Source organism: Amborella trichopoda, chromosome 2 (genome assembly GCF_054954075.1).
Source record: "Amborella trichopoda isolate Santa Cruz 75 chromosome 2, AtrichopodaSantaCruz75HAP2 v2.0, whole genome shotgun sequence".
Taxonomy (NCBI): domain Eukaryota; kingdom Viridiplantae; phylum Streptophyta; class Magnoliopsida; order Amborellales; family Amborellaceae; genus Amborella; species Amborella trichopoda.
The window spans coordinates 7,315,913-7,386,826 of NC_142337.1; the positions used below are offsets into that span (position 1 = coordinate 7,315,913).

A 70,914-nucleotide genomic window follows, 5' to 3' on the forward strand; every position below is an offset into this window, starting at 1 on the left:
CCCAACATGTCATAAGGCCATCAAATGGTAACTTAAACACTCTTCTTGTGCGAGAGTCTCACCCGATCTTAAGCACTGAGAAGGAGCTTACTATGGAGATAACTCCTGAAAAGAAACATAAAATTTGGAATAAAAAAGACAATCGAAAAGGAGTTAGGTGATCACTCACCAATTGCAAGAAACTAAATGTGGTATTCACGCCTCAAACTTCAAAGGGCATTATAGCCTAATGAGGAACATAAATTATTCCATTAATGGGGAAAACCTAATGAGCTTGCCTTTATACACAAAGGATTAAGAAGCTAAGAATGATTTTTAATCTCAAAATCAAGGTTCAAGTGGGGTAACTCAAATGATAAGGGGAACTCGACAACAATTGTCAAAGAGATATTGGAAGCCAACTTGAGGTAAGGAAAATCAAAGGATGACTGATATTAGAACCTCCTTGCCACCTGAATAATGGAAAGATGATCAAATTCTTACATAGTATTAATGCGAATTGCCAAAAAAAAAAAAAACACCACTGACTCTTCTCCATCTCTTTCCTTATCTTCTTCAAAAATAAAGAAACATTTTTGTTGGGCTGAAGATCCGAAAGGAACCCCAAGCGTTAGAAAAAAAGCAACTAGGCTGAACACCCAGAACGGACCTCCGGACAATGAAAAAATAAATAAATAAATAAATAAAAAAGGAAATCTGCTTGATTTAAAATCCGAAAGGAACTTCAAGAGTTGGAAAAAAAGCTACAGGGGTGAACACCTGAAAGAGATATCGGGGAGATGAAAAAGAAGATGTTCTCTCATTTCTTTATATTTTCCAAAGTCTTTCTCTCTAAACATCTTCTCTTCTTTCTTCTTGAGTTAGAATGGTGCCAAAAGAAATCAATGACCATCAGCTTGATGGAACATTGTGGTAACCTCGACCTGGAGACACATTCATGGATGGGGACAAATTAATACATCAAATTCATGATTGCAGTAAAAAATCAAATAAATAATGAGTGTGAAAGTAATAATTTTAGCATTACAATGTGACACGCTAGGTCTAAATAAACCTTGCTCTATAAAAATTGAGTTGTCTAGAATAATTTTAAAATGGGTGTGGTTTTTATAGAGCCAATGCTCCAAACAATCAAATTAGAGCCCACTTTCAAATAGTGTCGAGAAATATGGTTTCAATACTGGAAAGTTTTGTGATAGCCTTAAATTATATTTTCATCTTTAGTTATAAAATTTGAAGTTTCAAAAATACTGTAGATCGAGCAAATCTATAAAAACTTAAAAATTGATGGCCCAAAAATGCATTGCAAGATGTGTGTGTGTGTGTGTGTGTGTGTGTGTGTATATATATATATATATATATATATATATATATAAAAGTCGAGGAACTTAATTGGAAGGGTTTGCAACTTCAAAACACTCTTTTTCAATAGAATTTTAAGTTGCACTTAACATTATATAGTAAAAAGTTATAATAGGATACTCATCAATATGAGTATTTACTTAATGTATTTAGTACCTTTACTCCACCATGTAGCAACATTTTTGTCTAAAGATATTTTAGGTAATTAAACAGGGGCAAAATTGAAATTCTTAGTTTAAAAAAAAGAGCATTTGTTATCTACAGTAGATGATGACATCATCATGACATCACCCAAATGAAACACAATTACTTCTTAACTACTACTAAATGCCACTATTTTTTTTATAGAAATATCTATCATACCCCTCCAAATTTTAGAAAGTGCCAATACTAAAAAAAAATTATATTACAAAATAAAGGTAAATGGGTGTCCAAAAAACTGACTACATTAAAAAAATGGTGTGGTTTGTTTAGAGCTGAGGCTCTAAACAATCGAAGTAAAGCATATCTTCGAATAGTGTCAAGAAATGTGGTTTCGATAATTGAAATCTTTGTGACAGCATTAAAATATATTTTCATCTCTAATTATAAAATTTAAAGCTTCAGAACTAGTGTAGATTGAGTAGATCTATGAAAGCTTGAAAATATTGAAAATTGACGATCCAAAAATGCATTACAAAATGCATTATTTTCAAAACTTGAAATTCATTTTTTTCACATGTCCATACATCTTGAGGTCGAGATGATCAATTTGAGGATATTTGAGCATCAAAACAACCTCTTCTAGTGAAAAATTTGAGGTGCGCTCTAATTTGATTGTTTACTGCCTCGGCTCTATATAAACTTTTTTCAAAGGATATTGCCAAATATTTGCTTAATGTGTAAGAAGGATGGGGAATCGGGTGATTATCTTTTTTTTCATTGTCCATTGTCTCTTCGCATTTGGAGTTTATTCTTTGTACAGCTTGGGATTGCCTTTGTAATATTGCCTTCAGTTGCTGGGATTTTACAAAATATGACGGTTGATTTACCATAGATTGGGATTATTATTTGGCAAATTACTAGAGGCGTCATTTTATGGGAAATTTGGAAAGGGAAAAATATAAGAGTTTTTTATGGGAGGAGTCTGCCTTTTGAGAAAATCTTGGATAGGATCTTGCATTCAATTTGGCTATATATTTCAATTACCAAAGTTGGCCAGGATATATCGGAAGTGGATGTTAGGAGAAATTTAAATAATCTTTTCCATATGGGTTTCTTAAAGTGCATACCTAAAGGAAGATGGGTGGCCCCGGCTTTTGGGATCTACAAGGTTAATTTTGACGGTAGTTCGTTAGGGAATCCGAGTCAAGCTGGTTTTGGCGGTGTGCTTAGGGATTGGCTGGGGAATGTTATATTTACGTATGCAGGTCCACTTGGGATGCGTACAGCTAATTTTGTAGAACTTTATGCTCTTTTTTACGGCTTGTACATCTTTGTGGCGAAAAATTTGAGGTGTTATTGCATCCTTGAAGGGGATTATCTAAATGTCATTAGGTGGTGTAAGGGGGAACAAAAGCTACCTTGGGAGTTCAAATCTTTGCTACACCAGATTTTGGACCTTTGTTCTTACTCTTCTTTCTCCTTTGTTCATGTATATAGGGAGGCCAATGTCTTGGCTAACTCTCTTGCCAAAGGAGGATCCTTCCTTCCTAAAACTATTATTTCTGATTTTGTAATATCTTTCTAGTTTAATACAATTTTGGAATTTCTAAAAATAAAAAATAAAAAAAAAATAAAAAAGGAGGATTAACCTCGTGTTAACTTTTTTTTCTTTTCACTGTATCCCCCACAAGGGCATTTATCGTGCAATATACATCGTTCTCCGCATGGTTTGTTTATTTATGTTGCGGCTACCTGATTTTGTCGCCCGTCTAATAACTCTCATGCGGCCTATGGTAACCTTGACCTGGGAACAAATAAATAGATCAAATTCATGATAGCAGTTAAAAATCAAATAAATAATGAGTGTGTGAAAGTAATAATTTTAGCATTACTATGTGACGCACTCAGTGATGCACAAGGTGTAAATAAACCTTTATAAAGTTATCTAGAATCATTTAAAAATGGGTGTGGTTTGTATGGAGCCGAGGCTCTAAACAATCAAATTAGAGCCCACCTTCAAATAGTGTCGAGAAATATGGTTTCAATACTAGAAAGTTTTATGATAGCCTTAAATTATATTTTTGTCTTTAGTTATAAAATTTAAAGCTTAAAAAATAGTGTAGATCGAGCATATCTATGAAAACTTGAAAATCTTAAAAATTGACAGTCCAAAAATGCATTACGAGATGCATTATTTCTAAAACTTAAAATCCAATTTTTTCTTATGTCCATGCATCTTGATGTTGAGATGATCAATTTGATGATATTTGGGCATCAAAATAACCTCTTCTACGGAAAGTTTTGAGGTAGGTTTTAATTTGATTGTTTAGAGCCTAAGCTCTATAGAAACTTTTCCCTTCATGAAAACGGACCTACTTTTAAAAATAGACACCGCTTTCTATGCACATTTATTAACAACACAAACAATTAACGGTTAAGATGTCACTCATCATATGGGAGTAATAAAAAGAAGTCTCCCTTTCATGTATATCAACAAAAATTTACATGATAGTATCACACATATATGTTTGTTTTTATCTTCGTTTGTTTTTATATTCATTTATTTATATAAAACATGTATGCGTTATATATATGTGCATAGGGCAAGTTTTCTATGCTTTCCCTACAGCATAAAACTTATATACTTCCCTTTATCCAACCATCCAACCGTCCATTTTGAATGGAGGGCTAAGATTGCCCCAATCACAATGTCACATCTCTACACTATTTTATTTTTAATTTTTTTTTCTATAAACTATTTTGATATCAAATTTTGGACCTCGAATCATCTATTAAACTCATACTAACAAAAAATATATAAAAAATATTTGACCAAAATACCCCTGAAGCTTCAAGGGGTATTTTGGTCATTATATTTTATCAAAAAAATTTGTTTAATATTTTTTATAGGTGCACCCCAATGAGAAGATGACATATCCCAAATTTCATATTCATACAATTTGTATAAAAAAAACTAAAAATAAAATACTTTGAGACGTCGGATCTAAAATCAAATGGTGAGTGGCTCTCTTGATCAAAATTAAACGTCTGGATGGTAGGGTAAGCATAGTTCTTCTATGTTGTAGGGGAAGTATATAAACCTTTCCCATGTATTTATATAGGAGAAGTTTTTTATGAGTAAGCAGGTGCAAGAGCCCGTTGACTATGGACGTTATGTAAAGCTCACCAAATCAAATAAGCTATTGACGATGCCAAAAACATCCTAAAAAATATCACATTTTAAAGTTCAATTTTCTTTTTAAAATATTCATGATCAGCTTGGCCTAGATCATGAATCCTTAAAGTGAATTTTAGAGGGGGCCGCATGTGCACATATGAGTAAGCGGACTAATAGAAAATCCATCCTTTGTATATGTGTACGATTTGTTATTAATTTATTATCACATTAATACAATCCTAAATATGAATTATTCTAAAATACAAATTACACTTGGTGGGATTTGAGCTTGGATCATCTAGAAAAATATTACTAGTTCTACCAACACAATTATAAAAAAATGACATTCAATTAGCAAAATATTATTACTAATCAGGCTTCAAAGCATCACTTTGAAAACAAAAAACAAAAAAGAAAAAAGAAAAAAAAAAAAAAAAAGAGAAACAAATATATTTGTTATCTTTTCTTGCATAAAATAAATCCATATTTTCATTAGGTTCTGCCGCTCCAATGATTAGGTAGGACACCTAAAAGACTATGGTGAGGGCTATTGGAAAGATTTGAGACAAAACTAGAGCAATGGAAGGTTAGGGTCTGTCAGGCCAAAACGTGTTAAAAGATACATAACGAAATCCTCAAAAGTAGGGAAAAAATATTTAAAGTCTAAATGAGGTTAAAGAAAATAGTAAAAAATAGACTTTGAAATAATCAATTTGGGACCCAAGATATTTTAGAAATAATCTTTCAAAAGAAACGAAAAATGTAAAAATAAGTATTCATTGCCAAAATACTTTCCGATTTTTACCAAAATGATAAAAAGCATAAAAAAAGGTATTATATATAAATTTCTTCTTTTCTGCATTTTTGTTATTTTTCAAAATTTTAATATCCTCGACTTTACCACCAAACTCGGGCTCGCCAAAGATAGTTTATACTCCTAATCCTTAGGTTTGAAATAAGGAATTAAAAATTGGTGACAGATTTTTGAAGCCCATATTAAATTCCTCCTTAGCAATGGCACAGCGGCTAGGTTTCGGTTAGGAAAGTGGCTTAGAGTCATACCACTGACGGATACCGACCCCCAGTCTATTTGCACCAGTCACCAAACCTCAGGCAAAAGACAAATAATACATTGAATCTTCTATTTCCACAAGATTTGGTCGTCCACGCTATGTCTCGAAGGCTCAACGACCTTGTATGAGGGGCCATGACACTTTTCTTGTAGGGTTTTTGGGTACCTTTTATGGAATTGGGAATTTCAAATACCGGTATCTCACCCAAAATCATGTACATAATTGACTAAATGCGAAGTAGATAAATACATCTATAAATCAAGTATAAAAATAAAACAAACATAAATCACATAACAATACACGATTTATGTAGTTTACCCTGTAGGGCATATCCACGACCTTGGCAAGTCGAAATCTACTATCACAATGAATATTACAATTTTAAATTACAATAGACATACCTCTCTCTAAACATTAATAAAAAAACCATCACCGATCTTCCCTTCTAATCTCCCGACCATGCAAACCTGTCGATCAATATTTTCTTCCCATCGCTATACCACTACCAGAAAGATAACATCGAAAGCAACTAAGAGATTTTCTCTATCTAGAAGTGAAATCTTAACCAATTCAAAACTCATGGGAATACCTTCTCTTTCTTGGAGACCATGTCTCTCTCTCGGAGACCCATCTCCATGTTGGAGATTGCTTCACATAACCCCCAAAAGGGTAACCCTCAAAAGAATGAGTATTATGTTTTCCTTGGTCCTCTTTTTTAGAAATCACTTGAGCTATTATTTTGCTCCCCAATAAACCCATTCTCTTTTTACCATAGTATTCATCTTTTAATAAAAACATAGAAATTGTGATTTTGATTATCACGACATGATTTGGCAATAGAAGAACTTGATGGTATAAAGCAAGTTTTTGACAAGGATAATCACAAGACTTAGAGCTCTTACGAGAGGATGTGAAGTCGGAAGCTCCTCATGAATTTCTTTTGAACCAATGTTCAGAATTTGGTGAAAGAATGGCCGATGTAATTAGAGTGTCACATCCCACTCTAATGTTGATCTTCTTAATTACCATGATATGTATAAAATTTATCATTTCCCTTATTTGTGTTATTTTTTTATTGGCTTGTATTTAGCTCGGGGAGAAAATATTGGAATGAAGTAAAATGGATACTTCAATATTTAGGAAGTATGGGCATGGATTGCCAAGATTTTCAAGGCTTCGTGGGAGAGATTGATGTAAAGGATCTCGGTGATATGAGATCAACCACCAGTTATTATGTTTATGGGCGTATAAGCAATGGTTCATCTAAAGCATGTGTGAATGCAAGATGGCCTCAAGAGCTCAAGGATGCAAGTGTTGAAGAAGGTGGAGTTTGTACGAGAAGTACAAACATGAAGCAAGATGAGCAAAGCATGCACATTGAGGTTATTGAGCTAGAGAGTATGCGGTACTGTCTAGGCTCTCTAGGTTCTTCAAGAAAAGAATAACCTGATATGGATGGAGAATGATGCATTTGAGGTTACTTCAGAAGCTTGCATAATTGTGTTCAAGTGAGAGATTGTTATTTATGTGCTTAGTGATTTATCTTCAAGTATGAGATTGTTATATGTGTGAAGCCAAATCGCATATGTGGACTTCGAGTTTTATTTTCCGTTACCTTGTTGATTTTTTTTCTCTATATCTAGGGCATTGGATTGGCTTTTAATCCAAGGGTTGTGATATTTAGTAAGAACCCAAATATAAGGGACTTGAAAGTCATTGTTTTAGTGTGAGAAAAGGAGAGAGAAAAAAGAGAGAAGGAAGAAAATGAAAGCACATGTAGGGTCTACTGTTGGTCCTGTTTTTCCCCACTTTGTAGAGAGAAGAAGTGGAGATTTTTTGGCATAAGCTTAGGTATTTTGGGTCCCTAGAGAGAAAGTATACTTTTGTAGTATATTTGGACCCTGTTTTGGGCCCTGTTAAGAGAGAGTTACAACTGCTAGAAATTGCAGCTTTGGGACTCAATCTCTCTTCTAATCTTCCTAAATAAATAAGTAAAGTCTAGTGCCATTTTCACGTGGATGTAGGTCATATTTTGTGACCAAACAACGTTATTTCTTTGTGCTATGTGGTTTGTTGTTGTATTTTTCATTCCATGATTTTCTTTAGATGCCATATTATTTCTATTGTTTGTTTATATTGATTTGAATGCACAATAGCTATAATTGTGATAAGCCCCTGTTGATTTTTCACAAATCAATCACAACAACTCCATGATCTATTGAATTTTGGTTCAAACCTTCTGTAGAAGGCATTTTGCTATTAAGGTTGGTAATGGATGTTGGCTATGTGGCATTTCAAGGCCTTAAAGCCAATAGTCTTACACTCAGTGGGAGTTAGAGAGAGACTGAATCTGGGTGCTTGTTGAACTAAGGCTCAAATTCATATACCCCGAGTATTTGAGGTATTGAAAGTATACGTTTTGAAAGTGTGAACTCTCGGAGAAGTGTGAGGGTCACCTCCCAATCAAGAATATATTGATTAGAATGCTTCATAGTTATTGTGATAAGCCAAGGCTTGGAGAATCCAATAGATAATAATATAACCCGAGTATTTAAAAGAGTATTCGCTCGGTATGGAATGGTCGGCTCATGGGACATGAGCCCGTATCCTGACACGAGATCGTTCAATGCATGTGCACCCACAATCATATGGGGAAGTCACTCTTCTATAATATTATCCGACTTAGAAAAGCTAGTGCATATGTGCTTTAAGATGACCCCTATATTTGAGTAGGAACATGTCCCACATGGGTGCACCAGTAATCCATTGAACCTGCGGTGACGAGAAGCTCTAGCTCAACGACTTTGATGTACCCAATTATGTGTGCCTGCCATAGACTGTGGAGCATAAGTCCATATGGTCGGCTTGAGACACCGGTGGAACGTCAATCGGGTTAGCCCAATGGAAGACTTTGACTAGTGTTATAAGTGTGGAGATCTCATTTACCTTTGGCCCAAATTAATCTAAACTTGACGAGAAAATATTTTCTATTAATGAGAAATTGTATAATAATACTGAGAAATCATTTAGACAATTTTTTAGATTTTTGGAGAATTTTTCAGATTTTTTACACAATAAAAAATATGATTTTCAAATTTGTTTGACATAAATACCAAACAAGATCATCTTATGAGGATGCCACATGGATCCCAAGTGGCCATAGGGATGCCACATGGATCCCAAATGGCCATAGGGATGCCACGTGGGACCCTCACCTCCCCACTCGTGGACGACATCATGCTGGCGTCATATCCATGTGGGGACCTATTTGTCATTAATTCTTTTGTTGGTTTTATGTTATAACATGATTATCTTGTTATTTAAAGGGTTATATATTGTTATGACTTAAGTTTGATTTAAGTCACATGTTTTTTTTTTAACTCATATGTGTCATTTTTGGCATATGTGAAGTCATGGGATTTTGAAAATTAATTTAATTCATATTATTATCAACATATGATTTTGTAGCATGTGAGTACATCTTATGTGGCACCACCTTATGGGCTTGACCCATGTGAAACTTTAGTGCTGTTAAAATCCTATTGGTGGTGTCATAAGATATTTTATTCACATGTGTAGATGTCCCATATTACCTTTATGTTCATATCCTTGTATTATATTGACTCTCACAAATTATTCAAAAACCATAGGTATAAATGTAAACATGAATTTAGGCTTAATGGGAAATAAAACATTGAGCTAAGGGCTTCAAGGTAAAATGACTATAAACTTAGGTTTTGAGGAGTGAAAAGTGTTAAAAGCTTATCCAGTGATCTTGGTGATAAAATATGAATGAGTGGCTTGGATAAAAGCCTCTCATGTGCAATTGATTTAAGGCATCAATGATCAAGATCAAATCCATCTTTATGATCGATCAAATCCATCTTTATGATCTAAATATAAAAGTAACTTATGAGATCAATTATTACCCTAACTTGAGTATTCACTTCAAAGAGAGAGAGAGAGAAAGAGAGAGAGCCCTTGACAAAAATGCTGTCACCCATGGTATTATCTTCTTCCTTGAGCTATCATTTGAAACCCTTCAATGGAGTAGTCTATTATTTATGTGATCAAGCCCATACCATTGTTTCATTAAAGTATTGATTTTTCTTCTTATATTTTTAATTCCTGTCTTATTTCCATTATCAAAACTTGCTATAATTCTTAATTTACAATAGCTTTCTTCGCTATTGGCAATGAAAACGTGATATTTGAAGAGACCCAAGCAATATAGTAGTCCATACACATAATATGTGTAGACTAGTTTGCTTACTCCATGATCTTGAGTAGTTTCAACTTGATTTCTTGATATTATTTTTTTGGAATTTTTTCCTGAGAATAAAAACTGATGAGATATTTATTTCATCATAATTGAGCATAAGAAATAAACCATTGAGTTCCCTTAATGTTGAAAAGTTTGTTTGATCCCTTATAGACCACATGGTGTAGTTTCATCATAACTTCTTTATTTTATGTAGTATATCTCTCAAACTTTGAAGAGCTATTTTGATACATGTCTCTCTCATTATTTGATCCCCATTAAGTGAAATAAATGTGATCATTTGCTTCCTGTTGGATTGATCTCCTTGAGTTATTATTATTACCTGTGCCTTGGACAATAGGACAAAATTAAATATTAAAAAAGCCCTTTCGCACAAGGGATTCGAACCATGGTTTCCCCATATATGTTTACATGTTAATTTGATATATTTACAATTATTTAATAGATTCATGATTGATTAAGTTGAGTATGTTGTATGAATATTGAGATTGTTTTTCTTTTTTTTCTTGCGGTATGTGCTTTAATGCTATGCATTATTGTTTATGCGAATTGAAATCTTATTAAATTATTATGATCAAGTGTATGATGTGTATAAGATATTATGAGGATGAAGAATGAAGATGAAATTATCATATAATTTTGATATAATAAGGAATTGCGATTGCAAGTCATGCAATATGTTGTAGAGATATACAATTTGAATATTTGAATATTGTATTCAGTTTAATTGTATGTTTTAGTAAGGGATTTGTAAGGGACCTATTACGGTTGAATTTTATTATTCAAATGTGTATAAACCATGTTTGTAGGCTAGAATTTATGTATTATGGTTTTGTATTGAGATATTCATACATTAATCCCTTGAGTTTTTATAGAATAAATTTTTTTTTAAAAGATTGCATTTCTAGCCTATTGGTCTTATACCATCAACAATGGACCTGGACGTAACTTGGCTCCCGAGGGATAGATTCAATCTGGGTCTGCATATGGGTTTAAAATTTGGACCCAATGGGTTGGGTCAGCTTCCAAATCTTGGACCCAAATATTATTCGGGTCCGAGTCTAGGTCCGGGTTCGATAATATTTTTCGGGTTTCAATATATAAAATATGTTTAAATATAGTTAAATATAGGGTGGCAATGGACCCAGACCCAAACCGAGACCCGTCGGGTATCGGTCAAGCATTTGGACCTGGCTTTCGGGTCCATCTGGATCTAACCTGTACTCATAAATCGTTAAAGATAAAATACTTTACTATAAGCCCTATTCATTTGGGTGTATTAAAGGTCGTATATAATTAGAGCCAGTAGTCATCTTAGCTATTAAACGACAAATCACACGGCTGAAAATCTAATAGCGTGTGATTGTGACATTGTTGTCAATAAAAGAGGTATATGATGGTTAAAAAAAAGATAAAAAAAAAAAAAAAAAAGAAGCTCTAAGTGAGGTTGACAATGGACCCGATACCGCACAAGGTTGGCCTCAAACCCGATGGGTGTGGGTCTAATTTTTGGACTCAATAGGTAAGGTCCGGGTCCAAAACCTCGACCCAACTCTTGAGATATGGATCTTGGTCCATCAAGATCCGACCCATACCCAACAAGTTGCCACCCCTATCTCCAGCCAAATAGCGGCGATCATCTCTCATTCTCTCTCTAACATAAAGAATTGTCGAGGGCCCGTTTGTTTCGATTCCATGGTGTCTCATGTGAACTCGGTAGGCATTGTCGTCTCCTCTTTACGCCATAATGAAACCTGTGGCACATTTGCTCAGGCGCTTTCCCTTCCCTTCTCTTTCCTCTTCCTTTTCCTCCTACTCTCTCTCTCCAGAAAATACACAGTCCATCTCCGGCACTTCTCTCTCTTCTCTCTTTGGAGAAAAAAAGAACCACCTTCTCTCTCCTCCTCCCTCTTCTCCCCGTCGAAGCAATACGCAAGTGACCTCCATCTCTCTAAACACTGCTCAAGTGTCCTCTCCTGCTCCTCCCTCCTCCTCTTCTCTCTCTCTAGACAATACCCAACTCACCTCAACTCCATCTCTGTCTTCAAACAAAACCCATCTCACAGAAGAAGAATTAGAGAGAGTGAACCAGCTGATACCTCTCCTCTGCCATGAAAACCACTTACTAGAAGCCATCAAGCTCGTCGAAGCTTGTTTCATGGCGAATTCTTCAATCGAGTCTCTTTCCACCATCCAATCGCTGGTTCAGCGGCTCTGTGAAGAACCCAACTTGGCCCAAACCATGGCTCTCATCACCAAGCTCAAGCACATAAGGTGTCTCAAGAAAGATGACTTTCTATCTCTTAACAAACTCCTAATTGTTGAGTATTTTGGAAGACGGAGGTTCAAGGAGGGCATGAAGCTCTTTGGGAGGCTTTGTGGGGAGGATTCAAAATGGGCTCCTGATTATTCTTTGTGTGAAGAGGTTATCAAGGGGTGTTATAGGTGGCCAATGGGTTTTGAGGCCTTGAGAGTTGTTCGATTTATGGTGGGTAATTCAGCTATTCCTGGTCCAGATTCATGGGGTCTGGTTTTGAGGTGCCTGTTGAGAGAGGCTAGAGTGAGAGAGGCCCAAGAATTGAATGAAGCTTTTGTTGGCTGTGTTCACAAAGAGGGTGGAACTTTGGTTAATGGGTTGGAGAAGCTAGCTAAAGTTATTGATAGGGTATTGAATGACTGGGAAAACTGAAGCTTCTGCATATAGATTGGATTTCCTCATCTGGGTAACTCATATTATTTTTTTACTTTTGATTTTTTCTGTATTGTGTGCAACTCTTTACTCCTATCTCTTGCAATATCTTTCTTTTTTAGAGCAAATTTGTTGCAACTTTCGTCATAAAGTAGTGATAGTTGAGAGCTTTCTGTCTCATGTTGTTTCCAGCATAAATTCGTTAAATAAAATTGCAAACTTTTTCTTGGATTCCTCCATCTTCTGGTAACCTCATTGTGGGGTTTTTATTTATGATTGGTTTTTGGGGGTTTTTGATCTAACAAGAGCAAACACATTTTAAAAGCGAGATGAATATTTAATAACTTACAAAAGTAAATCATATAATATCCACTTAGACTTTTTTCTAGTTAAGAAGACAGAACAATCATCATGTAAAAAGACTATGAGGGAATCCCAGTAGAGAATTTGACCATACAACATAGGCTCATGGGTATGGATTTTTGTGTTAAGAGATGGAGTGACATTAATGGGTGTCTAAGAACTAGGTGGTGGAACTTAAAAAGTGAGAACATAGACTTATTTAGGAACAATTGACGAAAGAAGGAAAATAAAATTATGATAACAAAGTTAATGTTACATGGAATGAGATGATTTAACAAAGTGGCAAAAGAAGTTTTAGAAGTCACTTTTTCATGTTCCAATTGAATGTTTTCCATTTTTTTATTATGATCAAAGGAGAAAACTATTCTTTTGACGATGGAATGATGAAATTCAAAAGGCCATTAGCAAAATACATTCATATTACAAAGCTTGACAAGGGGATAGCAATGATCAGAATTTAGAATAATGTAGAAATATCAAGAGAAATGCTAAGAAAATATTAAGTAAGGCTAAGCTTAAGGCTTATAGTAATCTATGCAATAAATTAAAGACATGAGAAGGTGAAAAATATGTCTTCAAAATAGCAAAGATAAGAGAGAGAGAGAGAGAGAGAGAGAGAGAGAGAGAGGATATGTGTGGACCTAGATCATGTTAAATGCATTAAGAGTGATGATTAGATGGTGTTGGTGAAGGATGACATGGTCCGTGAAAGGTGGGGAATCTATTTTCAGAAGTTTTTAAATGACGACCACATTTGGAGGAATCATTGATATAACGAGGTCAGAGGTCATGGATACCTTGTAGGATTAGGATATCTAAAGTGAAAAAGGCTTTAAGAAAGATGAAGGTAGGATAGGCTCTGAGACCAGATGGTATACCATTAGAGGTTTGGAAGTACATGGGAGAGATTGGTATATTCTGGTTGACCAAGCTATTCAACAAGATTTTGATAACAAAGAAAATGCTATATGAATGGAGGAAAAGTATTATTGTACTTATTTACAAGAGTAAGGTGGCTTACAGAGTAATACGAACTATCAAGGGATTAAACTTATGAGCCACACTATGAAACTGTGGCAGAGAGTTACGAGCAACGACTAAGACATGAACGAGTGTATCAAAAAATCAGTTCAGTTTTATGCCAAGGAAGTCAACCATTGAGGCTATTTTCCTACTTAGGCAATTGATTAAGAAGTTAAAGGGGAAGAGAAAAGAACTCCACATAATCTTTATTGATTGAGAAAGCTTAAGATAGGTTACCTAGAGAGAATTTGGTGGGTGTTGGAGAAGAAATGAGTGTCAAAGAGGATATATTGACATGGTTAGAGATCTATACAAGGGAGCACAAACTAATTTGAGGACATTTAATGGAGAGACAAGTGAGTTTTTATTGTTAGTAGGCCTACATGTGGGGTCTACATTATGGACGAGTTAACTATGCGTATACAAGATGAGGTCTCATAGTGTATGTTGGTTGCAGATAACATAGCTTTGATTGATTAGACTAGAGACGATGTAAAGACAAAGTTAGAACTTTGGAGGGATGCTTTAGAATCCAAAGGTTTTGAAATTAGCTGGACTAAGATAAAATATATGAAATGCAAGTTTAGTAATAATATGAGCAGAACAAGGAATTACTTGAGATTGATAGCCAAGAAGTACCTAAAAGAGATTGTATTCGATATCTTGGAGCGATAATCTATGAGAAAGGAGAATTGAGGTAGATGTTGCTCAGAGAATTTAAGCTTTGTAAATGAAGTGGAGATGTGCTTCTGGAATCTTATGTGATAGTCGTGAACCAATGAAACCGAAGGGGAAGTTCTATAGAATGATTGTAAGACCAGCCCTGCTTTATGGGATAAAATTTTGACGCTCAATAAACAACATATCGATAGAATGATTGTGGTTGAGATGAGGATATTGAGATGATTGAGTGGCAAGACAAGGAACTCTAGAATTTGGAATGAATAAATTCAAGGGAACTTAGGTGGGTCCAATAGGCGATAAAATAAGGGAAAGTAGTCTTAGGTGTTCTGTCATGCGCAACGTCAACCTAGAACATTACCAGTTAGGAGTCGTGATGTGGTTCAAGTGGAAGACTCTAAAAGGGCAAAGGGAAGGCCCCAATAGACATAGATGGAAGTAATGAGAAAAAAGATGGTGATGTATGGTTTGACTGAGAGTTTGAGCCTTGATAGAGCGAAATTATGTAACAGGATTCGTGTAGTGGATCCCATATAGTTGGGATAAGGCTTGGATGATGATGTTTATATATATATATATATATATATATATATATATATTAACTTCTGTCTATAGTTAGACTTTTTTTCTCTTAATTTCTTTAGTCTTTGAGCTACTGAAACTGCAAGGACTGTGTCATATGAATATGTTAGACTGAGCTCGTAGAAAGTCATTGTCCTTTTTTCCTTTCTATTTTTATGTATTTTATTTATTTTATTTTATTTTTTGCTTCAGCACTTTTGGCCTACAAGATTTACATGGTTTGTTGAGTGAACCACCATGCCTGTTGTTCTTTTGGTTGTCTTTGACCTTCGAAGACACACTCGATGAGTTTGTTGTAGGTGTTAGGCTGAATTCTGGGTGAAAGGGTGTTTTTTAGTACCTTTGTGGCTTATCGCTTTCAATGAGATGGAATTGGAAAAACCAATTACTGTAAGACCTTGTTCAATATCAAGCATTGACAAGAATAAAATCCCTATTTCTAAGCTGCTAGGTTGACACTGTCATGGTTTATTCACCCAAAGTAGGTGCTCTGCATTGTATTCCGATCTTTAAAAGATTTAACGTTGTGTTTTCTTCTGCTTTAATCTTTACACTGGCAGTTGAGGCATCATTGTTTTTAGCTGTTGATGTTTTTTTGACAGTAGGTTGTGAGTCTCTATAGTCTTTAATTCAAACTCTTCAAGTTAAAAGATTACAGTTGCAGTTACGAAACATGTCGAGAAGGATGTTAACTTTTTCCTTTGATTGATTGTTGCTTCACTTGTTTCTCGATGATCTTATCTTATAGAATACTGGCATGGCACTAGGCAATGGAAAATCTGTACGTGCTCAAATTTGATTCCCAACTGTGAATAATCCAACCAAGCTATCTGAACATGAAAGGACATGCACATGTAATTGCGATGTATTTATTTACATATAAGAATTCAAAATCATAAAAAATAACAGCAGTCACATAAACTTGAGCCCTTTTTTAGTGTAAAGTGGTCAAATATTTTGCAACTACTCATGCAAAAGGCCATCAGGTTGCTACTTAAGTGACAACACCATTGAATTCTGGGTTCATTTGGACCGCATCACATTAAATTTAAAGTCATCACTGAAGAGCTGGACCATACAAGAAGCAGATCCCAAAATGAACATATTTTCCATGGATCTTTGTATATTTATGTGCATGCTATTGCTGTTATATGAAAGCTAACCATGTAACGTCATTTCACATAGAGAGAAAAATGGTAGAAGATTCACACCCCACTGGGCATTGTGCTGATTGGGGAAGATGGAAGTCCCCTCGCTCTTTTTATTGTGATCAGGGCTAAGCCCTGAATTGAATAGTTGTGTAATTCATTGTACAAATCGCTTTGTTTTTTTGAAGAGTTACTGCTGTAATGTGAACATGTAAATTCTACTATATTAATGCAAAGTCAAACTTTCTCAAAAGAAGACCCCAAGTTAATGAACTCAAGCAGAACGAAGGGCACTCTGTATATGTCAACTATCTTTAGCGATGGTAACCATTAAAGATTTGGAGGCATGGATTTGGTGTTTAGGTGAAGAGAAGGAGTGGGTGGATGTGATTAGAGCAGATTTCAAGGCACCGAGGCTCAAGAATCTCTGTCCAGCTCTTTGGTACGATGAGGTTTCATCCTGCATGGTTGGGAAGAGCATGTCACATACGAGAGGTGAGGTAAAGAGGTTCCAGGCAACCGAGTTAGTGCATATGAAATATAGTGAAAGACAGAAAATAATCTACTCGAAGTATTTCCCATAAAGGTTGGTTTCATCTGGTTGGTTTTTCCATTTGACTTTTCTCTTCATGTTTATAGCAGTTTCCTATGTCAAATTTCTCTAGAAATTTTGAATTTCTCCAGGCTCAAGGAATTGCCATGTCAATGTTATATGACCATGGTGGATAGCTCTTTGACTAGTAAGGCACTTTAAACTCTGTTAGGGTTACATGGTTGTGTCTGTCATCGTGGCTATTTTGTCTTCTTTATCTATAACAGGTAGAAGCCTCAATTGCTTCAGTTTTTTGTGTTAGGTGCTTTAAACTCTGTTAGGGCTACATGGTTGTGTATGTGATCATGGCTATTTTGTCTTCTTCATCTATAACATGTAGAAGGCCTCAATTGCTTGATTTTTTTGTATTAGATTGAACTGTGAGCAACACTTTTCCTTTTCTTGAGTACTGGGTTTGCTACAAAATGATACCATTTTGGCTTAATCGCTCATCTATCTTTATGAAATTAGGTTTGTGAAAGGGATTCATATTTTATGAGAATCTGACATTGTACTTGACCATTAGCAATAGTGAATTGCTTCCTTATAATCTTTTGAAGAATATTATTGACTTCTAACAAGGAACTCTTAGTTTTGATAGTGAGAATGCTACTTACTGGCTGATTTTATCGGATTCTTGTTAATCTTTATGTTTGAGTGGTAAGGCAAGGCCCAAAAACTAGAGTAGAGTTAGGTTAGTGGTCCTGCCCCCCTAACAACTTGTTGAGTTTTTTAACCTAGATTTGAATACTTGAAAATCAGAATAAGGGATTTTTTGTTAGAATAGCATAAACTAAATAGTTGGGTTTTTGACAGAGCTTTATAACAGTGACTAGTTTAAGAACTCAAATGTATCCAACATTCCAACATGGAAAAGACGAATTGGTATATTTGATTATGATTTCATTCTGGCAGGCTTTAAACTAGCCTTGAATTGGTGAAGGGCATGGATATCATTTGGGACACCTTTACTTAGAGCAATTCGGAAGGGAGCATGATGGGCTCATGAAACATTTATCCCTCCAAAAAATAGATTGCTTAGGAAACATAAGTTTCTCCAACTTAGAGAAGATAACGATGGTAGCAATCTTGCAAGTTGTCTTCTTTTACTGAAACTTGACTTACTATGAGTCAGAACATGACTTCTAATTTATACTCAATGCCCCTGGTTTCTTGACATTTGAATTACTTATAGGACACGGTTTCTATGTGGCCAGCCTGCATATTGTAGAAATGCGGGCTTGGCAATAAATATATCTTTTAAATACAACTTGATCCTAATTTTTAGAGAATATATAATCTTTAACATAGAGATCATGAAAAAAAAAAAAAAGAAAAATTGAAAACTAAAAATAATAATTATGTTAAGAAAACATTTGGACAGATAGTTACAATTGTGTTTAGATGGACCACCTATTTGCATCCATCTTTAACATGGATGCTTTATACCTCTGGACCGCAGAATGTAGAAATGCATTCCAGCCCGCATGAAACAATTTTCCTTAACTTATAATCCAGTATAGAAGATACTTTAAGAAAACCTTAAATATGGCAGTCCCAGTCTTTAAAAAAGGGAACTTCTTTTAAAAATCTTTAAAAAGAACTATCAAAGCTCATTTGAAGTTAGTATATATTGGTCAGCCATGGTAAAAGGAGTATTTTTAACATGTAAAAAGGGTTTAGCCTGTCAAAACTATACAATGTCAGGCATGCACCTCAATCTGCTTTATACGATCATTTCTCGCAGCCATTCTCTAGTTTTGGTCTAGATTCTATTACAAAAATTTGCCTAGTGAGTTCTGAAAATTACCTAGTGACTTCTGATGGACATTTGTATGGTCCAGTTGTAAATGGCTTCACAAATGCAATACGAGCTGTATGACCATTTCTAGTTTAGAATCACCACATACTCCAGGAAGTAGAACTAAATTATGTTGTTTAAAAAGATAGAATTTGTAATTTCTTTCTATCAAACTTCATTCTCTATGGCGAGCATTTGATTATTTTGTCAATGAAAGATAATCGATCTATTCTAGCTTTTGCATCTCCCCTTTTTTTTTATCCTTGTATTTCTTTTGTTTTGCTTGAGCCCATGATGCTAGAGTTGCTGCATCTTCTATTTCTTGATATTCTTCTTCAAGTAGTTCCCAAAAGTCTTGTTAAATGAAGTGTGTCTTCACTTGGAGAGGCCAATGATCATAGTTTTTTCTCCATTAAAAATGGGCACGTTTGAAAAAAATTGGTAGAATTGCTGGAATTTGTTACAACACTGTGAAGTATGTAAATATGATGAAGGGAAATAAAAAAATTGGATAGATTAGGATGTTTTAATAACAAATTTGTTGGAGCAATGAAAATATGGAGTGGCATTTTCTATTTTGATGTGGTTATGCCGAAGTCGGAAGAGAGAAATTAAAGAGATGAAATTTTATTGATTATGTGTTGCAAGTTTTTTATTACTTTATTGATAACTTGAAAGTGTTGCAAGTTTTTTATTACTTGGGCTCTAAGGCTATACATCCTATTTACACCTCCTTACATCCTATTTAGACCTCCTTGGATTTCTCTAGAATATTCTTCTTTGGATTACAAAAAGGCACATTTCTAGAGACTAATGTGACTTGTATATGATTCTAGAAGATGAGAGAGAATGAATCTAATGGCACACTTCTCTGCATAACTATAGAGAAATATAACAATATTTCTAGAGAATTCTAGAGAAAGGAGGAGATGGGTAGAGAGAGAAAATTACAAATTATATATAGTTTTTAACAGTTTCTACCCTTATCAATCTTGGCCCATTCTTTGTGTCATGAAAATCACAACAGGAAGTGGAATGGAATTTAAGAAATCTTGTCAACAGCAAAATCTTTTCTTTGCTCTCTTTTCTTCCTTTTTCTTTAGATCATGAATAAGAAAATTAATAGAAAGCGAGGGGAACAATAGAAAGTGATAAAGTAAGGTGAATGGAAAACATTACTATTCCAACCTTGGTATCTTGATCATTTAACATTTATGTTCTTTATTTTATAGGTTAAGCTCTAGAAATATTTTGGAAATGTTTGGAGTACTCCTGGAGGGTAAAGTCATGCACAAGGAAAACTATTAGATTGTGAAATGTCAAAAAATGCGTAAGTAAAAGATTAACATCACATTATGTAGAAACCTCAATGTTGCTACATTTGCACAAATAGTTAAATAGAATGGACAAATTGAATTGCGAGTGCTAATTGTAGAGATAGTTTTATGTAAAATTGCTGCCATAGAAGAGGGCACAGGGCAGCTGCTATGATTTAGCAATTCCCAAAATTTGTACCTAAGCAAATTTTATTGTCAGACTTAATATCAACAAGGAAGTGGAATGTATGGAAACATATGATCGTCCTCTATCCACAAATTTATCTATTGCAAATAATAGATCACGTGCATTTTGATGCACGAATAGGAATAGTTCCAAGGATTTGGGCAGAGTCTTTATTGTTTAAGGTTTTGACAATTGCAACAGTACGTCTCAAGTTCAAATCCTACTACTGAACCACCCAAAAAGAAGATAAAGAATTAGTTACATGGGCTACTGCAACGACCCACCCTGCATGACTGTCATAGATGTGCAATATTTGGTAGCCTTTTTCTTCCTTTACTTTACAATTGCAGACACACATTTTTTTCATGTTTTTAATTTCTTGGCAGGAGCCATAAACCAAAGACATGAGCTACTGCAAGGTTGATTTGAATTTATTTTCCCAAACATCATGTATCCATTATTTGCATTAACTTATCATGGTTGTGGCTTCTCGTTCTTGAGATGGATTCATGTGACATTCCTCAATCCCACTTATCCCTCATGGCACTCTATTAAATTGTGACTAAGACTGATTATGATCAGTTTCTGATAGCAGTCGTTAATCATCCGTCATGGGCTCTGTAGACAGGATATAACCCATTGAGCCATGCTAGCATTTGGTGTTGGAGATAATATTCAGGATGTTCTTTAGGTTCTTATTGCAAATCCCTTCTGTATGACTTTAAGGTAGCATCTGAGATAATAACTGTAGAACAAAAAATAATAATAAAAAAAAGAAATTTCATTGTTTGTCTTGGTGTTCTTTTCTTTGTTCCTTTTGCAATTGGTCTATTCTTCAGTTGGCAACCTTGTTCCAATTGAACCCATCATAGAGGACCAAGACCATAGTCAGATATTGAGATGCATACTGTCTTTCAGGCTCTGAGTGAAGGCCTTGAATTGGTTCTCATGATCCTTGATGGAAGACTGAAAGGGGTCGGTTACTCTTCAAGCTTTCTCCGAGGTTGCTAGTATCTAGGTGATCTCTCTCTCTCTCTCTCTCTCTCTCTCTCCCTCTCTCCCTCTCACGCAGGCACACGTACACACATGAGTGTTTAAGGGGGCCTCTCATTATCTTTACAGACTGCTTCTCCCAAATGCCATCCAAGCGTGGATGTTTTGGTTCAGTTGATCAGAGAGAATGAACTTGGATTCTTGAGAAAAAACCGAAAACTGTTAACTAATATGGCTGGATTATGGATCTTCATTGTTTCAACGTCAGATTGAATTTTGCTTGAAACTTTCTTTATTTAGTCTATGGACATGAAAGAAAAGAATTTCAGGTCCCAAAAAATAGTGCATCTTGTAATTAGTCATCTAAACGATCTATTTTCAAGATTTTCAATTGTTTGTCGATCTATTTGATATGTACCCTTGTTAAGTTTTCTAAATTTCATAACTAGGGATGAAAGTATATTTCTAAATTTTATAACTAGGGATGAAAGTACATTTTATAGCCATCATAAGGTTTCTCACACCAGAAAAACATCTCCAAAGAAAATTTAGAAGTGTACCTTACTTCTACAGTTTAGATACGATACCTTATATAAATCTCACCTGATTATTCATGCATATGTACCTCTCTAGGGTATTTGGGAGAACATTTCTCTCTCTCTCTCTCTCTCTAATGCAGTCTGCTAGGGACATAGAGAAGGCGATAAAAAGATATCCTAGTCTAGCCCAACATGCACGGCCTGCTTCTTCAATCTTGAATTGTAAAAAAAGAGTCGAGGGTTAGCTGGAAACCTCATGTATTACATGGTCCCCTCGACCCTACCCCCTCTCTCTCTCTCTCTCTCTCTCTCTCTCTCTCTCACTTTCTCACTCTTCCCCCATTAGACATTTTGCACTTTCTCTCTCTTCCCCCATTAGACATTTAGCACTTTCTCACTCTTCCCCCATTAGACATTTTGCACTCTCTTCCCCCATTAGACATTTAGCACTTTCTCTCTCTTCCCCATTAGACATTTTGCACTTTCTCTCTCTTCCCCCATTAGACAATTTGCATTGGCCCACCTTGAGTCAATTTGATGGTCGACCCTCATTCTCTCTCTACCCCACCTTGACAAACTGTGTTTACACCTCCATACATACCTTGGCTTGTAAGACCCTTTCTCTTTCTCTCTCTAACAAATCCCTACGATGCCGACCCTCCAACCCACCCTTATCAAATTAAAATTGCAATTCATCCCCCCACCTTACAAATGTGGATCAAGTGGGTATGGTGAAGTCCTTTTCAAATCCAACCCTCTGGCTTCCACTTGTAGTTAATCAAATTATTATGCCAAAATATTTATTACAAGCTGAGGTTTCTATAAGGCCTAGGCTTATGAAAACAAAATAAAACCTCGCCTTAAATCCTCATCCCGAAAGTACTTTCGTCAATAGAAATATTTGTGACGCTCTAAAATCAATTTTAGTGGGGAATATAGACCCCTACCCGTTTTTTCTTATTATTATTATTGGGAATGGAAGCCACAATGTGCAAATATGCAGGTGCTACCGTGGCTACCCAGCCTTTACCCTCATTAACATATCATATTTCTTTGGAACTAACTATTATAAGCCCAACTTATAGAGAAATGCAGTCGTGATTATTGGATCAGTCCAGATTTAATATGGGCTGATCTGATAGACTTGACTGTATTTTGTATTTGAATTTTAATATTTTTTATATAAATCTAAATTATATGAAATTTGGAGCGTTCACTTTTCTCATCAATACGCGATTAATAAAAATATTTAAAAAATTATTTGCAAAATTTAAATTGATCAAGATACTGTTACCTGGTGCATTCATCTCTAGTGTCAGGTCGTATGCCTTGGATTCCTAGTAATAAAAAAGAGAATATGAGCAGTCTGATTTTCTTTCTTCTTTTCTAGTTTTGTTGGCTTATTTGGGGAATGAATTTAATGTTTCATTAAACAATATTAATAGTAATAGACTAAATAATTTGAGCAGTTTTTTCTTTCTTCTCTTCTAATTTTGTAAGCCTTATTTGGGGTATGAATTTAATTTTTCATTTAACAATATTAATGGACCAAAGTCCGTAAGTTAAGTTTGCGTTTGGCCAAAAAAGCGATTAAGGTAGCCAACACAATCTTAACATGTATCTGTTTTTATCTTTTTCCACATGCTTCTCTTTATCTTCCACTCCTCTCCCTCTCTATCTAAAGGCCCACCCAGGTATAGGGTTTTGTTACGCTACACTATTTGTGGTGCATGCGCTTAGAGTGTTCAACATTTTTTTGACACTAAGATACCCTTAAATTGTAATATAAAATTTTTCAGGTAAAAAGTATTTTTGATTATTTAAAAGGGTAGAATGGATTTTTTTATAAAAAAATAATGTCATTCTATTAATAGTTAAAAAACAATTCAATGATATCACAAAATATGTCGGTAACATCATTGTCCACTATTGTTAATGAATACTTTTGTTTCTATTAAGAATTTTTATTTTGTTCTTAAGTAATTATTTAAAATATCCGTAGACAAAAAGTTACTGCACTATAGGATAAGGGTATTTAAGTGTCAAAAAATGTTATGGACTCTAAGGATATACTCTACAAGTGGTTAGTGTAACCAAATTCATATATATATATATATATATATATATATATATATATAGTGTAGTTTGTATAGAGCTGAGGCTCTAAACAATCAAAGTAGAACTCATTTTCAAATAACATCTAAAAAAATGGTTTCAATACTAGAAATATTTATAATAGCCTTAAAATATATTTTCATCTTTAATTATAAAATTTAAATCTTAAAAAATAGTATTGATCAAGCAATTCTATGAAAATTTGAAAATCTTGAAACTTGATTATCCAAATGTGCATTACAAGATGCATTCAAAACTTGTAATCCATTTTTTTGTCTCATGTACATGCATCTTGATGTCGATATGATCAATCATTCTAGTGAAATTTTTGAGATAGGCTCTAATTTGATTGTTTAGAACCTCTGATATATATATATATATATATATATATATATATATATATATATATATATATATATATATATATATATATATATATATATATATATATATAACCCTTTTCCAAATGGTGCGGTTTGTATAGAGTTTAGGCTCTAATAATCAAATTAGAGCCTACCTTCAAATAATGTTGAAAAATGTAGTTTTAATACTGGAAATCTTTGTAATAGCTTTAAAATATATTTTTATCTTTATTTATAAATTTTAAAGCTTTAAAAATAGAGTAAACCAACAGATATACGACAACTTGAAAATTTTGAAAACTGATGGTCCAAAAATGTATTACAAAATATACTATTTTTAATACTTGAAATCTGTTTTTTTTCTTATGTCCATGCATCTTGATGTCGAGATGATCAATTTGAGGATATTGGAGTATCAAAACAATCTTTTTTTTTTTTTAAGTAGGCTCTAGTTTGATTGTTTAGAGCCCTGGGCTCTATATAAACTTTTGCCCTTTTCCAAATGGGTCCAAATGGATTTGGCTGGATCTCTGCACCTAAGGACACATATTGGCAGCTCTCGGGAAGGAATTAAAGTGGAAAAGGTTGAGACTTGCACCTCTGTCTCTCTCTCCTACCAACGCTCCTCTTCTCTCTCTACAACATGAACCCACTCTCTCTCTCCTATAACAGTCCCTTCTCTCTCTACAACATGCACCCATTCTCTCTCTCTCTCTCCTATAACAGGCCCCCTTCTCTCTCTACAACATGCACCCACTCTCTCTCCTATAACAGTCCCCCTTCTCTCTCTACAACATGCACCCACTCTCTCTCCTATAACAGTCCCCCTTCTCTCTCTCTCTCCTGCCAGCAGTCTCCTCTCTCTCTTCTGCCAACAGTCCTCTCCCTCTCACAACATTCCCTGACCTTCCCTCTCAACCTGCCCCACCTCTCTCTCTCTCTTTCTCTCTCTAGGTGCTAAGTGCTGTTTATCTCTGTGTCATATTATTACATAAAATAGTAAATGCCATTTTTGCGGTTGGACAGGCGGATAGCCTGTCCCTTTTGTCTGTTGCAAACGCCCTTCTTCTCCTTCCCTTCCCATAAAAAGCCATTAATTTCCATACATAATATATAGCTCCTTTCCTTCCTTAAAAGCTCCTCAACTCTCTCTCTCCATAGCTTCCTTAAAAACTTACCAACTCACTCGCTCTCTCTCTCTCTCTGTGCATTTGTGAAGAATGGGAAGGAGGGGGAGAAGAAGAGAGTGGTATGGGGAGGCTCTCTCTCCTCTGATAGAGGGGCCGAGCCCGGAAACTTATGGGCAAGGAGAGAGAAAGGAGAGTTCATGGGATGTAATTCGAGTGTGGGTTAGGTCTCAAATTGGGAAAGGTCTTCTTCTTAATAGCCATGGAGCCTACAAAAGCAATTGGAATAGCAGGAAATTTACAGATCTGAAGCTTCTCTTAGGTGTTTTGGGTTGCCCTCTAGCTCCTGTTGCTGTAACAAATGAGCCTATTCCCCACATCTCGATTAAGGACACCCCAATTGTAAGCTCTCCTCTCTTTCTCTCTTATACATTTTCACTTTTCTTGAAAAACAGAGATAGGGTGATTATTCTTTACAGAGTAATTTGGATTCGTTCTCACTCTCAGTTACATTTTCCCAGTTTTTTAAAAATCAGATATAGCAATTTCCTTTTCACAGAGCAATTTGGGTTCTGTCTCTCAAACTCACAATTCTTGTGATACAGGAGACGTCCTCTGCCCACTACATTATACAACAGTACATTGCGGCGACGGGCTGTTCAAAACTGCGGAGAGGCATAAAGAACATGTACACAACAGGGTCGTTAACCATGACCTGCTCCGAGACCGAGACGGGAGGTGGCAAGACGGGTAGAGTGAGAAACAACGGAGGATCAATAGAAAGGGGATGCTTTGTGCTTTGGCAGATGAAGAACAGCACCAACGACATGTGGTCTGTGGAGCTCGCAGTTGGGGGAATGAAGCTCCTGGCGGGGAGCAATGGGAAGGTGGTGTGGAGGCACACACCTTGGCTTGGCACCCATGCTGCTAAGGGGTCCCCTCGACCTCTTCGACGCGTCATCCAGGTTTGATTTCATCTCTCTCTCTCTCTCTCAAACACACCAGTTAGACATAAGCTCATAAAGTGACCCTCTCTCTCCACCCCCCTCTCTCTCTAACACTACAGTTTGATATAAACTCATAAAGTGACTCTCTCTCTCTCTCTCAAACACACAATTACTTGAACATTAAGGGACCCTTTTTCTCCTCAGCTGTCCTATGTGCTTAGCCCTCCAAATGGGATGTTGGTTATCACAGTTTGGCATCTCTCTCTCGCTCATGGGGACATGGGGTGTCTTGAAAAAAAGAGATGCAATTGTTTTCTCTCTCTCTCTAACTAATGGGGACATAGGGTGTCTTAAATAAAAGAGATGCAATTGTTCTCTCTCTCTAATGGGGACGTGCGATGTCTTAAAGAAAAGAGATGCAATTGTTCTTTATCTCTCTCTCTCACATATTCATCTTACATTACATTTATAAATGAGGTGTCTGATGCAGTTGTTCTTTTAGGCCTTTGTTTACCAAAAGAGACTCTCTCTCTATATATATATAACAGAAAGAAATTGGACCTCTGTCTCTGTGTCTTTCATAGACAAATTTGATCTCTCTCTCTCTCTCTCTTTTAGAGAGAAATTTGGTGGCTTTCTTTCTCTCTCCTGCCATTCTTCAACAAACTTGGTGGACACATACCCAGCTTTGGAAAATTTTATCGATAAAATGCTGGGCCCTGCGGCCCACTTGTATGCATTTGTTTGTAGGTTTGGATGTATGTGTGTATAGGGAATATGGAGGCATATCTCTAGGGCCTCATTAAATATGATACATCACCTTACTAAGTATAGTTACCTCTAGTATACCTGTGTTCCTAGGTTTTTAAACCCGAAATAGTACAGAATAATGGCTGGCCATGAAAAGAGACCGCGTGGTCCCTCATGTGCATCCTCAATCCAGTAGTAGGAATAAGTGTATATTTATCCAGACATGCACCTAAGGTGTGAATTCATTTATATATGAATGTCTACTCCTAAGAACATGCATGTATTTGTGCATCTCTCTCTCTCTCTTGTTTGGGTATCTCTCTCTTCTTTCTCTCTCTTGTTTGGGTATCTCTCCCTCTCTCTCAAAAGTGTCTAGTATGTTTGTTTAAAAATGTGGTATATTGACATAATGTACATAATATAATTTTTTTTTTTTATAGGATGGTTGGCCAAAAGGGCTTGAGTTCAATCAACCATGTACCCTTTGATCTGTATTTGGGTGATTTATTAAAATAACTATAAGATATGAACCATTTAATGTTTTAACCATATCTTTTGCCTTAGTTCAAAGCACCCTTAAGAAAACATAGATCATGACATGGAATAGTTTCGAAAGGGTCAAGTGTTAAAGGAAAAAGTATATATAACGTTGCAACCTTAAAATGTAGAACTACAAATGCACCTCAAAAATCCATCGGAAAAGGTTATTTTTAATGTTGAAAAATCTTGTGATTGATCATCTCGACATTGAGATGTATGACTATGAAAAATAAAAATATTTTGGGTCTCAAAAATAGTGCATCTTACAACATATTATCTACACCGTCCATTTTCAGGATTTTCATACGTTTATAGATCTACTTGATTTTAACCATTTTTGGAATTTAAAATTTTGTAATTAGATATAGAAATAGATTTTGAGGTAATCCTAAGAACATTTTACATCAAAATTATAAATTATGATAAAATTTGAAGGTCCACCTTAGTTGGATTGTTTAAGGTTGCAACCTTATGGAAACCACAGCCAATGTTAAATGGTTAATCTTTTTATCGGTATTTAGATAAATTTCCCTATTTTACACATACCCCACTGCCTTTTCATAATATAAATTTTTCTTTTGGGTAGTTCAGTGGTAGGAATCGAGCTTGAGATGTAGTATTGGTTGATGTTAGTTGATAATCACTCAAGCCCGAGACCAATTCCTGTAATATTAGTTAAATATATACATCTATAGGAGCCATATTAATATTAGTCATGAATTCTAGGTTGGTTGCTCCTGTTTAAGTTAAATCATTTTTTTCACCCATGGCAGTTAAATATGCAATTTTTTCATAAGAAATTGCCTAATGCAAATTGCACTCCTATATTACAATTCCTTTTTGGAAACCATTATGCATGTATATACTCTAATAAAATTAATTTTCACATGTGCTACTGAATTCATGCATGCTCTGGATTATTACAAAAAAAAATTCACTTTCATTGTCTATTATTACAAAAAGTTGCTATTTTCACAAGATCATTCACTGTCTGGATTATTACAAAAAATTATTGCTTTTTCAACAAATTTTATTCAATTCATTCAGGGTCTAGACCCAAGAACAACAGCAAGCATGTTTGCACATGCACAATGTATGGGTGAAAAGAGGGCCGGCGAAGAGGACTGCTTCGTTCTAAAGGTTGCAGCCGATCGTCGCACCGTGGTTGAGAGGAGTGAAGGGCCTGCAGAGGTGATTAGGCACGCGCTTTACGCTTACTTTAGCCAAAGGAGTGGCCTTCTGATACAGGTCGAGGATTCACACTTGACACGAGTCCAAGCCACCCCCTCTGATACTTTGTATTGGGAAACCACAATCTCTACGACGATTGGGGATTACAGAGAGGTTGATGGCGTGCTGATTGCCCATTCAGGGAGATCCACAGCCACGATTTTTAGGTTCGGAGATGACTCGAGTAGGCAGGGCCGGAGTAAGATGGACGAGTGGTGGAGGATAGAGGATGTTGTGTTTAATGTGCCCGGTGTTTGCGTCGACTCCTTCATACCTCCCTCCGATGTCGGTGCCGGTTTACCGCCATCATAGCCTGTGTGTGTGACATTAGGATGACCTGGACATTGCGATTTGTTCAATGCCTTGTTTGTTTTGTTTATTTAGAGTGGTGAGATTGATGATTGAAGAGATTTATTTGTAAATGGGAGTAGTGCTAATGAAAAGAGTTTTTCTTGGAAATGGCAAAAAGGCCAATGTATATGACAGAAGCTATGATAGACACTCATCTTTATTACACTGAACTGCAAAATTTAAGCAGGCTTTTGAGTTGGAGAGACAGTTGGGAGTAGAATAGTCCGTTATTTTGCAGATGCATGTTGGAATGGTCTGAGAATCCGTTATTTTGAACTTTCAAGATGCGTGTTGGAATGATGAGAGAATCCCTTATTTTGAGCTTTAAGATGGGTGGTGGAATGATGAGGGAGGATTATTGAGTGTTTAAAGCAGGGATTATGCTCAACGAATGTTTTGTTTTCCATGAATCGCAGTGCGATTTTGAGCCATACATCCAGGGCATGGGCCTGGAGCCAATGGTCCATTGCCCCTCTAAACCCCGTAAAAAAATAGATTTTAAGTTATAAAAATAGTGCATCTTGTAATGCATTATTTGAGCTGTTTTTTATATTTTCAAGTATTTGTAGATATGCTCTATCTGTATTATTTTTTAGGCGTTTTGAGGCGTTAAATTTCAAAGCTAATGATAAAAATTAATTTTTAAGCCATCACATTGCTATTGAAATGGCATCTTTCAGTATGGTTTGGCGGTGCACTGTTACCATTATTTTTTAAAATTTGCACCTTATACAAAACATACCCATAATAGTTACAAAACACGTCCCTTATAGTTATCAATGTGAAGGTGCAGTTTGTACAAGACAACAACCGTATTTCTACAATTCTATTTGTAGAAATAAAGTTGTAATATTTTGTAATCATCAATTTCAATTGGATGGTGTAGATTTGACATTTTTTAAGAACAGTTTAAAAAAGTTATACATCTTCTAAACTAATGTTAAATTTAAGACCCATCTAAATAAACATAGATTCTTGCAAACCTTTTTCTACAAGTAAAGGTTGCAACTTTGCAACCTTGAAAAACTCACAATTTTGGGATCTACATAGATTATTTGATTCTGAAATATATAATATAATAAGTATAAATGGAGAAACACTCAAAAAAGGAAAAAATATAAGAGGAGAAAATTAATGGGGTCTTTGTATTTCTCTGACCAAAATTTTATTTCATTCATCAGATCAAGAGCTTCTTGTGTAGCGCATCTTTTGTTAGGAAATTTAGTCCTGATATTTTAATTTTGCCGGATACAAACTACATCCGCTTCAAAGCGATCTTGGGTCGAAGGCAGGAGGAATGGTATTCAATAGAAGTACAAGGGCTGGTTCCTATAGGGCTAATGTGATGAGACCTTGTCTCTAGCCCAGATCTAGGTCGGACCAGGTTGGACCTAATTGACTCGAAGCAAAGAAAGACAGAAATAAGGGAAGAAATATGGCCAGGCCCAGACTAAGGCCCTGTCATGGCCTTAGCCTAGGTTTGTGTTGGGAGTAGATACCAGATCACCTTTATTACATATATTTTTAGTTTTCAAAACTTAAAAAATATTTACAAGAAGCTCAAATACACCTGTATCGAAAGAAAGACCTATGCGATCTTTTATCGAGGAATACAAATTTTTTTTTTTTTTTTTTCACCTCTTTCTTTTGGCAAAAGATCACTTACAGGTAGTCTTTATTATAATAAAATAAATTTCAAAATAAAATCAACATAATAATAAAAACAAGATCTTAACAACTTGATGTCATTAAAACAACTATGCACTATGCTTGAGAATAAAAGATAAGATTGCAAAAAACAAAAGGAAGAGTGCTAGAGACTACCTCAACCGGGCTTATTACACCCCACACCGAGTCACCACTATCCGATGGCGCGGGATCAATGGTCTAGCTTCAATTTTGGATGGGGAAAGTAAATTTCGGCCAAGCCACACCAATGGAACATAAACCCCTCTGATCACAAACTCAAACCCTAGGTGAATTCTCTTAGCAACCTAGTTTGAGAGAGATGGATTCTCTTTTTGCTAAACCTTAAAACCCTTAGCCATAAATCCATATTTTAGAGATAGGAGAGAAGAACTCTATAACCTAAACCTTTAAGTTCTTTCACAATGTGGGAGAGAGATCAAACATGAGAAAGATAAACTTTTTTAAGAGAGAGAGATAGAAAGATAATGTGTAGAGATTTTTTTGTAGAGACAATCCATTTTTATAGCCTTTGAATGAGATTAGGGTTTATTAGGGTTTTCGTTGGCTTGCCTCTTCTTGTGAGATTGAACATAGACTGTCGATCAAGGGTAACTTGTGGGGTGAGAGATCTGAGCCATCCATTCCATAGATGAGCCAGGAAAACTTATGGGGTGAGAGATCTGAGCCATCCATTTCATAGATAAGCCATCAACATTATGGAATGTGCATGAACCATTATCTCCCCTTTCCTAAACCATTTTCTCATCAATAGAAATTAAATAATTAAATCTAATCAAAATATTGTGCATATCATAAAATAACACAAGTCTACTCAATCTTTCCACAAAATCTTTCAAAGATATATCAAGTCAATAATTAGTCAATATCTTCAAACCATATGGCCACATTCCATATCACCAAAAAAATAGGAAAGAGAATAAGGGTGGGGCGTGCCACCCAAGGGAGGCACTCATGTGCCCCACCTTCTAAAAAAATATGGCGGGCCCATGTGCACAATGGACCCCCATGATATTTTTATATATTTAAAATTAATAAAATAATTTTAGAATATTATTTGAATATTTAAACAATTGTAAAATCAATATATTTAATTTTATAAATCACAAAATTATAAATAAAATATCCAGGGGTTCATAAAAATTCAAATAATAATATTAAAATAATTTTCATCATAAAACAAACACAATTAAATTAATTTGATGGGAAAATGATTCATATGGTTTAAGAATCAACAATCATGGGGCACTCCACCTTCAATTGTGGACTACAAACCACACTTGTTTTATCAGACCGACTCAATATTTCCCATGACCTACAGTTCAAGCAGGGGCTCATTAGTGGGTCACCAAAGTCTAGCCGATAAGCCAAAAGATCACAATCCCAGTTTGTGGATTTCAGGTCCTCCCCTAGAGACAACTCAAGGTCACCAAGACCTTATGCGACCACATCTCTATGGCGCATAGGGGTATCTCTCGCACATGCATACGCTTCACCCTAAAAGATGGATTTCTGGCTTTTCCGAACAATTTATCGATATGCATGCCGTGTGATGGTACATGGATGAGGTTTTGGCCCCTGTCTTTGTAGGCCACCATCACATACAAGGGTCACACAGTTCCTCGACTCACTCATCCGGGCATATTCTCTGACCTCATCAAGGGCTAACCCATTAGAACTCTTCTCAATTTGTTTTTTATGCCCAAGTAATATGGGTTTTTTTCCAACCGACTGGCCTAGATCGTCAAGCACAGTCCGGTATCTGCAAACATCGTTTGCTTAGTATGGTTCACAAGAGACCACACTCCTACTGAGTTCATGTTTCACTATATCATTTCATTTTACAAGCACTCATAAGACCTTTAAAGGCCACATAAACCCAACATGTATTACATACATTTTTCCATAAAAGTACAACAGTATCTCACTGATACAATCACTTCACTGCAGTGGACGAGTATCACAAACACCATCACGGAGGCGTAGGGTTTCTTCTCTCAAGCACATGTACACAATCCCTATCTGGTAGATCAGCCAGAAGGGCGGCTTGCCATGAACAACATGTGCATATGCTGTGGGTTGGCAAATGTTGACGCTTTGATTCTTATATCCTAGTCAGGCCTACCCGGCCATAAACAAAACGTACAACCACATCCATATCGTGCAACCAAAACACATTCCCTAGCTCCACACATTCACTAGGCCACCGCCGACCTCAACCGAGGGATATCCCCTAACTCTCACGGAACCAACAGGGTCACATGCCCATGCTTTAGTGGAATTGGGGTTCTCAGGACTATTAGACACCATCTTTGAACCCCTAAACTGTAAAGCCCAGTTCCTCTAATTCCCACATTCCCATTGAAGTTAACAACCACATCATCTCAATGGTGTCAAGGCCATGAAAGGCCACATAAATCTAACAGCCCAGCCCTCGAGCCATGGTGGGTGGCCCTAGCCTAGCCCTATGTTCACATTTTGTGGCCCAAACCTTTGTCTTTTATGGTGTTGATCCGACCAACCCATTACTAACCCTAATAAGCACTTCAGAGGATGAGGGAAGGCTGAGACGTCCTCTTCTCTAAAAAAATACAAGTTTCTCACAAATCTCAGTGTGTTTCAAAGTTTCAAATCCATAGTTTAGAATCTTAGATGGCTCCTATCCTTGCATATGGACCCAATAGAAATGAAGATAGGGAGAAGTTTTTGTAGGAATTCAATAGTCATAGAAGAATTGAGAACACCATGGTGCATTTCCATGGAATTCAAATTCAATGTTCTCGGATTGGTATCTCGGAGGAGCGAGGGGGATAGGCTCACACATGCGGTATGTCGGTTCGAGCAATTCATTTCTCCGAATAAGCTATTACACCTGGTCCAGCCATAGTCTGAAAAGAGTAAACCACCATTTTTTGGTCTAGGTGGAGTGGGAGACTAGGTTCAATGCAACAAATGCTCGAGTATTGCTAAAGCCTATATTGGCTCGTGTGTCGAGTCTTGATAGAGCAGAATGGCAAACTAGAATTCGTATAGCCGATCCTAAATTAGTTGAGAAAAAACTTTAATAATGATGATAACGATGATTTTAATCAGTGAATAAAAATGGGAGTAGCTCTGATTGAGTCCGAGTTACTCGGCTTGAGTCGGGTATAGTCCGGCCAAGCCAAAAAGTGTTCAAAAAAATAAAAAAATCCCCCCCAAGATAGGAAAAATATGTTCGAAGTAAAATTTAACAAAATGCATCTAAATGAGGTTTTAAAAATAGTGAAAAAGTGGATTTTGGAAAAAGTAAATTTGTGTCGGGGGTACTATTAGAAATAATTCAAAAAATAAGGGAAAATATAAAAATAAGGGAAATTATTGCTAATATACCTATATTTTACTATAATCGGAAAAAAAAACCACAATTTTTCAAAACCTCACCTACACCCTTTCTCACAGTTTTTGGCTTTTTTTGGACCAAAATAACATTCACGGTAGTTTTTTTACCGTAAAGACCATTACGGTAATTTAAATACCGTAATAAGTTGAAGGAGTATTACGGTAATTAAAATACCTTGATACCTTAAAGTAGTATTATGGTAATTTAATTATCGTAATAACATTACGGTAATTTAAATACCATAATAAGTTGAAAGAGTATTACGGGAATTAGAATACCATACCTTAAAGTAGTATTAATTATTTAATTACCGTAATATTGCCCATGCCTCATTAAAAGAACACAAAAGATTTTCTACTAGATCGGGAGTCTACTATCTATTTACTCCCTCGACAAAAATCTATGCTACCTGTATTTTTCAAATCTCAACTTTTTAGGATATAATCTCTACTACTTATAGAATAATTTCAGCAAAAGAAAATTTCCAAGTAAATTCTTCTGTATATTAGAAAAACCTAACACTTCAAGATTGAATAGAAACTATCCAATTTTCAAAGAGCTAGATTTAAATGTCACATAACTCACAATTCAATTCTTTTAAAAATAATTTAGTAATTTTTATATGGTTATCAAAATTTTAGAGCAAAAACATTCTTAAAATGGTGTTTTTGAGGGAGAGAGTAGATCCACATCGTGCTCCCATGGAAACATATATTTTTTGAAAAACACGGCTCCAAAGAAGACTACCGTGAAGGAAGGAGAGGGGTGGCCCTGATATTAGCTTCGGTTTGAAGCTTTTCAACCAATAAGGGTTTGGAATTGACTAAAAAAGTATTACGGTATTCTAGGGTAACCCTGATATTAGTTTCGGTTTGAAGCTTTTCAACCAATAAGGGTTTGGAATTGACTGGAAAAGTATTATGGTAATAAGAATATCGTAAAGACTTCCCCACACATTACGGTGATACCGTAATACCCTTTGAATTTTTTACGGTGTTTTAATTACTGTAAAGCTTAAAATTTTTACGGTATTAATTACTATAAAGCTTAAAGGTAATAAGACTACCATGAAGGTCATTTTGGTCCCAAAAAAAAAAAGCCAAAATTTGTGAAAAAGGTTGTAAGCGAGGTTTTGCAAAGTTAGGGGTTTTTTTTCCGATTTTACTAAAATAAATATTAGCGATAATTTTCCTAAAAAAAAATATGAATAGCCAAAACATTTCTAATCTTTGGTAAAATGATGACAGCTTAAAAGAATATATTACAAATAAATATCTTATTTTTTGGATTTTTTTGTAATTTTTTTGTATTCTTTTTAAGATCCCTTAGTCGGACAAGCCAACTCGAGGATACCCGGGGTGGCGAGTCCGAGTTGGCTGGCCCAAGTTTTCCACATTGATCCTGATCTTCCTTGACGTTAAACCCCCAAGAATTGACCCATGACCCTTCTGCTTTGAATTGATGTGGTTGTAAGGACAAGAGTTTGAATGTCTTGATCAAGGAATGGTTGGTGGCAATCTCGGAAGAAGGGTGGTATGATTTTTAGAATATGTAAAAAATTATGGATCATAAAACACAAATTGAAAGTCTAGAACAGAAAGGTATTTGGAGATTTACAAATGATAATAACACGGATTCGAAAAGAATTAAAGGAAATAAATCTGTAAAGAGAAAAAGTGACAATGACGTCAAACCAATTGAATAGAATACTTTGAAAATTTGAAGTTGGGTCATCAAAGTCGTCTTTTTCCCTTCTTTCTCTTTCTCTTCACTATTTTTATCTGCTACAAAATAACTCAGTTTCTTTGTCTCGCCTTCTGAACAAATTTTCAGAAAGTTTCTTGCTTCTTGGAGCAATGGAAATAGGAATTACTGCAAGCTCAAGCATTAAAACAAATTTAAACCTGGTTTTGAACTAGAAATATCAAAGAGAAGCAAGATTTGGTTGGTGGAGAAAGAATTTTGGGTAGTGTTCATGAGTTTGTCTTCTTAATGCCAATTTCTAAAGGATCTAGAGCTGAAGATTTTCGTGAAGTATAGACACTTCAGTAACGCAATCAAAATGCTATCACAGAGAGCAATTTTCTGCTTTTCAGCTTGCTGGTTCCTGGAGTTTGTTACAACTTAGAAGAGCTACAAGTTTCTTGAGACAGAGAGAGGGCTCTTATATCAGCTAAATTATGATGACGTGCCCGACGAACATCTTGAGAGAGAGAGACATGAATGACCCAGAGTACTTCAGACAAATTTGAGACTGGGGGGAGAGAGTTTTCTGAGAGAAGAGAGGGACGGAGAGAAAGTAGCCCAACTTGGGAGTGCTGTTTACTTGTGCATCGATCTTGAAGAATAGAGAAATTGCACTTATATTTAAGAGAATTTAGGTGTGGTACCAATAGGGGGATAAGATGAGAGAAAGTAGATTTAGGTTGGCTGACCGTGTGCAACACAAAAACGACAATTGTTGGGAGGCACGAGTTAATTCAAGTTGAAGGCTCAAAAAGAAAGGGTGGGCTCAAAGGGACATAATTGGTAGTTGTGAGATAATACATGGGGTCTTATAGTAAAATGGCGAATCAGGATTTGTGTAGTCACTCTCAATTAATTGAAAAAATGTTTTAATGATGATGGTAATGTATACTATGAGACCATTTATTTTTACTCCAATGAGGTCACAATTGCTACTAACCATTAGGTATCAAATTTAATAGCTTGGGGTGTGTCACAAAGTTCAGGAAATTCTTTTTGAACTTTAAGTCTAGTCAATAGCACACTCACAACCATTTGAAATCAAACAGACAAGAATGCTTGTGATATAGTTGTATTTAAAATAAACTCTTTTTGTATACTTTTCCTTTTTGTTTACTTTTGCTAGTCTAAAATTGACAACCAATTCTTGGTAAGCATAGGAAAAGAACACGAGCTTAATTGGTTAGCGCTTGACAATTTGCAACGCTAAATCTTAGGCTCAATTCCTACCAAGGGTAGGGGACCTCTCCCACTGACTCACCCAAAAAAAAAAAAAATTCTTGGTAAGAATGAACCAATAAGATGCAATGCACAATCCATGGACCAACAGAATGTATCAATACTCATTTCTTGCATGTAAAAGGACAGTATTTTTCTACACAACATACGATAAAATAATAATATTAGTGATGATAATTTGAAGTTCCCAACCACTGTTTTGAATCTTTACTTTGACTTCACTAAGATCGTGTGAATGTACATTGAGGACTATGAACAAGAAATGGGTAAAAAGCACAACCCACTGCTGTACACTCCTATGAACAACAGAAGCTCCTCTTTGGATACCCTTGGCCTTGGGGCACACTAAGAGAAAAGCTCCCCTAAGTGCAGATCAATGAGTAGAATCCACAAGAGGAAAAACAAAACTTCGGAAACCAAAAATAAGAGAACGCAAAGAGGAAAGCCGCTCATGGTCTAAGGTGCTCAATCCCTTCATGCACTGTGATCACACTCTTGGCGAGCACATCCGCCTCTTGATTGTGTTCTCCATTGACTTGTTGGATCAGTGTTTCCTTTTCAATCAGTGCCGCTTGAATCTCATTCATCACCACCCACCACCTCCAAGGAAATTAAAATCGGTGTTTTTACCACTCAATAACGTTGGCAGTGTCACCTTCAATCACCACACTATTGTGCTCCTGCTGTTATCTTTGGACGCCATGTTCGAGGGCAAACAGATAAACGGCCATCATTAGTCCATATCGCATTGCGAATATGATCCCTTAGCACCCCCATAACTGCTACTCTCCTCTTCTCTCAAACTCCATTTCAAGTTTGTTGGTAACATACGCTGGCCACTGTATTTTTCAACGTTTTCGAAACACCGATTGCAAACAAATGTCTACCTACATGACCCTTTGGCACCAATTATGATGCCTAAGGAAACCATCTCCCAATTTCTTGACCTTCTAAATTCATTTGTGGCCAGAGTTGTATCTGCTAGGAGATATACAATAGATACCAATTACTGTGCCATGGTAATGTTTTAGTCCTTATTTACTTTCCTCTAAATTATTTGTATAGCCTCTTCATAGATGTGAAAAAGTTCACTATAAATTTCTGTCATCACGGTCCTATGTAGTGTTAAAAAACTTGGACTTTTTGATGGAATTGCCCCGAGTTAAGCAGATGCTCGTCCACTGAATGACACGGACAAGTTATTTGGTTTTAATCCACTGGCTCTCTCCAAAGTTCAAACTTTCTATAACCGAGTTGATCATCACCAAAACCGGGAGGATTTACAACATGAAGGGAAGAATTAAAAACAGAAACTGCATATGAATTAATCCAAACTAGCAGTTTATTTGTATGTGTGCGTGTGAGAGAGAGAGGATTTGCTATCCCAAGAGATTTAAGTAGATGACAAGTAAAGAAGAGGGAAAAGGGAGAGAGGAGAAAGCAGCTTCCTAAGTAGAAGTAAGAACCAGAAATTTGGTTTTTACCTTTTCTTTTTTCTTTTCTAATCAATGTGGGAATTTCAATCATTGTTTTGTTACATTTGGGCATCAACGATCCTTTTCCTGATCCTAATCCATGATGAAAATACACAGCACATAATTTGAAATGAAAAAATGACGAATCAAAGGAAATCCAGCAATATCTCTTTGACTTATATTTTCATTCATTTACATCCACTGCTATTTCTTTACCCGTATCTCATTCATCCAAGTCCGCCTTATTCACTAATCTACATCAAGATCCTTTATTATCTCTGTACAATATAGTTCAACATGCTCAACGATTCAAAACTATCATTCTATGCATATAAACTTGTGAACATTACAAGGTGAGAGAGTCTCCTGGTTAGCACAGCACCCACAAACATCTTCATCTGCCATCAATCAACTCAAAGGGAAGGCTCTCACTTGTACTGTGTCATTTACAGCATCACAACTCTAATTTTTCGTGTTTCGCAAGCTGGGGAGCAGCACATAAAACCAATCAACATTGGTTGCATATAGTGGCTAAAAACCAAGGCCACAAGAACCATCAATTTCATTATATTGATCAAAGTGACACCTCTTATTTCTATTGATATTAGATGCAAATTTATCCCTAATCTCAAGATTTATAAATTCTTTATAAAAAATTTCTACACAGCTGAACTTTTAATAAATCCAAAAAAATGTTCAATTCTTGGTATCAAACTCTGTAAGAGCTTGAATCATAAAAAACATAAAAACCAAGGGACCAAATTGATCAGCACCATACCTTAAACAGTGTCCTGTCGTAATGGATGAACCTCATTCTGCTGGTTATCAAGTGGCATGTACTGTGACATGATAGCCATGATCTCCGAGTCCATGTAAGACTATAGGAATAATAGATAGACGAATAAATAAATATCCAAATAAATAAATGATTCGACACAGAAGCAATAACTGAAGAGCAATCATCATAAACCAAGTCACCAATAATATTAATATGGTAGGGATGGGAAAGGCTTTATGAAATAATGAAATCAGTAAAAACATAATCTGGAGTTTACCCGAAGCCTGTATTTGTAGAATACAAATCCTGCAAACCCAACTCCAACAAATCCAGATAAGACCAAGATTGTTAGGAACCACCCGAATCTTGAGGTATTCTTACCTGCATGTCCACAAAGTTCCATATGATGCTCAAAACTAAACCAAGTTCGTTCATAAGAGTTAAATACTACTAACAATGATGACAAATCAAAATCTGAATTAACTTAATTTACTACATGGGGTGATGGATTGTTCTTTTTGGGTAGTTATGATGGATTGTTCAGTTGTGAATTCCAGTTTAATCAGACTATATGTCTGTTGAAATACCTTGGTTCTGAACCCACATAACTAAAATTTCTCAGCCTATAATGTTAGAACTGAAACTATTTGACTGCTCCAAAAACAACAAGGACAGATCAAGAAAATAATAACAACATTGATGATAATGGTAGTGGTGGTGGTGGCAGTAATCCAAAGACCTTCAAATTTGACAGAAACGTGAAATAATATGGACGAGGACACTAGATCCATAAATTCTAAAAAAGAGGTTTGATGGCAGATTATGTTCTCTATACTGTACAGAACATTAAAATTATGTAAGTCATGAATCTAGGAATAAGATAAATTAAACTAATAAGGTTATTTATAGAGAATTTAAACAATTCTATTGTAGTTATTTATTTTCATAGTCAACAATTGCCATAAAATATCCAGTCCATCCATTTTCTAGTGTCAAGTAAATCTGGTTTGCATACTTTATCATCATTGTCAAAGCTTTTCTCCAACTAATTGGGGTCGGCTATGCGAATCCTGGCCCGCCATTCTGTTAAGGTCATCTCCCTTCTTGGACCAAGTTTGCATACTTCAAAACACCAATTTTCCTTCTCAATACTTGCTCATGCATGCCATTCACTGTTAATTCTTTTCTGCTTATTTTAACTTTTTCAAGTGTTTTCGAAAGTAAAATTATAATTCTGGGGCATGAACAGCATAATGCTTGGACACTCCAAGAGCCATCTAAAATTACCAGGTACCAAATCAATCCATTATGAGGTACAAAACCATTAAAACCCCTTCAAGGACATCTTGGTTCTCCTTACCAACGCATGCATCCTGCTCTGAAATGTATAGAAGGTCCCCTCTGCATTTGCAATCAAATCCACCCCATGTATTCTTACAACTGCAACCATCACACTGACAGGCACGCCCTTCCTTACATTCATCAATGTCTACAATAATATAGCAATATAACATTAGGTTTGCAATATATCAAAAAGGAAAAGACAAGAAACTAGAATTTTGAAGTAATTCCCAATTTTATAAGTACCTTCGCAAGTATGACCATTCCCATGAAAGCCACGTGGACACTGACAACCTTTAAGAACGTTCCCCTTTAAATACACAAGTATAAAATATGTAAGGTTTTTTACCAAGATGCAGTTATGAGATTTGAACAAATAGTAGAGGCAAATAAATATTATCATTAAGTTAGTGAAGACAAAGGATCATGTGACAGAACTGAGCATGCTGAAAATGTCCGTCCATTCCTTGTTTCTGACCAGCAGCCACCATTGTTCACTGCACATCTTGCAGGCCCCATAGCTGCCAATGATGTCAAAAGAATAAAATATGAGTAAAAAGCATCAATTTTAGTTCTTGATGTTCATAGTATGCATATTTTGCAATCAATCCATTTCTTTGAGAGAAGTCCAAAGCACTCAAGGTGGAACTTAGAAAGCTCTATCAAATAAACAAAAGTTTTTGGACAAATCTTGCGGAAGAAGTTCAAGTCATATTTGAAACCCAAACAGAGAAGGATAAAGGTCATACAAGTCACGTCATCTGTGTATTAGTGTGAAGATCTACAAACTTCAGAAATGAATAGTTTTATTCATTTATATCGGATTGTGCAGTCTAGTTCCTTGGAACCAAAGAAATGTGATGTCTTATAACATGGCCCTACTGACTGAAAGCAGCAGTTCTTGGATTTTGAACAAAATGTCCAACACAAATATTGCAGCGTTTAAGTTTGCTGGTATCTATCACAATGCATAAATTGGCACCTCTACAAAAATATTGAGTCATTTACTGAAATGGCAGAAAATTCATGGAGCAGTTTAAAAAGATGTTAGAAGTGGTACGTGGATTAAAAAACATGCGACTAGGAGAAAAAAAAGATGGGCAAGAAACATGAGTATATGCAGGACCATCCATGGAAACAACATTAGAGGCACTGTTTCATGCTCATCAGGAAATGTGTCGTTTGGTAGACCATCTTCCCAATGTCCAAGTTTAGAAAAAGCAAGACAATGTCAAAATATAATTTGAACAATACAAATTCATTGAGGGTTACCACTCGTAAAATAAACTAGGTAGAATTTGAGATCCAAGCCATGAAAACTATGAACTATGCTTGAATAGTTATAAGGAACAGGTAAGGGTTATAGTACAAATATCATAGTCAGGAGCATTTATACCAGATTCATGAACTCTATTATCAGTTCTAATACCACAAGTAGTTGGTACATACATGCATATATCAACCAATATGCAATATGCAAGATACACATCATAACTAGTAATGCACATGTTCACATAAATTACATAGAATGAGTGTAGCTGAGATGAGGATGTTGAGATAGATGAGTGGCAAAATAAGAAGAGATAGAATTCTGAATCAACAAATTCGGGGGAATTTATGTATGGCACCAATAGACGATAAAATGAGAGAAAGTAGATTTAGGTGGGTTGGCCATGTGTTGCGCAGACCCAATATAGCTCCTGTTAGGAGGTGCGAATTAGTTCAAGTGGAAAGCTAAAAAAGCACAAAAGGTCGGCCCAAAGGACATGGTTGAAGGCAATGGTTTCAAAAACGGATCGGTGCCCCAGATTGGGCACCCCAAAAACCCATCCGGATCGGTGAATCAGCGGTTCGGATCGGGAATCGACCGAATCGATTGCATTCAGCAATAAAAAAATCCAAAAAAATTATTAAAAATCATTATAAATGTTGTTTTTTAGAAATCCAATAAGAAATTGGGTACTACATTATTAACTTTCATTTTTTTCCATCAATATGCGAATATTGAGATGTTCTTTCTCTGTATGAATTTATGTTAGCCATTAAATTTACATCACACAAAAGAAAAATCATAGAATATAAAGTATATAATCATACATGGACTACAATAGATAATGAATTAAATCGATGAAAAAATGGCCACCAAAATCTCGAATTGGCGGAAAAAACCTAATCCACTAAACAAAACCCAAATTATTACAACCTAACTAACTATAATCCAAAATTATTACAACCTAACTAATTATAATATTACATACTGAAATTGAAATTGTTGGTTTATATTTTATAATTATTTTACTATACAAATAATAACAAATCCAAAATATCTGATAATATCATCTAATTTAAAATATATTATTGACAACTGAAAAAAAAAAATAGTACATTACATAATTTATAATGAAAATAAATTAATAAATAAAATACAATATTTAGTTATCGATGTAGAAATTATTAGAAGAGTATCAATTTTCGAAATCACACTTTTATTTTTCAAAAATCTAATTTTTTAGGTTTCTAGAATAAATTCAGTGGAAGAGATTGTTAGTAGAGAAAGAGAGAGAGATATTTCAAATGGCCTCATTGTATGAACCCTATTTTTAAATTAATATTCCTAAATTTATGTTAAAGACCACTATGTTATAAAAATAAAAAATATAATTAGACCATTTATTCCTAAGTAAAAAAATAAATAACAATAGGCATTCATATATGAGAGAGAAAAAAAGAGTTGAGAAAAAAAGAGTTAACATACTTCAAGCCTATATTGTATTACCTTTACATATCTAATTTACGCTTATGATAATCGCAGCTCAAATGTGGGCTTGAAAAGCATGATACTTGTTGTATTGCCTTTTATTTATTTTTTGACAATAAATACTTGTTGTATTACCTTTTATTTATTTTTTTTACAATAAGGTAACTTTTATTTTATTTTTTTATACTTGTTGTATTACCTTTTATTTATTTTTTGACAATAAATACTTGTTGTATTACTTTTTTTTTTTTTTTTACAATCAATACTTAATGGTGCCTCCAAGGTTCGAACTAGGAACATTTTGTGTACCAGACGGACGTGATAACCAACTACACCACAGCCCCACTTGTTGTCCTACTTTTTATAATAAAAGGCTATATAGTATTACCTTTTCAAGCCTAAGTACCATGCTCAAATCCCCCATCGAAAAAATAAGAGAAGTTTTACATCAATAAAACCCTCCTCAGTACCGTGTTTCATCACATGCTTGGAAAGCATGATCAAGCATGTGGCTGACAGAGGCACACGTGGCCATACTTGTACAATGCCGTAATTATCCCCTTTTTAAAAGAAAATTACAAAAATGCCCTCCAACACGGCCACGTCATAATCCGTTTCATGACGTCAAAATCGCGTGACTCGCCCGGTTCCTTTCTAAACATGGGCAGTTTCCTATTTTGAGCTAGAATCGATAAGGGGTGACCGATTCCCATGTCGAATCGCCCGAATCTGTGTTGACTCAGCGCTTTTTAAACCACTGGTTGAAAGTAGTTAGAAAAAATATAAAGACTAATGGTCTCACTGAGGGTATGACCCTTAGCAGAGCAGAATGACCGACTATGATTCGTGTAGACCAACCCTAATTAGTTGGAAAAAGGCTCAGACGACGAAGACCTAACAAGTTTACATATTAGATAGTACCTAAGTTTATAAGATAGTCTTAATCAAGCAGACACAGTGAATCCTGCTTCCCAAATAATAATGCTTTTAATCAAGTCCTACATGGATCTTCTAATGTTAAACAAATTGCAGGCAACGATGGCATTCACTTCCTATCATAGCAGTTGGTTTGTGGGAATTAGTTTGTGCAATGAAAGAGGGCCTGTGGAGCATTCTGGCTTATAAGCAGTAAATAGAAACACTGTGAAAGTATTATGCACATTCAAACTTCAATTAACATAGTTGTCCAATGAGTAGGCGCGTGATCATATATAGAAGCCTTAAGGTTTGTATGATCTTAAAGTTGCCTAAGTAAAACGAAATAAAGTGACAAATGCACACCTTCACAATAGGTATAACCATCTCCATGATACTGAACACCATTCATCACAGGGCATTCACAGACACGACCCCTGAAAGTGTCCTACTCCAGACACAATTAACCAAAAGATAAGATACTGGTGATATTACATTCTTCCAGCAAACAAAGACAAATTGATTAAGAAAAACAATTCACATTGACCCACAATAATCAACTATAAGAATAGGCCAATGGCACGAGGAATACCTTTTAAAACCCAAAAAGCGTTTTTGGTATTTTAAAAGAATCCAGAGATTGAAAATCCTTAGAAATACTGCTGGGTCATTTTGTAGAGTAACCTCATGAAGCAGCAGTGACCAGTGAATAAGAAAAAACAGTTCTTACTCAGCATCACATATTAAAATAAATTCACTTTGTTTTGATCAGAATACCTTGCAGGCACTTATGTTAGCTTTTGTGTCTTGCCAACAGCCCCCATTTCTTTCAAGGCACTCATTGGTCTCTATATCTGCAACATCAAAATAGACAGCAAACAGAATGAGAAATTTATGTGCATTGATGCTTAAAAAACATAACTGAAAAGGCATAGGATGCAACCTCCACTTAAACAAACTGGTGGATCTGTAGTCTCCTTAAACCCAGCACATATAGCCTTCAACACAGCTGTCCTCTCAAGTTTCCCTGAATAATACCAAGGATTACAACCTCATAAATGATTGACAAGCAAAAGATTCCAATCAGGATATCTGAAAATGCATAGTTTTCAGTAATGTACAAAGCCATCCAGTTAATCAATCCAAGGATACCCTGGAAATAGATGAATGCACCAGCTACTACCATATCGAATCAGTCCAAAGTTTGAAAAAGAAAGCTGTAAAACTGGCAGTCATGTGTATAATCGAATAAACAACTTGTCGTTTAAATTGCTCGACAAGTAAAAACAAGAACCCAAATTTAGCAGTATACCTCGATACTGTACGTTGTTAATTACAAGAGTTGGCAAGATGGTGATGTCACCGCGAGATCCCCGCCCAACCTGCATACTCCATTGGATAATACACAGTAAACAACATGAACCTAATTATCAAAACATGCACTCATCAAGAGTCAATGAGAAATGGTTAAGAGACCTGAAGATCTTGCTCAGCTTTCAACACTGGATTCTCTGCATCAGCATCTGTATCTCCCATACATTTCCTAATATTTTCGACAGCCAACCCTGGTTGCAGAAGATCACAAAGAAAAAAGAAACAACTTTTATTCTGGTGACAAGATACACACACACACACACACACACATATATGCATATATACATATATACACACATATATACACACACACATATATGTATATATATACATATATATACATATATATAAATATATATTAGGAAAACTAGGAGGCAGGCATGAGTTTTGTTGGTTAAAGGGTCAACATTGGCAACACTACATCCCTGTTCAAACCCTACCGCTGAACTACCCAAAAAGAATAATGAAAAAGTATACCGTAATCCAAATAATTATGGAAAATTACAGTCTGTTTGGGTGATGACTATCTGAAAAAAATAATGGATTGTGGTCATGGAGAGACAATGGGAAACATTGAAAGGAGAAAAGGCATGGGGGTTCCCACTTTCTCCATCACTGTCAGGTTGTCACGACTGCAACAGACTATGGTTTCCTGTGGTTTAAGTGATGTATAATGTCGATATTGTGACAAAGCAACAGAACAAACATAGAGAGGCCATGGTTCTGCATTGGCATACACTCTCAGAGATTCAATATAGCCTCTCTCTTATCACCATCCATCATTTCATCCGACAGTCACCACCTAATGGAATATGGCTTTTCCTTGTCCAGTTGAAAACAATAAAGTTACCCAAAAAGAACATTATACAATAAACCACAAGTAACCAAGACCAAACTTCTACAGTGCCCCTACACTCACCAAGAGATTCGATCACATCCTCAGCACATTGCCCATTGTACATCTTATCCTTCATGGAGCACCGAATGTGGAAATCGGTTACATAATCCCACCAAACCCAAGGTCTCCCACTTTCATTAGCAACCCTATGCACACACAATTGCCTCAAGTTCTCCACCACCACATCCTTCCCATCATAACCTACGCTGAAATCCTGCTCAGGATCTGGAGCACAATACCTTCCATGGTTTATGCACTGAGACTTACATTGCTTACTAAGTAGAAAGGCCTCGGGGCAGAACCATGTAATGTAATGCGGTGTAAAAAGAGTGTATCCCCTTTTCTCGAGAACTTGAGCATGGCCTCTAAATTCCTTAACAAACTTCATTTGCTCATCACATCGAGGACCACACTCATCGTTGCTATTGGTCCAAAGCTCATACTCCACACGCTCATCAGGGTGAGGCATGGACTCTCGCCAGTCGAGCCTAATGGTGACCTTATCCCCTTTGTCCAAGGCCTTTCTTAGGGTGTCTCCAACAGATCTCTCGATGAGGGCAGAGGGTATATTGATTTTCGATACATAGTTCTTGGCTTCATGGTCCTCTTCAGGGGAGTCCATGGTTATTAGGGGCTCATCTTGGTCGTCTGCTACAAGGACAGCAGCTGCACCGGCTTGTTGCGCATTCCACACCTTTAGTGCAAAGTAGCAGCCTGGAATGGCATGCAAAGAAGATGAAGAAGGGGAATGTGTGAGACAGTGAGAGACTACCGGTTCAAAAGCAAATAGCATACTAATAATGCATATATGGAGAGAGAGAGAGATGAATTTGAGAATGGGCCCAAGGCTGTGGTCAGGGTGGTGGGTGCCACAACGTGACATCTTAGGTTCAATTCTCACCAGATCCCAGGTTAACATTCAAAACAGAGAGAGAGAGAGAGAGAACAGATCCCAAGTTAACATTCAAAACAGAGAGAGAGAGAGAGAGAGAGAGAAAGGCAAGCTAGCATGCTGAACCGACACACCATAGGACGAAAAGAGAGATTATGTTTGAAAGAAAACCGGCAAATTCCAAAGTAAAGTAGGAACCTAAGGCAGGAAAATGAAAGTGTGAGCAAATTCCAAAGCAAGTATACAAGGTGGATGAAGAGAGAGATATTGTGTGATAGAATAAGGTAAAGATTGTGTGAGAGAATAAATTGAAAATTTCCCAACTGCCCAAGATAGACCAAAATCCATTTGTAAACATCCAATTCAAACAAAACTTTGCCATAGAACCAAAACCAACATCTAAAGTACAAAGTTTTGATTTAATTGCACCATTTCAACCATATCCTCAGTGTAAAAAGTGATCCAAACAAATGTATATATTACCATATCTGGCTAGAGAAAAGGGCGATGAACGCAACAGAAAACAATAGGGAAATTTTGAATGAAACTTGCATACATAAGTGCAACAGATTGTGCATCTTAAAATTCACAGGAAAAATACATCAAAAGTGGAAATCTGAACAGAAGTATCATTGACTTCATTAACAGATAGCCCAAATGGCGAAAAACCAATATGCAATTTGGCATTAGAAAAGAAAGACCAAGCAATTGAAATCGAAAAATAAAAAAGAGAGATGAAGAAATCATCCAAATAGGCGAACATGCAAGACATGGGAGCAAATCGCCAAATGGAGACATCAAACACAAATTGTATGAAAAGAAAAAACTTTGCAGAAACATTAGATCATCATAAACATGCAACTGAAAAAGCATCCAAATGAGAACAAAATCTTAAAAGAGGATGGCCCATATTTAAGTACAAAAAATAAGAATGTCAAGGTCGATATGGGAACAGTAAAATTAGCAAGCAAGAAAGTCAACCAAATTCTCAAAGCTCATTGACATCAGCTCCTACGGAAACAAATGGAAATTTTTTATAGGAGAAGAACATAACATACATAGAGAGTTGAAGCCAGAAAGAAGAGCAGAGAGACACTACCCAAAAAGGTCAAAAACAAAATTTAATAGGGGAAGCGCACAAGAGAGGTTCAAGATCAGAGATGAAAACTATCCAAAACAATAAAACAGAAAAATTGAACAGGAGAAGTGTGTGTGAGAGAGGATTTCAGATATATCAACTACCCAAGATGATAAAACAGTGAAATTTGCATGTAAGAGATGACAGAGAACACACACCAAAGATATCAACTACCCAAGAAGATAAAACAGAAAAATTAGCTTGAAAGATACATACAGAGAGAGTAATTCATCCAAAAAAAAGTACAGAGAGAATTCCTACCACCACGGTCTACTAATACAACCAGGGGGCGACCAGAAGGGAAAGAGACCCCCAATTCTTGAAAGGATTTACAACCAGATGGTCCCTTTTGTGGGTATAATAAACTCCCAATCAAGGAGGCACCATAGTCAGGGATCCCAAAGTTTCCAATAGCACTGTCATGCTTCCCCCTCAAATTGTGAGGCGTTAATACAGAGATGCTGCTCTTCTCCACCACGAAGCGACCCAAAACAATTTCAAATGAGATCAGAAGCAAAGGAACTAGAAAAAGGAGATTTCTGCGAAAATGGTGGACACCCATTTAAATTTCTACGGCTCTCTAAGCTGTTAATACTTAGAGAGAGAAAGACGGGGAGAATCCCAGGGAAGAAAGAAAATACTAGAGAGACAGAGAGAGATAAAAGAAGAAGAGGAAGAAGAAAAAATATGAGAAGAGGAAGAAGAGCAGGAGAAGAGTTAGACAATTGAAGGAGAGAGAGAGAGAGTAGAACAAAAAAAAGTACAAAAACAAGAAACTTGGCGGAAAGAGAGAGAGATTTGGAGTCAGGGTCAAGGGAAGTTGTGAATTGAGAGAGAGAGAGAGAGAGGAGCCAAGGAAGAGTAGAATTTTAGAGAGAGAGAGAGAGAGAGTCAGGTGACAAGTCAAGGAAGGAAGAGAGGGAGTTTTAGAGAGAGAGAGAGGTGTTGAGTCAAGAAGAAAGAGAGGGAGTTCTAGAGAGAGAGAGAGGTGTTGAGTGAAGGAAGAGGGGGAGTTTCGTGAGTTCCACGATGAAAGCCACATTGCAACTAATAAACAAAACACAGATAGTTACAACCGAGGGAGAGGGAGAGGGAGAGGGAGAGGGAGAGACAAACAGAGCAGACACCAACCGTCTACACTCTACACAGTGAAGCTTCTAATTTACGAAGATTTCCCTGAGACTTTTGAATCATTTCAGTTTTGCCCCTATACAAATGAGATGCAGTTTCCAGTGAAACTCAATTTGGTTACTTATTATGAGAAGAAGTCTAGATGCCAACCTCATAAAATCAACGTGTAAGAAACAAATTTAGCAAACTAACTATTACCCAAAAATAAATTAGCAAAGTATTAAATGAACTAGAAATTTTGAGACTGGTTTCTAATGGTGTTGCTACTTGCTACTATGGCATGTCAGGCTCGAGAATAGGGGTGACAACGGGCCGGACCCAGACCCGAAAATGATATGCAGCTCGGACTTATTGGTTTTGACTTAAACATTAAAATATTTATGTATTAAATTTTATTTAAATATATCTCATATATTGGGACCCAAAAAATAATTGCGGGACCCGGTCCCAAACCCAGACCCAACCGGACCCGGTCTCGTACCCAAATAGTGTTTAAGTCCGATGTTCGGGTCCAATTTTTGGACCTAGACTCATATCAAGTCTACCCATCGGGTTCTGGCGAGTTCCATTCTGCCCCTACTCGAGAATCATACGAGTCAGATTGGATTGGGAGGCTAGCGACTTTCGTGCCAGAATCACCCAAGCTTTCCAATTTTTAATTCTAATTTATTTTTGTTAATTATCCAGATCCAACTCCGGATTGTCTAAAGAACGATGGGAATCATTAAAGAAATTTTTAGAGAGAGATGGACTCTTTGAGAAAATAATTATGTCCCACACTTCTTGTGGTGGTTCTTTCATTGTATATATAATAGTAATACATTGATGTAATATACGTTTTCCCTCACTTGTTATATGCAATATACACCTTCATATTTTGTTACATTCACCTCTCAAAGGAAAGAGCAATACACTTTCCTATTTTATTTGAATTTTGTTTTATTACTCCCCCTCATACTCAGCTGAGGAGCCATTTGAAGCCCGAGTTTTGAAGCAAAGATCTCGAAAAACACCTTGTGGCAAAGGCTTGGTGAAGATATCAGCTAGATTGTGAGAGGAAACGAATTGAGTGATTAGCAATCCAAGAGCAAACATTTTCACGTACAAAATGATAGTCTAACTCAATGTTCTGTGTCCGGGTATAAAAAACAGGATTAACTGTCATGTAGAGAGCACTAATATTATCACAAAAAAGTATTGGTAGCTGATAAAGAGGCACCACAATATCCCGAAGTATAAAAGAAAGCCATATCAATTCTACTGTAGTGGATGTTATAGATCGGTACTCTGCTTCAGCACTTGAATGAGCCACAGTCGATTGTTTCTTAGCACTCCAAGATATACAGTTAGAACCAAGATAAATACATAAACCAATCGTTAAACGACGAGTGTTTGGACACCCAACCCAGTCTGCATAAGAGAAAGCATATAACTCAAAAGAATTATTAGATAATATTATTATACTGCATTACTGTGTACCACGGAGATAACAAAGAACCCACTTCCTTACCTGAAAATGTGCAATTGTAGGGGCATGCATAAACTGACACACTGTATTAACACTATGAGAATGGTCAGGTCGTGTTATGGTAATGTATTGAAGTGTACCAACAATACTCCGATAAAAGGATGGATCAGGAAATGGATCAGAATTCTCATGAATACTATTCTTCATTGTCATTGGTTTGGCACCGAGCATCTGAGCGATCAAGAAGATCTCGGGCATATTTGCACTGCGATAGAAAATTCCGCCTAAAAATAAGATACATCTATGTTAAGGAAGTAGTGAATAAGTCCAAGATCTTTCATAGAAAATTCCCTTCCAAGTTGGGAAATGAACCATTGTAAAATATCTGAATTATCACCAATAACATTAATATCATCAATATAAAGGAGAATGATAATAGTGCTTTGAGTAGTGCTAGAAACAAATAGAGATGAGTCAGCTATTCCGCAATAACACTCCAATGATAATAAATATACACTATCGATCAAATCATGCATGTGGTGCTTGCTTGAGACCACAAAGCTCTTTTTAATTTGTACACATGATTTAGATATTTTAAGATCACAAATTCCAAAAGGTTGTTTCATTAATACAGGTTTCTTAAGAAAGTCATGCAAAAAAGAGTTTTTCACATCAAGCTGTTTAATATGCTAGTGGCGCACAATAGCTATGGTGAAAACAATCTGAATACCAGCAGGCTTAATAACAAAACTAAAGGTTTCAGATAAATCAATTTTAGCAACATGATTGAATCATTTGGCAATTAGTCTAGCCTTAAGTTTCTCTAGACTACCATTAAACTTTAATTTAGTCTTATAGACCCAACGACAACCAATAATATTCATACCTGGAAGACATGGAACTAGCTTCCAAGTTGAGTTAACATGTAGGGTTTCAATTTCCCCTTTCATTGTATGAGGCCAACCTAGATAACCCAATGTGAACTTAATAATTTTAGGTTCTAAAGGGATAGCTTCAAAAATATGAGCACTTGAGATTGCTGTCATGTATGACAGAACCCGAGATCTTCAAGTATCATCTTGAGATCTTTTGACTATGTGATCGTGATGATGCTAAGAGGCTGGTAAAAAATTAGATTGGTTGGTTTCTTGAATGACAACATTTTCATTACCATGATTGTGTGTTGCTTCATCCTGTACATCTTAGATTGGTGTTCTAGTGGTGACATCTTTCTCTACCAGAAAAGTTGGAGAGCTATCATTGGTGATAGGCAAAGAAGGACCGGAGAGACCCGATACATCAAGGGCATCTTGTATGGGTGGTTCATGTGGAGGTGATGAATTAGAAGAGGAAGGAGTCAGTATGTCAGACCCCATAACACTCTGACCGTTCTGCATAGGTAGACAACTCCCCCTTAAACCTGAGTACTATCAAACAAAGAGTTTGGGTTAGCATAAGAATATATACTTTCATCAAGCAGAACATGTCTAGAGATATAGACTCGTCTTATGGGTGGATGTAGACATTTGTAGCCCTTATGCTGAATACTATAGCCGAAGAATACACATGGAAGCATATGTGGACTAAATTTGTTTGTAGCATAGTTTTGAAGATATGAAAAACACCGACAACCAAATACTCGAAGTGATGAGTAGTCTGGTACGCATCCAAACAATAATGAGTATGGGAAATCCATTTTCATTTTGGTAGAGGGAATTCCATTAATTACAAATACTGCAGTATGAAAGGCTTCAATTCAAAAACGTTTAGGAATTCTTGCATGAAACATCATTGTAAAGTCCAATTCTACAATATTTCTATGTTTTCTTTCAACTATTCCATTTTTCTCAAGAGTTTCTGGATATGATAGTTGTCGCATGATTCCATTGTCATTGAGATGAATAATAAATTCTTTCTTAGCAAATTCACCACCTCCGTCACATTGAAAAACTTGAATTATTTTATCAAACTTCCTTTCAACCATACGATGAAATTTCATAAATGTAGCAAAAAATTCAGATACTCGCTTCAAAAGATAAATCCAAGTAAAACGAATATAACATCAACAAATATCACATAAAATCGATAACTCTGATTAGATAAAATTGGAGCAAGGCCCCATAAGGTTGGATGAATGTTAAAGAGAGGTTCAATAGAGGTTTTATCAATACCATTAAAATGAAGTTTACAACTTTTTCCCATCTGATAACAAGCACAGGCAGAATGAGATTTATTTCATACATCAATATTAATCAACTGTTTAGATTTTACGTAACGAACAACTTTATTTTGAGGATGTCCGAGATGTTAATGCCACACATCCTCTGATGTTCTTTTATTCCTATTAGAAAATAAAGTTTGTTTCAGTTCCTCAAGTGCATATTGTCCTCCCTTTCTACTTCCGCTGGCAAAGTTTTTGTCGTGCTCCTTTTCTTAATCAAAAAACTATTTGATGAGAACTAAAAAATAAATGGGAAACATGTTGTAAATTGACTAACAGATAACAAATTTTTTTTCATTTTAGGCACCAAAATAACATTAGAAACATTGAATTTTCCAAGCCCAATAGCAATTTTTGTATCACCAACATGTAAAATAGTTAATTGTTCACCATTCCCAACCATAACTCTATTTGTTCCTCCATAGGAACGAAAATTTTGCAACTTACGTAGATCTCATGTCGTATGAGTCAAGGCACCTGTATCCAATAACAATTCTGAGTCTGGTAAATCAGCTATAATCATTGCAGCAAGTACCTGAAGAATATCTTCTGTTTAATATGTGTGGTTGAATCAATACCAACACTTCAATGCAATATGTCCAAGTTTCCCACAAATTTGATAATTTTTTTGAGGTGTTTGAGCTGCCTGTTGTATCTGGGAATCTTGTTAGAAGTCTTGATCCATGTATCACATAGAAAGTGCACTACCACTTTCTTGATTTTTCTGGGGTACCCCACAACCCACATTACTTATCTGGCTAGTGTGAGTAAACTCATGTCCTTGAGAAATGAAGAAATGTCGACCACCAAAGTTGTTTTTTCCTCTACCTCTGTAATTTTGGTTACCTCTTTGGGTCTAAATTTTTTTTGTTGTCCAACAAAAGCCATATTTTGATTTGGATCCAAGTGTTCTTTAGAAACATAGGGCTGATTTCTAACCTCGTGGCTTTGAAGAAGAGGTATGATTTTAGAATATAAAGGAATCGGAGGCTTAAGCATAGTGGTAGAAAAACTCTCATATATTGGACCAAATCCATTAAGAAGCCAAAAAACCGTATTTTCATCTAGTACACGTTTTCCAATAGCCACCAAATCATCACAAATAGTTTTGAATTTGTGTATGTATTCTCATAGGGTTGAATTCAGAGTTGGAGTTGTTGAGTAAGTTGGGAAACACTAGCTTGAGAATTACCTACATAGGCATTCTTCAGTCATTTACAAACTTCTACAGAAGTCTTAAGGCAAATAACAAGGCTGAGACATTCTTCTGATAATGTCTCTGTGATCCAGACTTTAAGAAGCCGGTCAAACTTTAACCATGATTTGTAATCTGAGTTTTCGATTTCACTCTTACCATCAAGAGAGCAAGTCTTTTGACTTTGTGCAAAGCAATCACCATTAATGAATCCAAAAAGTTCCTAACTGACAATGAGATAGAGTATTTGAGTTTCTCATAATAAATAAATGTACTGTGTCAACTTAATAAGCACAGAGTGGAGGGATAGGGATAGGGACAATTAGATATTAAGGTGAGATATCCATTTTAGCAAAGGTGGAATCTTGAGATATATGGATTATTTTTTTTATTTTGTTTTTGAGAGAGTGTGCTTGAACGGAAGAAGATGCAAGGGCATGATTACTTGTCGAGGAGGACATGATAGTGAGAGGTTGTGAGATGGAGGACGGCTAGGGGATAACGCTTTGCAATAGAGAGAAACGTAGAAAGACTTTGCAAGAGGTTTGGAGGAGTACGTATGACTGTGCGAGGGTTGTTAAGATAGATTAAAGGAAAAACTTAGATGATGGAGTTTGAGGAAGGCTTAAGGAAAGATGGAGTTAATAAGGAGAAATTGGGCCGTGAGAGGAAAAGGCTTAGCAAAACAACACCAAAAAAAAAAAAAAAAGCGATGACTTTTGAATTAAATAAGAGAGCATGGGTTAGATATGAGAGGTTTCGATATGATGGATGATATGAGATGGTATGAATGGAATGAGACTTTAGAGATGACGGCAAAAGGTGATTGTTTCAATCGATATCCCTTTGAATTTACATTTACCCTCAATAGACTCTGCTTTACGGATTGCATCCCAATTCCCAAGCTACAATGGCTTTAGGGCAGAGGAACGGCCTCAAGTTGGAGGGTTGAGAAGATCGATATTTGCTCGATACCGTAAAGAAATTTTGAGAGAGTGAGGAACTTTTTTAGAAAATAATTATGCCTCACATTTTTCCTCTCTTGTTACATGCAATATGCATCTTCCTATTTTGTTACATTCACCTCTCAAAAGAAAAAGCAATACACTTTTCTATTTTGTTTTTTAATTTTGTTTCTATTAATCGTAATCGGTCAATTGCTCGGACCAAAGCTCATTTCCCATTCAGATTTCCTTTTCTGAATGTTATGTTAACTTGGGACCGGTGAAAATGGAGCTATTGCTGCCTTGACGTGCCACTGAAGGGTTGATGTCACATGTTTGACATGATCAAAACCACCGGACACAGACATGTTTGACATGATCAAAACCACCGGACACAGGTGGCCTGAAAATATATGAGAAAGTTTCAATTATATCCCAAAATAAGTATTATTAATGAATTTCCCTTCACCCTAGTTTGCAATTTTACTCACGTCTATTTTTTCTCATTTATTTTTATTTCAAAAATGCCACCGAAGTTCGGATCTTGAAGATCAAAAGTCGTGCCCCAATGTAACTGTAGATCTTTGGTCCTTAGTCACATTTGGCTAAGGATCTTGAATATCCAAAATCAGACTGTCCATCAAAAATCAAATATGAATTTGACTTCAGATGATGTTCAGGATCTAAAGTCAAATGTAATTTTAAATCTTCATTCATAAATTTTGAACATTATGTTTTGACTTTATATATAGGAATCTGACTTCATATCTTCAAAATCCGAAGTCATAAAATGGTTGTCACTTTAGATCTTGAAGATCTGTATAGGTGACAATTTGGGTATAAAAAAAAAAAAAAAAGGGTAAAAAAAGGGTTTTGCACATGAAATAGAAAATTGTGGGATTTCTTTAATAAGGCTAAATTGGGAGGATATTAGGGTGAATATTATTTTAAATTTTTACAAAGGTTTAAGTCATGGCATCTAATACGCTCAAGAAAAACCAAAAAAAGAAGAGAAATTTGTCAAACAACTATTTCAACTCATCGTCATGTGTCTTTTAATGGGTAGTTTGAAATTAAATCAAAAGATCTTGGTGGAATGTTAGATAGATGATCTTTTGTATTTTGCTAAATTTCCCAAAAATATAAACTAGCTTATTGCCAAAATCAGTGGTACATGGGAGTAAATTTGACAAAAAAGCTTGGGCAATTATAGGGAGAGGTAGGTATCTTTAAGTCAGTTCAGAGTATTGGACTCCTCATTTTCTCGTCTATTTTATTGACACATTCATAGTTTTCTTACATATTATTTCTAGGTTCTCAAAATTGGGTTAAAATAACCAAGTCCTACCGTCCATGTTCCAAGTGACGATTGCGTTTGCGTTTGCATTTTGGACTGTTAGTTTCCATTGTTTTTGGATGGAACACCTATTTGCATTCGCATCTATCTCTAAGATGGATGCTTCACACTTTCTGGACCACATATGTAAAAATGCGATCCAACCCGTATGAAACAATTTTCTTTATTTATTAGAAAAGTTGTTCATGAGTCAGTGGGTGAAAGAGCGTACTGACTTGGACCTGCTGGCTCGTCTGTTGTGAAAACTCCATGGGGCTAAAGTTTAATTTAGACTGTGTAGAATTTTTTTAAAAAAAAATCATTTTAAATATTAAAATTTTTATTTATTTTTGATATTGATGTTCATTTTAACTTAGATTATGAATCCCTAAATATGGGAATCTATTTTTAATGTAGGTTTAAGTTGGGGCCTTGCATATGTATCGTATGAGTCGGCTAACTCATAGAAACCCCATCGTTATCAATTAGTTCTGAAAACATATGGTTGGGTGTGCTGCTCTTAAAGTAAAAAATTTCCTATCTAACTTTGCAACACACCCCTTATGAGTTTGATTTTTTTGGCTATTGTTAATTGCAATTTTCTTGTATCAAAGGTATTATCTTTTTAGAGTGATTTAATGGATCCTAAATCTTTTATTAAAATACGAAATGCTTGGAAATTACAAAGAAGATTCGACAAACACATGTTTTTATTTTTTTCAAAATTGCCCCTCAGTCCGATGATGGAATCTTCCTACCAAATTTTAATTTTTTAGTGTTTTCCTTAGTTGTAATATTAATTTTAGTTTCCCTACTAAAGAAAAAAATAACAAAAAAAAATAAAATTCGGTTCAAGGATGGAATCCTCAAACTGATAGGTAATTTTGAAAAAAAGAAAAAAAATGATTGACCGACCTTCTTTGTAATTTTTACCTATAAATTGAGCATTTCGTATTTTAGAAAAAATTTTAGGGTCAGTACGTAAATCACTCTTTTTTTAATATGTAATTCTACCACAAAATTCAATTAATAAGTCTAGCATCGAAATTCATGACAAAGTTAGCTAGGGGTGGCAATGGACCCAAACCCGACCTGGAACCCGATGGGTAGAACCGATCCGGGTTTGGGTATGGGTCCGAAAATTGGACCCTGCTGGTCGGGTGTGGGTCCAAATCCTAGACCCGAATCCTATATGGGTCCGAGTCTGGGTCGGGTCTACGTTCAGGTTCGATAATATTTTTGAGATCTCAATTTATAAAATATATTTAAATGTAATTAAATATAAATATTTTAATTTTTGGGTCGGCTCCGACCTAGCCAGGTCGGACATGTCCCAGTCCGGCCATGCCACCCCTAAAGATGGCCATGAAAAATAAAGGTCGCCCGCCCTCATTTTCCTATCCAAAATTTGAACACTGCCTGCAAACAGGCAAATGAAAAAACCTTATTAAAATTGTTTTTTTTAACTTTTAAAATTTATTTATTTATTTATATTCATAATCTCCATGTTACATATTACATGTCCTTAGAAATTAAGTCCTAAAATCCATCTCAAAAATAGATCTATTGAGAGGCCCATTTCTACATATGCGGCTTGGCCGCATAGAAACCGGGTCTATAAATAAAGGTCAACTGTAACCTCTTTGTACTAATGATAAGCAATGTTCTCAAGTTATCTTTCCTTTATGGAGTTTGGCGAGTGTGCTTAGCAATGAAGGGCTGCAATTCTTTGAATGTTAGCTTTGAATCCAAGTAAAAGAATTACTAAATATTTTGACTTACAATTTTGCCATTTGGAGATTGAAAAAGGCATGTTTAACTTAGTTGCCACTCCAAAGCGTGTTTCCCAAAATTCACTTTTACAATAAGAATAAGAAATGATAGAAGCTAAAATCTTTCATAATCCTGTGGAGTAAACTATCCATTCATTACCTCAGGTAAAGCATAATTTTAAAATCCCAAAATTCTCTACCTCAGGTAAAACATAATTTTAAAACCCCATACTTTGGGGCTGTAACCTCTTTAAAACTAACTTAAATGAAAAAAATTTCCATATTATACTTCTTATATACTTGAAAAAAAATAACGTCTCAACATTGAAAAACAGCTTTCCAATTTTTGTTAAAATAATGTCTCAGCAAACTCAGATCTTCTTTTTTTTTTCTATAACAATCATCAAATGACTGTTAGGTGGTTCTCTAAATTTTCATATTTTAAAAATCTTACGGAGGACTTTTCCTGGTAGTATAGTATACTATAGGGTCGTCACTTTATGACGTTGCAGTTCGAATTTTGTGAGAAAATGTAGTTCCGGTGATGGAAAACTCGTGAATCCATCATCTCGACTTTGATGAGCTAGGGCCGGCTCGGTATGGCCCATGGTGGGTATGGTTCAAGGCTAGTCCACCCTAGTCTCACCCAGTTGTCAACTTTAGACTTTAATATCAATTAAATTTATAAATAATTAAAATTTAAAAAGTTAACAACCGTGCTAGCCATAAGATTAGCTTAAATTTAAATTTGTAAATCATTATCATTATTATCGTCTAAATTCTATCTCAATTATTTGGGGTTACATGAAAAACATATTCTTTTATTCTTATCTATTAAGAGTCATATCCTAATACCAAAAAAACATCTTATTTTTGCTTGCTACTTCATCTGTCTTTTTGGGCATTCTCCTCATACATTTTAGCAGTGTTCAAAAGAATAAGTCGGGCCAAGTGATCGATCATGGTCCAACCCGATTATTCAGATCAGCTCTGACTTAATCGGCCTATCAGTGTTGAGTTTATACTGCAAAATGAAATGGGGCAAAAATTTTCAAAAACAAATTGTAAAAAATGTTTAAAATTTACATGTATTGTTTTTAATATTATAACATAAAATAAACAAAACAAAAAAAATATTATAGGTGTAATTGGTTTTTAGATAAAAATTTTTAGGCAGCTAAAACAATATTTTTTCAATAAACTAGTAATTGAAACAATACTTTTTTAGGAGAAAAAAATTCACATCGCACTTCTTTGAAAGTAATATATATACAAGAAACTTTTTATACTAAAAAGCTAATTTTAAAAAGAGAGAGACAGAGGGTGAGAGGTTGGTGCAGCCCCAACAGAGAGATAGAGTGCGAGAGAATGAGAGAGACCCTACCCTAACAGAGAAAGAAAAGGCATCCTTGCAAAAAAAAAAAACTGCACTATAAATATTACATGAATCTATCTATTTTGCAATAAATCACGTACATAAATCAATTAATTAATATTATTTTTATAATAAATCTGCATATCAATACATTATATGAAAATTACTCAATGTATAATTTATCAAATCCGGAAATTCGATATTTAAGAGTGATCCGACTTTGAGTTAATCGGCTCAGTTGGGCTGACATCAACCTTTCCTCATTTAAAACATTGGGAATTGATATTTTACCGATACTCGAGACAAAGAAATGATATTTTACTGATATACGCGACAAAGTCTGAAATCACCAGTGAGAGGAAAGGCCTGTCCTCACGTGAAAACCGCCATAAAAGGCCAGTTTAATTTAATATTAAAACATTATTAAAAGAAAGGAAAAATAATTTAAAAAGGATTTATCACATTGAAAAAGAAATGAAAATTGCATAATAGGCTTTATCACAATGACGCCATCTAATAAGCTCAATGGATCCATTCCATACATTTCAGAATTTGAAACTTTATAAATATGACATTCAGGCCCATGCCTTACAAAAGGATGCAGTTTGTATACGGCTTAGGTCTTTTGAGAAAAAGTAAAGCCTCATCACAAAATCCCGTCCAAAAAATAATTCGGGGGCATGGGACGGCTCTAAAATTAATGCCCATAATTGATTAGCTCCAAAAATGGTAGAAATCTTATCTTAAAAAAATTGATGGTATAGATGATTTGTTACAATATACATTATTTTTAAGATTTGAAATTTTAATTTTTTTCTCAAACTATATCGATCAATTTGAAAGTTTTATAATACCGGAAGTGCAATTTTCAATGTGTTTTGTAATGAGACTCTGTTTTTTTTTTTTTTTTTTTTTCATAAAGCCTAAATTTTGCTTTAACTTTTTTAGTATATATTTATATCACTTTGTCATTTTAATAAGGAAAAAATTTATATAAGGATGCAACCTTATAATCTAGAATTACGAATGCACCTCAAAAATCCATCGGAGAAAGTAGTTTTAATGTTGAAAAAACCCTGTGATTGATCATCTCCACATCGAGATGTATGACCATGAAAAATAAAAAGATTTTAAGTCTCATAAATAGTACATGTTACAACATATTATCTACACCATCCATTTTCAAGATTTTCATACGTTTATATATCTACTTGATTTTAACCATTTTTTAAATTTAAAATTTTATAATTAGCTATAAAAATAGATTTTGAGATAATTCTAACATTTTACATCAAAATTATATACCATGATAAAATTTGAAGGTGCACTTTATCTTTACAGCTATGAATGCCTCCGTATGCCATTTGCACCTTTTTAATAAATATAGGACTTATGATGATTTTAAATTAAAAAATTATTAAATTACGAAGTATGACTTCCATGTACAAAAAATAAATGGTCTTTTTGTAGACAATCTCAATCATTAAAGGTAAAAGGTGAGAACTACATATTTATAAATTAGGTGAGGTTCGCATAAGGTGTCCACTTTATGCTATTGAAATAAGGCACATCTCAAAATTATGCCGAAATGTGCATTTTTTGTGCCAGAAGCCTAGCATAGAAATTTTTCTCGCCCTTAATTATGAATTTTAACGCTCCAAAAATAATGCAAATAAATAATAACTATAAACAAGCAAAAGTTTTGAAAATTGATGGGTCAAATAATACACTACAAGATGCACTATTTTCACGACTTGAAATCTCTTTCTTTTCTTTTTTTTTCATATCTGTTTATTGGAGGTTGAAATGGTCAATTTAAAGGTTTTCAGCAATGGAGCAACCTTTTCAATGGGTTTTTGATGTGCACATTCAATAGTAAACTTTTTCCTTATAAATTATACTCGTTGATAGACTTTTTATACATGCGCATCAGATTGAGTAATGCTTAAATTTCTAAGGATTTTGAAAAGGAAAAATATATATTCTCTATCCTAAAATAAAAATAACAATTTCATTAAATTATGGTTCTTCAAAGAAGTTGTGAAGATAATATACTGCAAAGTGGGAAAGATAGGCCCCTACTCCTTTTTTTCAAATAAATTAGGAGTTTGGTTATTTTAGGGTGTTAGTGGTGGGAATGGTAGAGGGTGTTAGTGGTGGGAATGGTAGAGGGTGTTAGTGGGGTGGTGTTAGTGGTGGGAACGGAAACCACAACGTGGTGACTAAGGTGTTGGCTACCACCACGACCCCAACCCATTTATCTCCCTTTACCCCTCAAAAAAAAAAAAGAATACATATTTTTGTTTTTGAATGTTAACAAAGCAAAAAATGTCTACAAAGAGACTATTTACCTTTTATACAAAGATGTCACAGCTATTCCCACTCATTAGATGTCAAATTGGCTGGCTTAGAGTGAGTCCCGAAGTCCGAGATTTTTTTTTTGAAATTTTGTGTCTAATCAGTGACACTCTTACAACCACCCATTTTGAAATGTAAGAGACCAGAATGATTGATCTCCTTGTACAAAAAGTAAATGGTCTCTTTGTGGATAATCCCAAAAGAAATTCAATATGAAATTTGGATTTACATGAACAAAATCACATCTTAAGATTGTATAAAATCATCCAAATTCTAGACAGAGAGATCTAGATACTTAGGTATTCAAATTCTTTTTCTTTCAACTTATCCAGTAATTTTAAAGTGGACCCAAAATGTCATATACAGAAATCCTCTAAATAGGACATACCTAAATTTCTCTCCAATGCCAACATGACACATGCACTCAAACTTTAATACATTAATTTTCTAATTCTCCATAAGTACTAACTACTAAATATTATATGGGCAAGCTTTCTATGCTTTCTCTACAACATAAAAATTATATATTTCCTATTATCCAACCGTCCATTATGAATGGACAGCTAAAATTGCACCAATCATAATGTCACGTCTCTATACTATTTTATTTTTAATTTATATTCTATAAACTATTTTGAAACCAAATTTTGTACTCCCAATCCTCTATTAAACTCTCACTAGCGAAAAATATAAAACAATATTTTCAATAAAATAAAATGAACAAAATACCCCTGAAAGATTCAAGGGGTCTTTTGGTCATTATATTTTATCGAAAAATTATTTTTAATATTTTTGTAGATGCGCCCCAATGAGAAGATGACATGCACCCAATTTTATATTCATACAATTTGTATAAAAAAAAAAACTAAAAATAAAATACTTTGAGACATCGGATCTAAGATCAAACGGTGAGCGGCGCTCTTAATCAAAATTGGACTGCTGGATGGTAGGGGAAGCATAAATCTTTTATTCTAAAGGGGAAGTATAGAAACCTTTCTCATATTATATTACTACAAAATCGATGAGTTTTCATTGGCTTCTCTAGTTAAAATGCGTAATACTATTTATTTAAGGTTTGGTATTAATCGCATATTTTACTAAAATATTAACCAAATCAATTTGTCTTTGACATGTAAGTTGAATTATTTAAGTTAGTTGAACATGTATTAAACAATCTTTAATTAGGGACAATCCAGTCTCAGCTAATGTGACCAGTGACCACCAATTTAATGATTTATCTATGAATCATGCAATGGACAACTAAAAAAAGGTTGCTTCGTCTTACTAAGTAATCAAACTCGGGAAAGTGACTGTTCTAGTCTTGGATACAAGTTATCAAACAAGGGTAACTGCTTTCACCAATTTTCCATACATTTCTAGAATCCCAGAGATTCTCATCTTTTCCTACAAAAAAAAAAACGTTATCAGGCCCAAATGATTTCACTTATTCCATGAAAATGTTATCAACATAGGAATTTGCCATGGAAACCGAGGGTTCACCAAAGTCTAACACACCTATAGGCCACAATATCAAATGGTTAAATTAGTTATCCCACATGCATCCCATTGTTTTTCTTCTATTTTTTATCTCTATCAGTTAGAATTTATTTAAAGCCAAGAGCAATGGTTTAAAAAATGGATCGGCGACCCGGATCGGGCTTCCAAAAAACCGATCTGGATCGGCGAATCGGCGATTCGGATCGGGAATCGAGTGAATCGGTCAGAATAAAGCTTAAAAAAAATCCGAAAAATTTATTAAAATTCATTATAAATATTTTTTTTAGGAATTCAATAAGAAATGAGGGTACTCCATTAAGAATTTTCATGTTTTTGAATGAATATGCGAATATTGATATGTTCTTTCCCTGCATGAACCGCCATTCAGCATTTAATTTACATCACACAAAAGGATAAACATATAATTATCATGGAATAAGTATATCAACATACATGGACTACAATAAAGCATAAAATTAGTAACATATGATCTAAAAATAAAATGATAGACGACGTTATTGTTCTTCTTGGTCACGTTGGTGCCATTGATTGAATTCGTTTAACAATTCATTGATTCGATCTAAAAACGAATCATCGATATTAACAGGCGTTTGACTATTCCCAAATCTCTGAGTGTTAGTGTTTTGTTGTGTTCCCAATCTAAAATCCCCGAAGATTGTCCATCCCATCCTTCATGCTCACCTGCACTGTCGTGCTCATCCCTACACTGTCGCTGTTGGGACTCGATATATGAATAATATGGCTGGGATAGGGTGGCCTCAGAATCATCATCTCTCTTATTTTCTCTTTGAATAATATGGATTAAAAAACAAAAATAACAAATTTTCAAAAAAATCGATCATGGATTAAAAAAAAAAAATCACAAATTTTCAAAAAATTCTATCATGGATTACAAAAAAAAAATCGATCATTGATTAAAAAAAAAAAATCACAAATTTTCAAAAAATTCTATCATGGAGTACAAAAAAAAATTCGATCATGGATTAAAAAAAAAAAATCACAAATTTTCAAAAAATTCAATCATGGATTACAAAAAAATCGATCATGGACTACATAAAATTCGATCATGGATTACAAAAAAAAACAAAAAATTCAATCGTGGATTACAAAAAAAGAAAAAAACAATTTGATCATGGATTACAAAAAATTCAATCATGGATTACAAAAAACTCTATCATGGGTTACAAAAAAAGCAAAAAACAAAAAATTCGATCATGGATTACAAAAAAAAAAACAAACATTTCGATCATGGATTACAAAAAAAAAACAAACATTTCGATCATGTATTACAAAACATTCGATCATGGATTACAAAAAATTCTATCATGGGTTACAAAAAAAAAATTCGATCATGGATTACAAGAAAAAAAAACAAACATTTCGATCATGGATTACAAAAAATTCAATCATGGATTACAAAAAATTCTATCATGGGTTACACAAAAAAAAAAAACAAAAAATTCCATCATGGATTACAAAAAAAAAAAAAAATGCGATCATGGATTACAAAAAAATCGATCAAGGATTACAAAAAAATCTATCATGGATTAAAAACAAAAAAAAAAAAAAAATATATATATATATATATATATATCCGTACGAGACTCGCCGACTCACTGTACGGACTCGCTGATTCGTACAGTGAATCGGCGAGTCTCGTACGGATATATATATATATATATATATATATATATATATATATATATATATATATATATATATATATATATATATATATATATATATATATATCCGTACGAGACTCGGCGATTCACTGTACGGACTCGCCGATTCGTACAGTGAATCGGCGAGTCACTGTACAGAATCGTCCGGTTCTCTCTAGAACCGGACGATTCCCGTTTTTTTCGCCGATTCGATCCGTCCATGGCGATTCCCGAGTCGAACCGGGCGAGTCCGGTTCGACTCGGCGTTTTTTTAAACACTGGCCAAGAGCATAGTTCCATAGCTCAAAATTGACTATTTCACCCTTGATGGCTTTTAAGGTTCTCTATTTTCAGGGCCCGTTTGGGTTGTTGAAAATTTACTTAAAAGGTTTTTTTTTATCTAGAAATAAGACATCCCCAATAGTTTCTAATGATGCCTAAACTGGGGGAAATTTACCCATCATACATATTTTTACTTCATATTTCGGAAATTTTCCTACTAAATAATTGAAGAAATTATTCTTTAAAAATAAATCTTCGTCACCCTAAATAATCTCTCTTCAGCAAAATTAGAATAATATTGCCTAATGGCACTATAGAATAATATTGCCTAATGGCACTATAGAATAACCAAGTTCACTAGGCCTTTCTTTTTTAAAAGAAACCTTTATAAAATATGCATATTGTTTTTCATCTCTAAAAAATATTTCATATTAAAGTCTACTTCTCACGGACAATCCTCCAAGATCTAATTTCTTAAATTATAAAATCGAATAGTTAATGGACAAAGGGTGAACCACAACAAAAGGGTGAATCATTCTAATAAGTGATTTAAAAATCATTGGATCGGGATTGGAAGGTAGGCGATCCTGATTTGAGGAGCCCGGAATCACCTTGATCTTACTAGGTTTTTGTTTATTCATTTATTCATTAACTATAGCCTGATCCGAGCTCAGAATTACCTGTGTCAACTCCAGACAAGTGGAAATCAGAAACCTGATGATTGAGGCCTCAATTCTAATTTTGAATCACTAATCCTAATTTTTGTCAATTTTTCCTAATGAAGGCTGCCATTAGTTGATATAATTGATATTAATAAGTTATGGTCAAATTATCAAGTTATACTATATGAGATCTTTTAGGTGTTTGATAATCAAGTTCTACTGGTGGGGAGTTGGCTCAAGACCCACCTAACATGAGGAGTTGCAACCCAAGGAGAATCTCAACCATGTAATAGTACTCATAGAAAAATTGTATCCAATCTGTCCAATTTATAAAAAAGTTAAATAGAGGTTTAAACATCACTATGGAACCAATGAAAAGTGGTTTTGTGAACTCTTCTTTTTCTATAAATTTTAGAATCTTTTTGCTTAGGCAAGTAGTTTAGTAAAAATGATGAAATTTTCTCACTTTGAAGTATGTTGACCAATTCTTGAGACAGGATTATTTAATGGGTGAAGTTTGTATAAGGTGTCAACCCTAAATAATAAGGTGCATCTCAAAATCTAGTTAAAAGATGCACTTTCAACGCCGAAACTCTCGTGATGGCTTAAAAGTCTAATTTTCACCCCTATATACACCAGAGGGTCAAAGTACCTGGATTAACATAAGATAGCTTACATTTTAAATCTTGCTTCACACAAATACTTTATAAAATACCCAAATAATCGTTGTTCATGATTGGGAATCATGAATATATAGGGGTGTTCTAGTAATTTGTTCTCCTTCAAAGGGCCTAACCAAATGGCACCCTTGCTTGTTCAAGATGATGAAGTAATTAAAATATTGTTTAAGTTCCCGATTATAAAAAAAAAAATAGGGTATCCAAGTGAAATGAAAATTAAAAAATAATCAAAATCTTTTGTTCCCTTAATAATTTTGGAGGGGTTTTACCACCTTGAATGATATTTCCCTTTTAACATTTTCTAAACCATTAATTAACCCAAGTGTTTTGACTACCACTCACTATTTTGCTATTTTTGTTGTTAAATTATATTGGTCTTTTATCCATAATCAGAATATGTGCTTCAAGCTGTATTGATTTATTTTTGTTTTTCAAAAGTTAGATTGATACACAGAGGATTTTGATGGAATAAATCCTACTCCTTCGAGGAAGAGGTTACACAATTACAAGCGATATGTACCTCATAATTTGTTGGATTTGGTGCTATCCAAAGTCACCCATATTACATATTCTCATTTATATAGGAGTGAGATATTATGTGGGATTGCTATTAACCAATTAGATATTATTTAGAAGTTGGTTATTGCGATAAGTTCTATTTGGATTAAGATAAACTTGATGGCTCATATTTAAAGAGATAAAGATTAGTTTCCCATAAAAAAAAAGAATAGAAGGGGCATGAGTGAGCTTTTTTTGTGAGTCTCTTTTCTCTATATAAGGGGTTATTTTTAGAGAGAGAATGTGTGCTTAATTTGGGTCATCATATGAGAATGGTGGTTCTTCTATAGGAATGGTGGTTCGTCTAGAGAGAGATGCAGAGCCTCTTGTGTATAAGATACAATTTCCTCCTAAAGAAGATAGCTTCCTATGAAGAAGAGAAACATTAATAGTGCATTTTGATTTGATAGTTTTTCCTGAAGACTCTTGCAGAGTAAGAGGTTGGTTTATTATAGAAAAGTAGTTCCCATGGAGATTTTGGGGTTGGTTTCTTGTAGTCTTAGAGAAGAGAGCTTTCTATGAAGGGAAACATTGATGGTGCCTCTTGAAGATGTTGGTTTCTTGTAGAAAAGTAGTCCCCTCGGAGATTTTGTGATTGTTTTCTTATAATCTTAGAGAAATAGCTTGACACATTGATGATGCCTCCTGAAGACTCATACAGAGTGCGCGGTTGATTTCTTGTAGAAAAGTGGTTCTCATAGAGATTTTGGGGTTTTTTTTTTTTTTTTTTCTACGAAAATTGGTTATTAATGAGATTTTAGGTTGTTTCCTTTTTAGTTAGAGAGAAAGTCAGTCGCGTCTCTATCTGGTGTTGTCGATATTGCCGAAAGTAAATGAATAAATCGAGAGTGGTTTAAAAGGGTTTGCTCGATTTGGTTCTTGTTGAGGTTTGGTCTAAAATCTTTGATGTAACTTTCATTGGTATAATGGATTTTTGTTTGCCATGCCCGTGGATGTAGAACCACGTCAATCTGTATGTTCTTGTAGTATGTGTTTCATGTTTTATTTGTCGTACTTTATTTATCAAAAATCAACCAGTTGGATTTAGAGCTTCCACGCACAACAAACTTCAAGTGATTTTAGTATATTTTTTGTAGCTTGTTTTCACCTTCAATTTCACATATTCCATTATAAGGCATTCAAGTATGCACGTTTCATGATTTAAGGCTGTTAAATACGCATAGTAAATAAGGCTATTAAATACGCATATTAAATACTCATATCATTATCAAGAAAAATCATCGGTTATTAAATAAGGAAAAAGTTTATATAAGGTATCAACCTTATGCTATACAAGTAAGGCAAACCTTAGAAACCCATGGGAAAGGTTGTTTCGTCTTTAAAAAACCCTCCAATTAACCTAGATATAAAATAAAAATTGAATTTCAAACATTAAAAATAGTATATCTTGTAACACATTATCCCTATCATCTATATTATTCATAGATCTGCCACATAAATGCAATGACTAATCTCCTCTTTCTTTTTGTGTTTTTTGAAGAAGTTGAAAAAATGTTATAGTGTGTCATCTAGAAGATAAAATTGCATTTAAAATTTTAGTAAAGTCTTTTCTTTCTTTCTTGTTTTTATTTTTTTTTTTATTTTTTTTTTAGAAATGAACATGTCACACCTCTATCCCAAATGGAAAAGATTTTATCTACTTGTTCATGGCTCCCAACTTGCCATACCTCAACTCCCCGCTCTGGAAAAGATTTTATCTACTTGTTCATGGTTCCCAACTTGCCATACCTCAACTCCCTGCTCTGTTATCTCTCACCATAAGGTTCTTTTTCATTTAGGTGCCATGTGTCCTTCCCTTCACTGTAGATTACTGTAATCGAATTAGAAATATCCTATTCTTAGCTTTCTATTTTAGATTTCTTTTAGTTTTACCTAATCCCAATGTGTTATAACCCTAATTCTGGGACTCACTACCATATCCTCTCCCTTGTAGGGTTCTGCCATGTATCCTACCATTAACTACTACTTAGTACATGTAGAAGAGAGATTATTTATCATCCTAATATTGGATTAGTTTTCAGTCTTTAAGCTTGCCTTGAAGAAATATTGAACAAATTTGAATTAATGCCCCATAGTGGAAATTAAAGCAATATGGGAAGCACAAATCCTTTTGGAGATTTAGGCGTGCTAGTTTCATGGGAGAGAGGGGGCTGCCAAGGATTTCTCTTTGGCATATTTTAGAAGCTGGAACTTCCATGGATTAGCATGAAAGCCATTAGTTCTAGTGGCTTCCAGAACATATGTTTGGTAGTCGACAACATTAACATGAATATTTAGGAATAAAGCTTGGGTCTGAGTTGTTAGAACCATTGACGGAAAATTGGGCGGTCTAACTGGTTCGCCCAGTTAGATCTTCCAATTGAGCCAGTGTGTTTTTTTAAAAAGAAATTAAAATTTGCATAAAATTTTAAAAATAAAAAATTTTGCTTGTAATATATCTTTTAATATTTTTCATCATTATAGCAAAAATTGAAAATAGTTTTTTTTTACCATTAATACTTATTTTTACATTTTTCCCATCTTTTTTCGTAAATTTCAAAAATACCCCTGAACACAAATCGATTCTTTAAATCAATTTTTTTTATTAATTATCAACTTCAACTTCATTTAGATACACTTTGTTTAATCATTCTTTAATTATATTTCTCATATTTATAAGATTTTTTGTATGTTTAATCATTCTTTAATTATATTTTTCATATTTTATAAGA

The 70,914-nt window shown here is 35.0% G+C and overlaps 3 protein-coding genes across 7 annotated transcripts in view; 1 reads left to right on the plus strand and 2 right to left on the minus strand.

The window, feature by feature from the left end:
* Nucleotides 1-489, minus strand: part of LOC18443198 (limonoid UDP-glucosyltransferase) — a 5,446-nt gene extending 4,957 nt beyond the window's left edge. Inside the window, exon 1 of the mRNA XM_088857707.1 lies at nucleotides 1-489. This exon is cut by the window's left edge and continues 4,957 nt beyond it. The gene's annotated coding sequence lies outside the window, so the exon portion shown is untranslated.
* Nucleotides 490-11,647: 11,158 nt separating this feature from the next.
* LOC18443201 (C-type mannose receptor (DUF620)) lies at nucleotides 11,648-29,561 on the plus strand. 5 transcript variants are annotated; one of them, XM_088857710.1, is made up of 7 exons: nucleotides 11,650-12,762; nucleotides 16,889-17,111; nucleotides 17,210-17,265; nucleotides 21,340-21,439; nucleotides 25,650-25,959; nucleotides 26,163-26,522; nucleotides 28,842-29,561. In XM_088857710.1, exons 5-7 carry the CDS (start codon nucleotides 25,651-25,653, stop codon nucleotides 29,334-29,336), a joined length of 1,164 nt encoding a protein of 387 aa, XP_088713836.1. In that variant the 5' UTR covers nucleotides 11,650-12,762; nucleotides 16,889-17,111; nucleotides 17,210-17,265; nucleotides 21,340-21,439; nucleotide 25,650; the 3' UTR covers nucleotides 29,337-29,561. The 5 variants fall into 5 exon arrangements, with proteins under 5 accessions (XP_088713839.1, XP_088713836.1, XP_088713837.1 ...); XM_088857713.1 differs by lacking the exon at nucleotides 25,650-25,959 and having other exon boundaries at nucleotides 11,648-12,762; XM_088857711.1 differs by having other exon boundaries at nucleotides 16,889-17,265.
* Nucleotides 29,562-39,080: 9,519 nt separating this feature from the next.
* LOC18443202 (vacuolar-sorting receptor 6) lies at nucleotides 39,081-50,242 on the minus strand. Its single transcript, XM_006853394.4, has 13 exons — nucleotides 49,280-50,242; nucleotides 47,010-47,702; nucleotides 46,193-46,281; nucleotides 46,029-46,098; nucleotides 45,660-45,743; nucleotides 45,494-45,570; nucleotides 45,083-45,164; nucleotides 41,482-41,564; nucleotides 41,290-41,353; nucleotides 41,063-41,191; nucleotides 39,980-40,083; nucleotides 39,703-39,802; nucleotides 39,081-39,408 (listed from the first exon to the last, which is right to left on the minus strand). The coding sequence occupies exons 1-12, from the start codon at nucleotides 49,578-49,580 to the stop codon at nucleotides 39,704-39,706; spliced, it is 1,875 nt and encodes a 624-aa protein (XP_006853456.1). The 5' UTR covers nucleotides 49,581-50,242; the 3' UTR covers nucleotides 39,081-39,408; nucleotide 39,703.
* Nucleotides 50,243-70,914: the final 20,672 nt, after the last annotated feature.

What these genes read in the sequence shown, in the direction of transcription:
- LOC18443201 (XM_088857711.1), top strand. Translation starts at nt 25,651, where the DNA reads ATGGGAAGGAGGGGGAGAAGAAGAGAGTGGTATGGGGAGGCTCTCTCT. An exon ending in CGATTAAGGACACCCCAATT is followed by an intron (nt 25,960 to 26,162) that starts GTAAGCTCTCCT and finishes CTTGTGATACAG; the next exon opens with GAGACGTCCTCTGCCCACTA. An exon ending in CTCTTCGACGCGTCATCCAG is followed by an intron (nt 26,523 to 28,841) that starts GTTTGATTTCAT and finishes CAATTCATTCAG; the next exon opens with GGTCTAGACCCAAGAACAAC.
- LOC18443202 (XM_006853394.4), bottom strand. Translation starts at nt 49,580, where the DNA reads ATGGGTGTCCACCATTTTCGCAGAAATCTCCTTTTTCTAGTTCCTTTG. An exon ending in AAGCTGAGCAAGATCTTCAG is followed by an intron (nt 46,099 to 46,192) that starts GTCTCTTAACCA and finishes TGGAGTATGCAG; the next exon opens with GTTGGGCGGGGATCTCGCGG. An exon ending in ACCAGTTTGTTTAAGTGGAG is followed by an intron (nt 45,571 to 45,659) that starts GTTGCATCCTAT and finishes TTGATGTTGCAG; the next exon opens with ATATAGAGACCAATGAGTGC.